At 33.1% G+C, this 72,089-nt stretch overlaps 1 protein-coding gene across 1 annotated transcript; it reads right to left on the bottom strand.

The window, feature by feature from the left end:
* Positions 1-17,764: 17,764 nt before the first annotated feature.
* On the bottom strand, positions 17,765-51,098 carry LOC140445456 (uncharacterized). Its single transcript, XM_072537483.1, has 3 exons — positions 50,931-51,098; positions 26,469-29,897; positions 17,765-21,790 (listed from the first exon to the last, which is right to left on the bottom strand). The coding sequence occupies exons 1-3, from the start codon at positions 50,952-50,954 to the stop codon at positions 20,789-20,791; spliced, it is 4,455 nt and encodes a 1,484-aa protein (XP_072393584.1). The 5' UTR covers positions 50,955-51,098; the 3' UTR covers positions 17,765-20,788.
* Positions 51,099-72,089: the final 20,991 nt, after the last annotated feature.

Below are 72,089 nucleotides of genomic sequence, written 5' to 3'. Positions count from 1 at the left end.
AGGTCACCCATTATTATTGTGACGTCACGTGCTTTGGTAGTTCTCAATGCCTCTTGAATTTGTTTATAGAACGATTCCACCTCTTCGTGACCTTTTCGGCCGTTGGGGCATAGACTTGAATTATATTTATTTTTTTGTCTTTCGTTTTAAGTTGTAGTAGCATAACTCTTTTGGAAAAAGGTAGAAAATTCTGTAAGTGTTGTGAAATTTCATTGTTAAGTATTATTGCCATGCCATGTCAATGTTGTGTGTCATTATTACCCGAATAGTATATCGTATGGTCTCTAACTTTACATTTTCCATTTTCTATCCATCGGATTTCACCTAAAATCCTTATGTTAATTCTTTTCATTTCTTGGATTACATTGTGAGTATTTCCGGATTCGAACATGCTGGTCACATTCCACGTTCCAATTTTAAATTGACGGTCTGCTTTTTTTTCTATTAGGGATTTTGCTGGTTGACGAGTTAAAAAGCCCTGATTCCTTTCCTGCAAGATCTGGGTCTTGATACCCATGATCAGTTCACGTCTGCTTACTCTGTCTTCTCATTTTATGATGATTGGACTACGGATATTTTACGCTCTTTAATACAATGGTTTCCCGTTGCTTTTGGTATTGATAAACTGGTTTCTTGTACTCATAAAGAGTAAACCGAAATAAAAAAGAGAGTTAAGATTTGATTTCACGTATGTGTCTTTGTATATTCACTTATACATATTTCATACTACCAGGCTTTATCAGAGCGACTGGTACAGAATCTCTTAAAGTAAAATCAAATCGTTTCCATCAAAAGAAACAATAATCAAATGGCATCAATATAGATGCTATAGCGACATCTGAAAATAAAACAATAAAGTGGAAATGCGAAGATTTCTTGTTTGACGAAACCAAGATTCAGATTTTTGCTTTAATCTGTGCCTTTTATAAATTGCAAGGCAAAACAGAATGATAAAAAACATCTGTAGAGAGACATGGGGAATCTAAAAATTGCATTCTACAACATGTCTCTTCATTTAAGCAAAAATATTTGGTGAACTGGTTTCTTGTACTTATAAAGAGTAAACCGAAATAAAAGAAAAGACAATTACGATTTGATTTCACGTATAGTGCTCCTATATATTCGCCTATGCATATTTCATTCTACTTTCTTGAACCACCAACCGCTCCATTTTGTGATTACTTCGATGGATATGACCAAAGAACTTTAAAATTTTAGAGTAAACAGTGCCAGAGAGACGCTGATTTGGTTTAGTTTCATCTAGAATAGAAATATTCGTCTGGCGAAGCAGTCGTCTTCATGTCCACATTTCAAAAGCGTTTATGCGTCATATATCTGATTATCTGACCGTCCGTGTCATGCATGCATAGTAAAATATGTAAAAGGCCAGAGTTGAAACGAATTTTTTCTTGTTTGTCATAGTAATGTGACGATCACGCCAGACTCCATTTGGTTCAGCCTTTGCTGCTCTTTCTAGTTGAATGCGTTTTCGAATTATTAGATACTTCTATAGAAATAATTAAAAAATGTAAGAAAAGAAATTTGAAGATAAGAAACCTGGTGATGGTCAAGAACAATTTAAAAAAAATCTATTTATCTATTAGCCTTTATATAATGTTGACCACAGGCCTTCCCTTCGCTCCTCCATCTTTCAGGTCATACACACCCCCAGCGTGGCGTTTTAGGTCATCCACCCACATTATTCTGGGGTCTCCCTCGTTTTCGCTTATATATCCAGAATTTTCTTCTTCTTGTTCTTCTTCTTAAGGAGCCATCATAAAAAGTAGTTAGAAGAACAACTAAAGAACTCTCTGAGATTGCGCAGCTAGGATATTCGCCGCTTTTCAACGCTACGCTGCGCTGTTCTAAATTCTTTCTCTGCATGATATTTTGCAGAAGCTGGTGTTTTGTTTCTCTCATCACGTGGCGTATTTTAGTTTTTGTATCTTTATTTCGTTATTCGGTTCTGTTTCTTTTAAAAGTCTTCGCAAAACTTCTTTATTCCTGACTCTGTCTACTTAAGATATTCTCCGGACTCTTTTGTAAAGCCATAATATCTCAAAAAGGATCTACAATTTGTAACAATTTTAGCCCATTTTCCATCTTTTTATCCAATTGTAGGACCGGCAAAGTTTTACTTTTTGGCTGGTAGCTTCTTTAAATTTTGTGAAATTTCTTCCTGGTATTTCTCCTTCTATCTAACAGTCATATGCTGATCACTTGACTTTCCATTGTTCGTTATACCTTTACTATTTTATTCATATTAGTTCTTGTGAATGTCCAAGTTTCAAATCCGTATGTAGGAATGCACTGGAGGAATAGTTACGTTTATAGATATTGAGAATAGGTACTTTTTATTTTTAAATTTGTAGCTAAGTCTAATAAAATAACCATTTTATATTAAGTTCTAATTTTTTAATTAACGAAATTTAGCCGAAGTTGTTTTTTGTGTGTATATAACCTTCTAACCTGCAAACAGAAATTGAGGTAGTCCTATCTTGAATGACATCAGCTCGAATCCCTCTTTCTCAGACACAGGCACGTACACTCAGGGCCATATTTAGGGTAGTAAAATCCAGATTGTATCACAGAAAGTAATTTTGATTAGACGAGGAGGGTTTTTTTTATTCGTCTAATCTCCGTTTAAGGCGTAGAATGAGCTTTCATCTTCTGATTACCACCTTAATAGCTGCAAGCTAATGAGAAATTTAGGTTATACTGATTTTTAAAATAATTATAAAAATACTATTTATAATATTTAACATAGACTGGTCTAACTAAATTTTTATAGTTTAAATAGTAGAGTTGTTACCATTAATATTTGATGAAAGTCAGTACATGTATTGTGCGAATTAATGTGAACAGAGATCGAAATTCAGTTTTCATAAGTTGGCACACCTGCTGTGCCTATTCTGTCAACTATTTTGTCAAAAAAATAATATAACCTTAAAACCTTATTAGTATATTGTTCAAAACACGTGCTTTGTGTTTATATCATTATTATATTTTGTTGTATGTGCAAGTTGGTGTTATTTTCATTGATTTAACTGTGCAATCAGGTTTAACTTTTTAATATGGATATCACTCCTAGGAAAAGAGAAAGAATCATAACACTTAATGAGCATACACCAATGACTCAGAGAGACATTGCAAAGGAGTGTTGTGTAAGTTTGGGAGCAGTAAACAAAATAATTAAACAAAAAAAAAAACACAGGGTCAGTTGAAGTTGCATCGAAAAGGTAAATGTGGAAGAAAATGAAAGACCACTCCTCGAGATGAAGCCTTTCTTTTGCGCGATAGCAAACTTCATCCCAGAAAAACAAGTTATGACCTAAAGCAGGATTTAGAAGAGGCTGGAATAAATATTCACGACTCAACGGTACGCAGACGTCTCTTAGAAGGAGGGAGAAGAGCCGTGAGACCGCAGAAGAAATAACTTCTCACTGCGCCTATGATGAAAAAAATACTAAATTGGGAAAAAAATACGCTCATTGGAGTGCAGAAGATTGGAAAAAAGTGTTATTTTCTGATGAGACCCACTCCCTAGTGCAGGGCCAGCGATCAAAATTCATACGAAAGGCAGCCAATGAGTCACTTTCAGCTAGCCATATTAACAAAACAGTTAAACATCACACCAAAAAAATGTTTTGGGGCTGTTTTTCATATTCAGGAACTGGCACTCTTATTCCCATTAAAGGTATGATAAACAGTGAAAAGTACAAAGCCATGCTAGGGCAACGCTTAGCTATAGAGCTTGACAAAGTACAGGCCGAAGGGACTGTAATTTTTCAACAAGATTTAGCTCCGTGCCATGTATCGAAGGTTATGAGGAAATACTTTAAGGATAATAATATTACCCTTCTTGATTGGCCTGGGAATTCACCTGACCCTAATTCTATTAAAAATTTGTGGGCAATATGTAAGGCTAAACTGCAAAAATTTGACTGTACGACAAAAACAAAAATGGTGGAAGCAGTGATTAAGGTGTGGTTTAGAGGTGAAGAAATCACAAACGATTACAAAAAACTTGTGGATTCTATGCCTAGAAGACTCCAGGAAGTTATAAAAGTAAAAGGGGGACATATTAAATACTAATTAATAAAAAAATCTCATGTAGGTGTACTCAAATTTACCATTGGCATAAATAAATCATATTTACAAATTAATTAGGTTTGTTCACATTAATTCGCACAATACTGTAATAAAATTTTTAGATTGTGAACTAGGTGATATTTGGTTAAGCTAAAATTTAGTTTTCCTGAAATTACTTGCATAAAATAGTCACAAACACATTAAACACAGCAATAAAATTAACAACCAAAGAAATAATATATATAAACTGAGTAAAAAAATTATAATAGTAACAGAAGAACAACAATGTTTTAGGTCCGGATGATCATGCACCGACGCTATATTTATAACGAGGCAAATTCAAGAGAAATCATTTAAATAACTGGCATATCTACGTTTCGTGGATCATAATGAGGTATTTTACAAGCGTGAGGGTAAGCAATGAACGAACCTCTTAATAAAAATGCTTTTAGAAGAAAACTAGTGATATTTTTTCATACTCAAAAAGTACATGGCATCTCTTATTCAAGTAAAAAAAACTGCTTTGCATCGCCCAAAAACAATGAATCTGGACAAAGTTAAATATAGGTAAAGGCCACAAATGCGATGGTCAGATGACTTAAAGAAACACGCAGGTCCGAAGTGGATACAAACTGACTACAATAGAGAGACGTGGAAAAAGGATGAGGAGGCCTATGTCCAAAATTGGACAGGAAGGGCTGTATAGATAGAGATAGAAAGAACTTTGGTTTATTCCCCTTTATAACTGGAAAAAAATGAGTCTATTGGTCGTGGCTTTTAATTTTTTGGATGAAAGCAAACACTTTATTTTGACTAACACCAGTAAGATACAATCTACGATCAGAGGGACTGATGGGAAAGATCAGACAAACTTTCATTTTTACTGTATGAAAATTACTATTCACGAAAACGCACTTCGAAAAGTTACTTGCCGTCTCCATAACTGAACAAAAAATGTACGAATTGTTTAAAGAATCCTGTTTCGTGAACCCTTTCTTTCAAAATTTATTGACAAGAATATATAAAGCTTAACATCGGATTTAAAAAACCTAAACTTGATACTTGTTTTACATGCAAAAAATTGATCAATTAAGATAAATTTGTTACCCAATTCATTTAATTATGATTTAAATGGCTAGGGACAACCAAACTGCTGAACTGCAAAGAAGAATCACTTTAGCATGGGTCGAGCCCAATTAGACATCTTCAAGAGCAACATTGCAAATTATTTGAAAAAGAAGACGTTTGACCAATGTGTGCTTCCAGTCATGACTTACAACGCAGAAATACTTTCTTTAGCCCAGGCTGCAGTAATAAAACTCAGAACAGTCCAAAGAAGAATGTCTGCTACTTGAACTGACTCTCAGAGACAGAGTTAAAAACGAAGAAATTAGAATGAAAGGCCTCACAGATATTATAAAGCATACAGCATGGCTGAAGTGGAAATGGTTGAGTCATGTAGCCAAAATAAATGACGGGCTGTGGACCTAAAAAATCACAGCTTGGAGACTACGAGCTGACAGAAGCAGTAAAGTTAGACCACCAACATGATAAAGAGACGACGTAGAGAGTGGTATTTTACATAAAAAGCTAGCCAAAATGAAAATTTTCATAACATTTCAAACCAATTTTTGTCCCCACAGTAGGTAGTTATATGTGACGTCATCTGGCAATATTTCTTCCCCAAATAACCCAATCAAACAAATTTAACAGCTGTCACTTCCTAACACGTTTTTGCTGCTTTTATTTGTGAGATTTTACTACACTTTTTTGTATGACTTGCGATTTCTTTATTTTTATAATTCAAGTGATTTTTGTAAAGGGGCAGTTATGAATATAGAACTATTGTTTAGATTTAGAACATGGCTCTTCTAGAACTGCAATCGAAATTAATCAATTTTTTTGTATAATTCTCAATATAAACGAATGTTTTTAGTTACTCTCTACTCATCTATACTGCATACGAGTTATTTCATATTAAAGACTAGACTATGTTGTTTCTTAAACAGTACCAAAGTTTTTACAGGCTTTTACAAAATTAAATAAAAACGAAAGTACTGTGAGCAATACAAGCTGATTTACAAATTTGTTATTAAACACCATGCATCCAAATGTACAAAAATATTCGAAAAAAATAGCACCTATATTTTTTTACCTGTATTTTGAATATGAAATACCTTGAACCTTTTAGCACTTCCGTTTATACCGAAATCTGTTTTAGTTTCTTCTTCATTGAAATTATATTAAATCGTAAATTAACGGGTAACGGGTAGGAACCCCTTTGGACAGTCCTACCAGGGAAAATGAATCAATCCCTGCCCTCCGCAGATTCCAGGAGTTTCCTGACCCGGGAAACTAGTACCTGATTAGGGTCCCTTATCCAGGGTCACGGATGAAGACCACAACGGTATCCACGGCGGAGAAGAACATCTTCAGTACGGTGTGTATGGCGGAAGTGGCGACCCCCGATTTTAGGGTTCGTATAAAATTAAAAAGGGTGGACGAAACCCGTTAGCGGTAGATCCCGCAATTCGTCTAGAAGAGGGAGACTCTGAACCCAAACCCCTGGTCCTCCAGGTTGGGGGTTAAGGCATTGGGCTAACTCCCCAGTACTTGTAAAAAACATAAAAATGTTAAAAAACCCAATCACACGCCTCGGAATAGGACGGCACAACAAAGACGACATAAGCTTCGAAAAAGGACACGATTTTTTGGTACATGGAACGTTCAAGGTATATCAAAAAAACTCAATGAAGTTTTACATGAATTAACAGAACTAAAAATAGACATAGCAGTCATTACTGAAACAAAAAAGAAGGGAACCGGCTCTGAAAATCTAGGAAAATATGACCATTTCTATAGTGGAGTACCAAAAGAATGTAGAGCTCAACAGGGAATTTCTTTAATGATTCACAGAAGACTAAGAAAGTTCATAACAACCTGGGAAGCCATAAGTGAAAGATTGATTAAAGTAAATATGTGTCTTCACGGATATAAACTAACAATTATGGGCGTATACGCAATAAATAACGACGCACTAGCCAACGTAAAAGACGCATTTTTTGAACAGCTTCACGAAGAAATATCGAAAATAAGTCAATCGCGGGAAATAATATTAATGGGGGATATTAACAGTAGAGTAGGAAGAAAAGATGCGGATGAAATAGTAGGAAAATACGGAGAAGACACCATGAACAACAATGGTGAAAGATTCATAGATTTATGCAACCAGAATCAACTCAGAATATTAAATGGTTACTTTCCACATAAACTGATACACAGCTATACATGGACTCAGGAAACACGAAACATAAAATCAATAATCGATTATATTGTAACAAAACAAAAAACCCGACTAAGAGTACAAGATGTAAGAGTTCAGAGAAGCTCAACATGCGGTAGCGATCACTATTTATTACGTTCAAAAATACACTTCCCAATCCGAAGACCACAGAGAGAAACACGCATAGACATAAACACAACAGAAAAGATACAGGAACGAAGATACAACATCAGAAGCCTAGATGAAGAAAGTACCCAAGACTTATTTAAAAAAAGATTGGATAAGAAGCTACAAATTCCCGCCCCCAAGAATATCGACCAGCTATATAAACATATAAAAAACTGTTTACACGAAGCAGCATTTGAAGCAATGGGATACTACATAAAACCCAAGGTAAACAAACCATACTGGTGGGATAACGAAATAGAGGAAGAAATAAAATGTAAAAGACAACTATACCAACAATATTTAAGTTCTAAATCATTACAAGACAAAATAAAATATAAGGAAAAACAAACAGAGGTACGAAGGAAAATCTCTAAGAAGAAGAACGAGTCTTGGGAAAGAAACTGCCAACGAATAAATACTTATCTAGGAGGAACCAGAAGCACAGAAAGCTGGAAACTGATAAAAAAATTGAGAAAAGAAAAGAATAAAGAAGTAATACAGAGCATAAAACCTGAAGACTGGGAAGAGTATTTCAAAGGACTTTTGGTAGAGAATAGAGTCGAATTTCAGGACCGTAGAAATCAAAACCAAGATAGAATTTCAATAGTTGGCTCGCCAATAAGATTAACAACAGAGGAAATTAAAAATGTATGTAAACAGCTGAAGAGGAACAAAGCACCCGGACCAGGAGATATACCCGGAGAATTGTTTAAGTACGGAACGAACAAATTGTACGAATGTCTTCGACAACTTTTTCAAGAATGCATAAACACAAGCGAAATCCCTACGGAATGGAAGATATCACACCTCAGCACTATACATAAAAAGGGTGATAAAAATAATTGTGAAAATTACCGAGGAATAGCTGTAACTGGATCTATGAGTCGAATATATGGAAAGGTGTTAAAGAACCGAATCGAGAGAGAATACTTGTATTATGAAGCAGAAGAACAAGCAGGATTTCGTACGGCTCGATCCACTATTGACCACATTTTCTCCTTAACCCAGATAATAGAAAAAAAGATGGCAAGGAATCAAGAGATTCATATGTTGTTCGTCGACCTACGGAAAGCCTACGACAGCGTTCCACTGAAGAAGCTGTGGCAATCAATGGAAAGCACGAATATTAATATAGAATTAATAAAAGCCGTCAAAGTGCTATACAACCAACCAATAATAAAGATAAAAGCGGGGACACAAATAACAACAGGATTTATAACATCAAAAGAATTAAAGCAAGGATGTTGCTTGTCTCCCACTTTATTTAAAATATACCTCGAAAGTGCTTTAAAAAGATGGAAACAAAAATGCAGGACAATGGGGATACCGCTCACCAATACTATGGTATATACGCTTAACTTTGCAGACGATCAAGTAATAATGGCTCAAGATTATGACGATTTAAACTATATGGCACGAAAATTAATTGAAGAGTATGATATATGGGGTCTAGAAGTAAATAAAAAGAAAACCGAATACCTGTGCATTGGAGCAGAACAAAAAGATCTCATATTAGACGATAACACTACGATAAAGCACTGCTGTGACTACAAATACCTAGGTATCACTATTTCACAAGATGGAACATTAGACAAAGCCATAAGAGAGAGAAATACGTCAGGGAGAAAAGCCATCACAATGTTAAACACCATTTTATGGGACCAATCCATCAGCAAAGAAAATAAAAAGAGGATATATGAGACTATAGTAAAAAGTATCACTTTATACAGCTGTGAGGTATGGCCACTGAAAGAAAGAACACTGTCAACGCTGAAAGCGACGGAAATGGATTTTTGGAGAAGAGCCGCAGGAAGATCTAGAAGAGAAAGGATTACCAACGAACGCATTAGAGAAATAATGGGAATCAAACGAACAATCACAGATGACCTAACAACAAAACAACTTATCTGGTTCGGACACTTACAAAGAATGGACGAACAACGAATGCCAAAAGAAATACTAAAGTGACAACCAGAAGGAAAGAGAAAATGAGGTAGACCGAGGAAAAGTTGGAGCGAAGGAATAAATAAAGAACTGAGAGAGAGGGCCATAGAAGAAGATCTATGGAATAACCGGTCTAAGTGGCGATTGGAAGTCGGAAAACGGCGGAGAACGTTATAAACCGACAAGTAGTAGTAGTAAATTAAATATAAAACTCTACAAACAAATAGTAACAATATTGAACACCTTTGCTTAGAATTATTCTTACGTAATAAATGTTAGACATTTTTTTGATGACTTTGAGAATATCCTATCTGATAACCTTTGGTTGAAACATTATATTGTGCTGGTGACTTTCAACAACAATCAATGTGAACATATTACAAGTATATGCACCCACACAAGACTATGAACAAAAATAAATTGAAAAATTCTATCATGCTTTAGAAAAAGTATTAGCACCTACAAAGAAACACGATCTCAATATTATCATGGGAGATTTTAATGCAAAGATTGGTGAAGGTGAACAGGAAGATATCATAGGAAAATGTAGTCTGGGAATACGAAATAAAAGAGGAGATATGCTGGCATGTTTTTGCGTAAAAAAGCAATTAGTAATAACAAACACAATTTTCAAACTTCCAAAACGTCGTCTTTACACCTGGAAATCACCAGCAGATACACCTGAACGAGTTGTTCGTAACCAAATAGACTTCATATGTATAAATAAGAGATACAGAAATTCAGTATTAGCAGTAAAAACATATCCAAGCACAGATGTACCAACAGATCACAATATTATAGTAGGAAAAATAAGACTGAGATTAAAAAGAGTTGCATGGACGAATAAGCAAGCAGTTACTACTGATAGAGAAAAGATGTTAAATGATACTGTAAAACAAGAAATAACTAGTATATTAGAACAAAAAATGAAGTTAACATCAAGCAAAGAGGAAAGTACTGAGGAAAACTGGACGAGAATTAAAGACGTCTTAAAGACTGTTCAACAAACAAAATTGAGTGAGCTAAACATAAGAAAAAAATAAGTGTGGATGACAGAAAAAATACTGAGACTTATGGATAAAAGAAGAGAAGTCAGAAATAAAGATAATAAAGAATACAAGAGGATCCACGCAATAATCAGGCAGAAGACACGCGAAAACACAATTTCATAGTAAAAAATGTAATGAAATTGAACAATATGAAAAGAAACACGATATATTTGCACAAGAAATTAAAAGAGGTCGCTGGAAACAAACGGAAACAAGTATCCCAAAGTTTAGAAGACAGAAACGGACACAGAATATTAGACATCAATGAACAGTTAAAAGAATGGGAAAACTACATTTCTGAAGTACTTGAAGATGAGAGAGTAGAACACTATACACCAATTGCCATATCAAGTCCATCTATAACAGAAAGTGAGGTTACACGTTCAATACAAACGGCAAAAAATGAAAAAGCACTTTTCCCCGACGAAGTAAGTGCTGAAATACTAAAGTTTTTGGGAGAAAATGGAATTAAAGCTCTCTGTAATCTCTTTAACAGAATTTATGACACTGGGATATTACCAACTGATTGGTTAAAGTCGACATTTGTCACAATACCCAAGAAACATCGTTCAAAGACATGCGGTGATTAACGGACAATAAATCTGATGAGTCACGTTTTGAAGATCTTCCTGAGAGTAATACACAGCAGAATTTACACGAGGACAGAATTAGCAATACTCAATTTGGGTTTAGGAGTGGCTTAGGTACAAGAGAAGCCTTGATTAGTATACAGGTGCTAGTACAGAGATGCAGAGAGATAAATCAAAATGTGTACATTTCTGCAATCGATTTTGAAAAGGTTTTTGGCAAAGTCCGACATAAAAAAATGATAAAAATATTGGAAACAGCTAGATTGGACGATAAAGATCTTCGAATAATTACAAATCTATACTGGCATCAAATGGCAAGAATAAAGGTTGAACCAGAACTGTCGAATGAAATAAATATAAAAAGAGGAGTGAGACAAGGCTGTATATTGTCGCCTTTACTTTTTAACTTATATTTGGAGGAAATATTTAAGGAAATCCTAATGGAGACAACCGAAGGTATTATTGTGAATGGAGTAATCGTCAACAATATTAGATATGCCGACGATACCTTAGTGCTTGCTAATTGCGGAGAAGACCTTCAAAATCTAATGAACAAAATAAAACAGAATTATGATCAGTATGGATTAAAACTCAACGTTAAGAAAACTAAATATATGATACTTAGCAATCAAAAATTATATAAAGGATGACGGTATAAAAGTCGGAGATGCCACACTGGACAGAGTGGAGAAACTCGTGTATCTCGGCAGTACTATCAATGAGAGCTGAGATCCAACCGCAGAAATTAAAAGCCGAATAGAACAAGCCCGAGCTACCTTTGTAAAAATGAGAAACGTACTTTGCAGTCACGATATTAGCATTGACCTTACAGTTCGAATTACATCTTGTTACATCTTTCCTGTCCTGCTGTATGGTGTGGAAGCGTGAACTCTAACTGAAGCTATCCTTAAACGCTTGACAGCCTTTGAGATGTGGGTATACAGACGAGTACTGAAAATAAGCTGGGTCGACAGAGTTAGAAATGAGAAGGTCTTTAGACGGCTGAACCAAACAACACAACTGGTCAATATAATAAAGAAACGCAAGCTGGAATTCTTCGGTCATATTATGAGACTCCCTGAAAAATATGATCTTTTACATCTGATCATTCAGGGAAAGATCCAAGGTAATCGTGGTCCTGGTAGAAGAAGAACATTATGGCTGAAAACTCTAAGGCAATGATATGGAAAATCAATTAGATCGTTATTTAGAGTTGCTGTCAATAAAGTCACGATAGCGAATATGGTAGCCTACATGATATACAACGATCGATAACGGTTATGAAACTAGAAGAAGAAGAAGGTGACTTAATGTTAATTTATTAAATACTGATTGTCCTGATACTAAGATTGTCTTTGACTTTTTTGAAACAATGGGGTTACGTTACACCAAGTCATAGATCAGTCGACTAGAATTACATCTAGTACAGCAGTTCTTATTGATTAGGTATATGTTAACCACTAAACGAAGTTTGATTAGTAATATTGCCGTGGAATATGTTGATTTCAGCGACCATGAGTTGTTGATATCCAAAATAAACATAGAAACTAAAAAGAAAGAAGTTGTTTATAAAACTGTCAGAATCTTCAAGGTAATAAACCATACCATATTTTATGAAAAATTACAGTCTCTACCTTGGCGGAATATTTTTGATATTGAGAGTATTGATGATAAGTTGAACAGCATACAGGGTACAGAATAAAGGGTACACGGTACTTTGTAATCAGCACTATTTTGCTGATGACACTCAGATCTACTTAGCTTTTAATCCTGATTAGTTTGAACAGGCAGTGGCTGCAATTAATTATGATTTTTAAACAGTTTCTCAATTTTCTTCTAGCCATTGTCTTTGTCTTAATAACAATTTATCTGTAGGTATAGCTTTTAATCCAGAGACACAAAATATTTCTGAGAGATTCTGCTCATATGATCAGCATTGATAATTCTTCGATAAAATTTAAGGCAACTGTCAAAACCTTAGGCTTACATATAGATCAAAACTTAAGATTTGGTCGTCATATAGACAAATGCTTGCAGAAAAGTTAGGTAAATTTGAAATTTATATTCCAATCTCGTCATATTCACTAAAGGCTTAAAAAAATTGCTGTGTGATACCTTGGTGTTATCACACTTTAATTATTGTGATACTATTTATAATTTATGTATTACACAACGTGATAGTTATCGTATATAAAAACTGCAAAATTCTTGCCTTCGTTTGATACATGGTATCCGTAGAAATCAACCAATAAGTTACAAACTTAAAGAAACAGGTTGGTTAAGTATGAAATTCAGGCGACATTTTCATTCAGCTTGTCAATTCCAAAAAATTATTATTTTTAAAACTCCACCATATCTCTATCATAAAATAAACTTCCGTACTGATGTACATAATAACATTAGACATAAAAATATCATTTCTATAACTTATCATCGTATACAGCACTACAAGCGATCCTTTACATATCATATAGCCCAAGTTATAAATATAGTCTTCTGCAGGTCATCATGCAGGGTAGAGTCGATGGCAAAAAGGGAATAGGTAGAAAGAGCTGCGTGAATGGCTGCGAAATATTCGAGACTAGACAAACATGACTGTAGACGAATTATTCCACGTTGCAAAAGACAGAGAAGCTTTTAAAAATGTGGTCGCCAACCTCCGTTAATGGAGATGGCATAGGAAGAAGAAGAAGAAGAAGTTATAAATAATTAAACCACTGCTCTCAATTTTGGTTTGCATCTGGACGTCACGAGAATTACAGTTTTCTGCATAGCCTTATAAAAATGTTCATCTAGACTCAGCTGTTTTATGTCCGCTAGTAGGTTTTTTTGAATATCACTAGTAGTAGATAGAATAATAGGTACTGTCTAGGTACATTCCATTCTCCATTGTCTCCTGATTTGTGAGTGGTTGTTGCCTGGTAAATTTATTAACTAGCATGAGATCCGGTCTATTATGTGCCACTGGTTGGCCTGTGAGCACAGTGCGGTCCCAGTATAGCTTGTAGTTATGTCAGGGACATATTGATAATAAGGAATATGGTCGGTTTGGAGAGGTTCCAAGTTGTCAGCTAGTTCTTGGTAGATAGTCTATCCAATTGAGTCATGGTATTCTTTATAATCAGTTCCGACAAACGACTGGCAGCCTCCGGTAAGATCATGGATGGTTTTTTGGGCTTGGCATTAATATCGACATTTGTCATTTTGGGCTTAGGATCTTTAACGATATATTTCAGGTAATTTTTAGATGAAATAACCTGATCCTGAATGGCAAGTAGAAAGCCCTCAGTCGCGGGAAACATCTTTCCTGATATCAATTAATAGTTCGACGCTGTATTGTCGACATATTCTTGGCTGATCTCATTGTGATGTCGCCAATGCAGAGGTTTACTTATCCAGGTGCGCATTTTTTCTTGCTTATTCAGATGGTTTATGCGAATTTCTTGTTCCCTCAGTTTTAGCGGCGTTGTATCATCTACTGCGCAAATTGCTCGTTGTAAAGTAGATGTCTCAGCCTGCACCTAAAAATAAGTTCTTAAATTAGCAACATGTTTATCCAATTGCTCACCTATGTCCATAAGTCCTCTTCCTCTTGATATCGCGGTAATGTTGTTCTCTCTACTGCACTGCGTGGATAGTGTTTTTGGGCCTTTGTGAAAAGTCTTCTTACTTTCCGCTGAAGACTTTCTATATCCGTTTTTTACCACCTTATAATACCAAATGAGTAGCTCAGCGCGGAACAGGCGTATGTATTTAATGCCTTAAACAAATTTTTACTACTAAGATATGACTAAGATATGACTGAAATAGAAAAAGTAGAGACATATAAATATCTGGGAACCTGGGTTGATGACAAAAATGACCAAAGCAGAGAAATCAAAGTCCGAATTGAAACTGCAAGGCAAGCATTTGTGAAAATGAAGACAATGCTTACCAACAGAGACCTTCAGTTGCATCTCAGATTGAGGGCTTTAAGATGTTACATATTTTCTATCTTACTATACGGAATGGAATCTTGGACATTGAAGAAACAACACATAAGGAAAATAGAAGCGTTCGAAATGTGGTGTTACAGAAGAATATTAAAAATTCAGTGGGTTCAAAGGATTACCAATGCTGAGGTACTACGACGTCTAAATAAGGAGTTAGAAATTATGAACAGCATAAAAAGAAGAAAACTAGAATATTTGCGTCACATAACCAGAGGAGAAAAATATGAGCTGCTGAGAATTATTATGCAAGGAAGGATCCAAGGAAGAAGAAGCATAGGAAGAAGACGCATCTCCTGGCTGAAAAACCTTAGAGAATGGTTTAACTGTAGTTCACTACAACTTTTTAGAGCAGCAGCTAACAAAGTGACCATAGCCGTTATGATATCCAACCTCCGATAGGAGATGGAACTTTAAGAAGAAGAAGATATGACCGATTTAGTTGTCATACTCTTCGTACGAACTTGGAAGTTAGTTCGATTTTCATTAGTTTACGGTAAATTTTTTGCGCTTGCTGTACTTTGAGATATTTGTATATACTATATTATATCATTTTCAGCCATTGCCTTGACGTTTTGGCCATCTTGCATATCGAAACCTTCGGGCTGAACTTTTTCTTTGACTATAGTTAGTATACTGCACTTTTCTGGTCCAAAATGCATACTGATATCATTTGAGAAAGTTTCTACAGTTTTTAGCATCTGATCTAGGTGATTTAGAGTAGAAGACATTAATTTTAAATCTTCCATATACAACATAATGATTAACCTTCGCCACAACAGTGTTGTTATTTTTGATGCTATTTTTGATGCTAAATCCTGAGTCAGTGGTATAATAATGTTGGATAATCATATATTATTTATTAGATTGGATTGCTTCCATCAAGAATTCGATATAATGGAACTCTAGGGGTAGTTTACCCCCTGCATGAGATTGATTAACTTGAACTCACTTTATACTCATAATTACTTTATAGGTTCTCTAAGTACAATAAGAGAGAACGTACCCAGTTGACAAATGACAACACTAGCTTCGACTGTTAACTCTTAATTCTTAATTCTTAATGATCTACTCCCGTTATTTTCCGGGTATTTAACTCACGTGCGAGTATTTAAAGGTAAATTTTAGTCTTCCACTCTGACATTATATGCTTCAAAAACGTCACGAGATTATTATCTTTAAATAACTTTAAATATTTTCAATATATTCATAAGCCATTCATGCGGCACTAAATCAAAAGCCTTTTCGTAGTCAATGAAGGCAGTAAAAAGGTTCCAAAAGAATTGGGCGGTACGTGGCTGAATCTTGGATGTTATTTTGATCCTTTGGTATTAGATAAGTGGTTCCCTAAGTAAGAAATGATGGTATTTCCTGTGAATAAGAAATAATATTATTAATAAATACTGTTAAAAGCTCATGAACAAACACTCCAAAACTTCTTAAGCCAGAAGTTTTGAACTGCGTCTGGTCCAGGAGATTTCCAGTTATGAAGCTCTTTGATAATGTTCGAGACTTCTTCGGTGGTAAAAGGTTCATAGGGAATATTACTGTAGTGTTGACAGTTTTTCGTCGTTTCTTTAATCCATCCAGCATTCTTGTTATGAGTAGCTAGCGTCGAAAGTTGGTTTTCCCAAAACTCATGAATTTCTTCTTGGCTTGGGTAGGATTTATTTGCATTTTCTACAGTGGAATTAAATTTCCTATAGAAAGCCTTCTCTGCTTGCTCAAAAAGTATATTGTCACATTTCCAATTATTACTAACTTTGTATCTCCTTAGGCGATCTAAATAAATGGAAAGTTTTTGTTTTAACGTGTCCAGGCAGTGCTGAGCTGTGTTATTTTCTGGATCATGTTATGAGTGTTTTGAAGTGTTCAGAAATATTTCTTCAGTTCTTTTAACTATTTTTCGAGTTCTTACTCCTCAAATGTATTCCGTAATTTGTCCAATATCACTACGTAATATTTCAATTTTCCTCAGCAGTCGTTTTTCCCAGGGTGCAATTCTGTTTTCGGTCCTTCCGATATTAGTACCCCGTCGTGTTCTGATCTTAATGCCCATAACATTAGCAACTGCTGTTGCTGCACAGTAAATCAGCATATGCAAATATTCTAATGTATGGGCTTATACGATCTAATTGGGTAGGACTTTGGTGTTCACAATTTGTAACAGCGCACCTAGTTTCTTACAAGAGTTTATTTTTGGTAGCGGTGGTCTGCTAAGTGGGTTTGTATTATTAAACTCTTTTACGGCACGTGCCATTTCACTTACCAGGCTATGTATCTACTTATTATTAGTATTATCCCAGATTTAGCCATACGGCTCACACCCCCTTTAAGGGGAAAATTCACTCGTCCCAGATACCTACGGTATCAAAAGGGTTGACCTCTGGTGGGACTCTTTCCGTGTTATCGAGCCCTAGGTGACTTGGTACGCTAAAAAAAAATTTTTCGTACTCATCTGGACGTTGAGAGAAGTACAGCTTTCTGTACACAACTAACCTAATCACAAACATTTTACGGGGAGAGTCACAACACGAACTATTTTATCTTTCAGATTTTTAACGACGGCGTCTATTGGTTTGATTTTCGCAATCAAAAACATAATTTGAGAAGTTTTCAATGAGAATTACAAAGAAAAGTAAAATACACTTTTTAAAATAAATGAAATTTATTTTTTTCTATCTTTATATACAAATACAAAAATACATCTTTATTGTTGTTAGACTAGAATAAAACAGAAATATGATAAAAATCAGTACTATATAATTTTTACTACTAAATCCATCTTACGTAATTAATTTCTTCTTTAAGTTTATGTACTTTCTTATTAAATTATTAAAAAGACATAAAATAGACTTAGTAAAAAAAGATCATTTACAGATAAATATATTTTTTAAGCCCATCAGCAAAGATAAACCGATGATAAATTTTAAGAAATAAAATAAATTCCTTTATTGACCTTCCTTTTTTTATAGATCAAGAGAGCTGTATATTTTTCTACTGCTTTAATTTATTAAGTATTAACAGGTTAAGTGCCACCTTACTGAAAATTTTAATGTCTCATTGGCCGATGACTTGTTTTTTAAAGTATTTTTATTACTTTATTTTTATTTATTTTTTTAACATTGAGGCCAAAGAAACAAATCGTTATGCCCTGCTGGGTCAGAAGAGAAATATTAAAAACCTAAATGAAGGAAGTATTCAAAAAATATTCAAAAATATATTGGATAAGATACTGCAAATTTCCTTCACTAAACATATTAATCAATTATACAAACAAACAAAAATACAAACATTGTGGGAAACACAGTCACCAATGTGAAGCAAACTTTTAATAAATTGGAGGTAGAGGCAAAGAAAACTGGTTTCAGAGTAAACGAAAAGAAAACCAAATACATGTGCATCAACAGACAAAAGGGACGAGATAGAATAGGGCAAAATTTTACAATAGACCCATATAACTTTGAAAGAGTGGAGAATTTTAAATATCTCGGAGCAACAATCACTGCAGATAACGATATCGCCGAAGAGATTAAAGGAAGAATTTACGCAGCAAACAGATATATGTATAGCCTCCACAATACTATTAAATCTAAAAGCCTAACACGAACATCAAAGATTAGAGTATATAAAACGGTGACTAGACCGATGCTCATGTATGGATGTGAGACGTGGACCCTGACCAAAGAAAATGAAAGAAAACTTTCATTTTTCATTTTCACATGAAATGTTTTGAGACGAAAATCCTCAGAAGAACCTTTGGACCTTATCACGATATTAATAGAAACCAATACCGAACGAGAACAAATGCTGAGGTCAAGCAGATGTATAGAGCAAACGATATAGTCCAAGAGATTAAATACCAACGTCTAAGATTGGCTGGACGGACATATCCATAGACTTTCTAATAACCGCCTTGCCAAGTTAATATGGGAGGAAGCCCCCACAGGAAGAAGGCCCTTAGGACGTCCACGAATGCGATGAAGAGACAATATATGGTCAGATCTAAGAATAATGGAGCTACCCACTGACCCGACTATTATGGACGACCGTTCAAGATGGAAGCAAGTTGTGCAGTCAACCAAAGCCCATCCCGGGTTGTAGTGCCACGAGAAGAAGAAGAAGAAATATACAAACATCCACAAACATTTTTTTACGAAGCAGCATTTGTAGTGGTATAGTAAATAAAATCCAACATAAACAAATCATACTGGTGAAATAACGAAATAGAGGAAGAAATCAATTACAGAAAGAGGTAAAATAAAATATAAGAAAAAACAAGCAATTGTGTGAAAAAACATTTCAAAGAAGGACAGGTCTTGGAAAAGGAACTGCTAACAAAGAAATATTCATCCAGGAGGACCCAGAAGCAGAGAAACTTGAAACTTGATAAACATTTGGAAAAAAAAAGAATGAAAACATAATTAAGAGCTGAAGAATAAAAAAAGAATTTTTGGTGGAATATAGAGTAGAATTTGAAGAAAGTGGTAACCAAAACCAAGGTAGAATTAAAATAATGGGTTTGTCAATAATATTAACAACTGAAGAAATTAAAAATGTATGTAACCATCTGAAAAAGTACAAAGCACCTGGACCAGCTAATTTCTTCTTCTTGTAGTTCCTATCCATTTCGAATGTTGGCGCTCAGCATGGCAATCTGTATTTTGCAAATTGCTGCTCTGATAAGATTTGTGGTTGTTGTGTTAAACCACGTACGTAAATTTTTCAGCCAGGAAATCCTTTTACTTTTCCTTGTAGAATTAATTGCAGTAAACCATATTTTTCGCTGTTCCTTATATCGTGACCGAGGTATTTGATTTTGGCTGATTTTATTGTGGTTAACAACTCTTTTCCTTTTCCAGAGTCATCATGTAAAAATCTACAAAAAAGTTAAAAAAAAATACCACGGCAGCATGCTGCAGTAGAGCCATCTCTACGATCAGAAACAAATTAATATAGGGGCAGATCAACCATAAAGTAAGCATTTTATGACAAAATCACAAAATGGCTTTCCTCTTTAAATAACCCATATAATGGAGTTTTATAAATAATTATTTCTCACTGCATAACTGCGTAACCGAGTTTTAAGAATGGTCATTTTCGCGCTGCTTCAGACCTTAAATTGTTTATAACTCGAAAACCATGCATTTTAGAGAAAAGTTATTATGAATCTTTTTTGTTCAAATAACGATTTATCAATGATGCATCAATTAACCTAAATCAACTTGATCTGGACAAAAAAGTTAAATTTTAAAATTTATCTAAAAAAATTGTTTAACAATTTTTCCACCATCATGTTTTTTTTTGCAATATGCCCTTTTGTTATTATGGGGACTATTTTAAGTAAGATTGTGCAAAAATATGCTGTGAGAATATGTTTCCTAGCCAGTGCGCCAATACTACCCTGACTTAATGATAAAGTTCGTTATAAGACCAAAGAGAGTATAAAAAACATCGTATTCTTTGCTGTTGTACGTAAATGTTTTAAGATAATCATAGTTTAGTTGCTTTTGTTACATTTTTACGTTGTTCCCTAAACAATAACTCACTTGTTTTAATTTTACCAATTTCATTTCTTTTAACTAGTTCCTCATTGAGGATTTCGTAACATTCATCATAATTCTTTTTCTTACATATACTTAAAGCACTACATTTCCACGCTTTTGAAAAGTATTAAATATTTGCATTATTTTTTACTAATAACCTAACAATATCGATAAAGTTATTATTATAAGCTAACATTAGAGCTGTACGATCGTTTGCATCTTTTGCATTAACATCTACTTTTTTCTCAAGTAAATATGCTACTATTTCAATACTGTTACCTTTTACCGCATGATGTAGAACACTCATTTTCTTTTTATTTATTTTGTGAATATCAGCTTTATTTGTCACCAGGTGCTCAAACATACTAGTAAGATTGCTTCTGCATGCTATCATCAGAGGTGTATCGCCTTCGTTGTTAGTAGTATCAATTTCAACTTTATTTTTTAGTAGAAATGTTACTATTGGTTTGTTATTAAATTTGACTGCATGGTGTAAAACGGTCCAACCATTTTGATCGACATGTTGAATATTAGCGTCATTTTTGATCAAAATTTTTACCAATGCTAATTGTCTTTTGGCAGCATCCATTAAAGGCGATATATTATATTCTCTGGTTGTATTTACCTCTGCATTCCAGTTAATCAATAAGTTAACAAATCGTTGATTCTTCTCTCTTACAGCTAGATGTAAGGGTGTGATTCCTTTTTTATTAGTATGATTTATGTTAGCACCATGTTGATAAAGAATTGTCATAACTTTCTCACACCTATTTAAAACACTTATACTGAATGGAGAATTTCCATTTTCGTTATCAGCACAATCTATTTCGATATTTTCTAGTTTTGTAAGTATCTCTACAGCTGCTATATTCTGTGCTTGCACGGCACAATATAAAGCGGTTTGACCGTTTTTATTTTTATTGTTTATAATATGAGGTGAGCTTTCTAAAACCTGTTGTAAGATGGTGGTATCTGCCTGTTCACCTGCCAAATGTAGTGTAGTATTGTTGTCCTTATCTTCTCCAAACATGTGCGCGGGATGAACACTTATCAACTCTCTAACACATTCTGTTTGTCCATATTTGATTGCTAAGTGTAGTAAACTCATCTCTGTATAAAAATCTTTTATCTAAAAAAAAAAGAAATAGTTAGCAGATAATAAACCAAAGATAATTTTGAAATAAAAACCGTGAAATTGGAATTAAAATTGAAATTAAAATGGTCAATATAATTTGAAGTCCGTTAAAACTAATTTATGTTTTGTATTGCAATAAACGATTCTTCTCTCCTAATTTTGTTAACTCACTCATTTTGTTAGTTGTACACTTACAGCTGGCCATGCTATATTGTGACCAAATTGATAAAGTAGCGAATGCGCATATTCGCTACTTTTCAGAAGAGCTACACTTTGGGCTTCGACTAACAATCTATTTGTAATGTTATTTGTCTTTACACACCTGATCTGGAAACCTTAAAAATGCCTAAAAAGGTTAATAATGAAAATAAACTAAGTAACGACAGGTACTGAAAAGTCACATTCATTAGTTTACCTAAACGACTATTGTTAGAACGGTAGGCTGTAAAAAATATCGAATCTCCATTTGTGTTAAAGGATCTCCATTTGTATTACCTATTGATTAGTTTTCTCATGAGGTGGGTGAACAGAATACAGAACTTTAAAATTTAACAAAATTTAATTTTTGGTTTAGTTGTTATGATTCACTCTCAGATTCTTCAGAGGCATCTGACTCTGAAAGGACATGTTATACTGTCCTCAGAGAGAAGATTTGTATAGAAATCATAGTAAACACGTGGTATTTGAAGCTTCTTACAAAACTTTTAAAGGTCTTATAGTTTTTTGGTAGCAATTCGGAACCTTGATTTGTAAGGTTTTATTAGAGAATTATAAGAAGGTCTTCCTTATTTGTTTTTTATCCCTTTTGCAATGTACTTCACAAAAGGTGCGTCACCTGAGTAATTCGTCCTCATGAATACAGCATCTAGATGAGTTGACAGGTACTTAAGCCAAATGGCTTTTTTAAAGGGTAAGTGGTTATATTTTTTATTGATACCGTCAGGGCTCTCAAAAGCAATCTTATCTGTACAGAAATCAATGAAGTCATCATGGTAAAAAGGCATTACGTGAAATGGTGTTGGCTTACTTCTAGCAGTGCGAATTATTTGCCAGCACCCCCCCGGAGTAAAAATTGGGACATTTGTACCTTGCTGCTCTATTTTGGCATGAATTGAGTCACACACTGCCCTGGTTTTCTTCTGTTTCATCCCAGACACAAAAGGTAACACTTTCATCTTTAAGCTTGTAAATGGTAAGGTTGTATACAGCCAACTTTCTGACGTAGAAGAATGGTCCACTAGCTCCTTTTGGTGTGTTCAGAATGGCTTGGAGATCTGATTGTATTGCCAAAACACTTCCTTGGTTCGTTATATCGTCTTTGTCATGATCTCTCATTCTTCGTGCTGCTTCATTGCGTTTAATATGCTCAGTATAGAGAGTATCATCATAGTTTTTATCTCCTCTTTGATCTTCATGAGAAATAAATTTCTTATAACGATCTTTAGCAGGTTGGTGAAGTTTTAGTTTGTACTCACGAAAAATTTCGTCTGTACTTTTCTAAAGAATCTAAATTTTTGTTTTCTTCAATGCACTTTTCTTTATACAAGTTGTACATAATTGTTACATTTAAATTATTAGCTAATATTTGTATTCTGATTTCTCACTTCCATAGTGTGATTCCATTCTTGGCAACGATAAAATGTGATCTGAATTTTTCATTTATAGGGTTTACTTTATTTGGTGGATCTTTTTTTCTCCGTAGGTCAGATAGGAAAATTCCAGTAGAGTTAACCCTTTTAAGAGCCTCTCTTATAAGTAACTCTGAAATATTTAAAGTATCGAGAAAAAATTTTCTACACACATCAACTCTGCCATTTTTAGTAGAAAAAGTGTATTTTTTTAAAATCCACAAGGAAACTAAGTTCCTGTAGTTGGCTGTATACCATATATTTAAAAAAAATTTTAATAAAATTCTTTATAAAAAAAGGTATATAAAAAACCCAGTTGGGCTATGTTAAATTGACAAAACGTTTTCGGAATAAGTATTCCATCATCGGTGTCAGGTTAATACATGTATGTAGCCACTAAATATGGGGGTAAAAACCCTTTAAAAATTACTAAATGAAATTTAGTTTACATTATGTCTAATTTAAAATTAAGATGGTAAAGTTACCGTTGGATTGGTAACATGGCGACATATGACTCTCCATTAAGTTGCAAGTCCTGAGACGGTATGTCTACCCTTACTTTTATTTCTGTGACTATAGTGTTAAAACTATTGGGATACTACAATATTTCACTGTCTTTTCCCGAAATGAAAAACATGCTTTCAGTTTCGAGCAGACCTTATGGTGGTTTGTGGATTATAATCCTCGGATTCGAGTTCAAGATGTTATTAATACGTTAATGATTAATAACTTGCTAATAAAATGTCAATAGTTTGTATATTTTAGCAAAATCGCATAATCTGCTCAAAGAAAAGTGGTTCTTAGAAGTGAATGGGTGTAAGTGAACTAAGTTTAGTGCTAGATCTGATGTTTCTTTCAAAAAGTAAACGGCCAGGTCATATAATAAAAAACCAATTGACAACATCTTAATAAATAAAAAAATTCAAAACTATATAAAAAGAGTGGCTATTCTTCCGAAGAGTATTCTTTTGATCACAACCCCCTAATCCTGAATGTAAGTTTTCGATTAGCAAATATTAAAAAACCAGCTAACAATAAATGCATTAAAACGAGAGAATGACAGATAAACAGTTTGGAGGCCGTTGTCGGGTTCTATGGAGAAAATAATTTTAATGGCAATAGAGATAGGCTCATAGGTATGTGTCAGCAATATTTACTAAGAATGCAGAATAAATTATTAAAAAATATAAACATTCACACGTATACATGGACTTATCCTAAACTCCAGCAAAAATCAATAATTGACTGTATTATATCCAGATAGACCTCCTGCCTAAGTATTCACGATATCGAAGTTTAGAGAGGGGCAACATGTAAAATGGACCATTATCTTATGAAGACACTAACCTTTTTTCCGTTAGCCACACATTGTGACAATGTAGTAGATTTGTGAGAAAAGGTTCAATATAAATACAGATACAGATTAAGATTAAATGTAACGCTAACGCGCTAAATACGTATCGAAATATAATAGAATGTATAAATGAAGCGGCTGTAGAAGCGTTGGGAAAACAAATACTAGCTCGAAGGAATACAATAGAATGGTAGAAAATTAACTATTGTCGGTACATAAAATATACAAGGGCTAAAGACAATCACACATAAACTGTTAATTATTGAAAGGGAGCTGGCAGGTATAACATTGAAATCTCTGGACTAGTTAAAACGCGTTGGTTAGGAGGGGGTATTTTAGAATACAATGGAAATTAAGTTTACTTCTCTGGCAGTAAAACCCAGAACTATACAGGTTTTGCCACTGGATTATAAAAGTCTGTTGTCAAAATTATATCTGTGATCGATAGGATAGTTCTCCTTAAAGTGGAAGGCAAACTAAATATTATACAAGTTTGTGCGCCAACCAGTACAGCAGATGACATAAAAATCGAGGAATTCTACGAAAAATTGGACATAACAAATACCAATATTCCGAATAAAGGGCTGATCTTAATATGTGGTGACTTTAACGCAAAAGTCAGCAACACTACACGGAATGACGACCTAAAGGATATACTGGAAAAGTTTGGCAGACGTCAAAGAAATAAAAGAGAAAACCGCTTAATCTAGTTTGCTATCACATATAACTACTCTATTATGAATCTCGATTTTAAACACCATGTACGCCGACTTTATATTTAAAAAAGTCCTGGATATAGGTCTAGAAATCAAATTGACTACATCCTCACAAATATTCGTTGGAGATCATTAATTCAAACAGTCAGATCATACTCAGGGGCGATATGTGGATCTGACAATGGATCAAAGAAAGACAATGAGGATAGAACTAAAAAAGAAATTTTTGTCTCCCTGTGCGTCTAGCTTAATTTTATAAACGTCTGAAAGAAAACCTTCAGAAAGCGAAATACCCGGTCGTCCATTTCGAAATATCTATTTGTTATATCCAATTATTTAAACGTAATGGTTACAAAGAATGTTGACATGTATAAAATTCTTTGTAACCATTACGTTTAAATAATCGGATATAACAAATAGATATTTCGAAATGGACGACCGGGTATTTCGCTTTCTGAAGGTGGGAGTTGGGAGCCTGCGTTGTATTAATTGTAGCAGGAATTAAATGCATCAGACGTTTATAAGATTAAGCTAGACACGCAGGGAAACAAAAATGAACTAAGAAAGAAGGAATATCTTCTCCAAGAAGTGCAAAATAGTATGCCCTCCAGAGTAAAATAAACCTTTACAATGGAAATCTTAACTGCAGGCTTTATGATAAGAAACTAGAAACTGTAAAATATGTATTATGTGATTGTGAGGCGTTGAATTGTAAAAAAAAACAAAAACTGTATAAAAACTGTATGGGCAACCAAAAAGAGACTCTGGTATATTTAAAATAAACCAAGAAAAGACCTGTACAAAGTTCTACAGGGTACAAAATTCTAGACTGGGTGTAGGAATCAACAGTGAGCGGCAATCACAATAAGCTTTAATTTCAGTGATAACGAAGTTCTTGTTGATCTAACGGGCTTATGGAGAAAAAAACAATAGGTGCAGGCACTATAGACTATAAGAAGAAGACATCTACTTACCCTTATTACATCATTCTTAACATTATCTATGGTTAGCAGCTTTTTGATTATCCTACTGAATCCATTTATTGCAGAATAATATAATATAAAATACTTTTCGTTGCCTAAATTGGAAAAATCTAGTGTGGTATATATGATATTATAACTTAGCACCTTTTCGATATTTATTAAAGTTCCTGCCAAAATTGCATATTCCACTGCCGATTTGCCAAGAAGATCATCACGTTCATTGAACAACAATTTGTGAATAGTAGATATATTCGAAGAAGTATCGTTGTCGTTGTTAAAATACAGGACAAATTTTACAGGCTGTTCATCATTGCAGTATGTTGTATTATGAAACTGTTGAAGACCAACATATAGGTTAATATCATAGCTATTGTTAGGAATTCCCAGTAGATTATTAGCAGAAAATATTGTATCTGGCTCATCTTGATTAAGTTTAGTTGGTTCTATTTGGGATACCTTTAAAAGTAGTTCATTATTTCTTTGAATAATAGTAGTTTGTTCTGGATTTTCAATTTGAGTATGAATATCAAACGTCTTTCCGTAGCTCATAGTATAATGTAAGTGATTTCTTCCAATATTATCGGAAAAATACGTGCAATAACCAATATTAGGTAACTGAATATTTTTAGTAACTTTTAAATTTTTTATTACCATCGTATCAAGAAACCATCTTGCCGTTACCAATTGCTCTGTGTACAATTTTTTATAAATGATTTTAACGTCAAATCGCGTATTCCGATTAAAATGCTCGCTTAGCCACTTTGCAGCTAGAAATTCAGCGTAAGTTTTGTGGCTGAATACTGGAAGAGACGCTTCGTGGGACTCTGTAAGTAAATTTCTCGTGTTTTCCTTTTCTAACATATTTATATGCACTTCAAATTCGCTCCATTCAATTGCTTCTTTCACTATGTTTTCTGTAAAAATATTCGCTAATGCTAATTTGCAAACCGTATCATAAACGAATTGACGCTCTTTATAATTAACTTTATTTAAAATCGTACTGATATATTGTTCATACAAATCAATTGTAGATTTTACTTGAGCTTCTTTATTATCTTCAAAGATTCTGGCAAGCATCATCGTTTGTTGGCATAATCCAATATTCGACGTTTGAAATTGGCTGACATTGCTTTTAAAGTCATTTATTCTTTTGGAGGCATTTTTAATTCTATGCTTTTTAAAAAACTTTAAAAAAAAATTGTCTTGATCTTTAACTGTGAACTCAGTTAATTCAAATGAAAGCACTCCAAAAATATTTTCATACCTTTTTTTATGATACGATCTAGCAACAATCGATAATCGTAATCCCCGGTTTATCGCTGCTTTAAAAATATCTAAAACAGATGTTTCTTGTATTTCCTCCAAATCGTCAATAAGTATAACTAACTGATTATTCTTTATGTACCAATCCAAAAAATATTCAGACATTTTGTGAATACCTATGGGTTCATTTTCTACAAAATTTGTCTTCAAAAATCTAACGAAATCGGCAAAGGTTTTCAACAGTTTTATTTGTTTTGCCCATTTACTAAGTTCAATGTAAATAACATATTCTTCTGGTGGAAAGTTTTGTATAAGATATTTAAGAAGCATGGATTTACCCATACCAGCATTATTACAAATAATATTGACTTGAGTCTGTCGGCAAAACTCCATAAAACTGTTGTCAGTAATTTGTTCAGTCTCTACATATTTTTCAAGGTTTTCTATATTAATTGTTGAATTTAATAGGGTAAAGTAATTTACTGTTTCTTTAGTGAACTCGTATTGTAAAATACAAAACTTCGCTTTCATTAACCGTTTAATTTTCATAAATATGTTAAAACTATAAGGCGCTGTATGCGTTATCCAAAATGTTTCAGGATGTTGAATACTTGTAACATATACTTTGAAGTTCTCCGTTTGAAGAATAAACACGAAACGATTGTTTATTTTATCTAGTCCTAAATTTTCAGGATAATTGAAAATAGTACAGCATGAAATACTTGAATCGAGTAATATGTTTTCATTTATTATACATCTTGTTAAGGTTCTGTTAATATATATTTCTTTTTTGCTAAAGTTTTGGTTGTTCATGTATAAGGTTTTGTTGTAAAACTGTACAAACTGATCTGTAGAAATACATTCTCCAATTCCGTAATTTGCTATTAAACTACTTATGGGCAACCTAAGTTTTTTTCTTAACGATATAAAAATTTTGTTAATGTTTTGGTCAAACAAATCTTCAGGCATATCCATCATAGATTTAAAAACCGTGCAGTTTTTTGGAAAATTTATTTCTGTATATTTGTCTATATTATAAATTATAGTGTATATATTCAGTTGTGTTAGTAACTGAAGCATGTGGGACTTAAGTTGAAAACTTTCAGTTTTTGTATAAAGAGGTGCCAGTCTAGTTGCCACCATAAAGAGATACAATGTTTTTACATTTAAATTTTTATAATTTTGCAGCATTTCTACTTGTTCTCTAATACATTCTTGTACTTCATCTGGTAACGGTTGTTCCCAATAGTCAAATAGTTTGTTATTATTAATATTTAAATTGAAGCACTTTTTAAGTTTATGCATAATTTGTGCCCAAATGATACGTTCAGACTCTAAGTCAAATATAATAGAGAAAGAGAAGTTGCTAAAAGTTTCCAAAATTATTGGTTTTTCAAATACTATATCTGAAGGTGGAGTAAACGCTCCAAATACATCCAATAATTTTAATAATAGTAATTTTATATCCAGCATAGCAATTTTTCGTATATTACCAGAAGAAAAATATTCATAAAAGTACTGAATATAAGCATTTCCAATCGTAGACTCCTTACTTCCACTCAACATTTCTTGAATTTTTTCTTTTATAAAATCTAATTGTACTTGATATGGATAAAAGTAAAATCTGCTTAAAAAGTTTTTATCAAATCCCCCAGTTTTATCAACAATTTTAAAGCCAGAAGATGATTCAAAATTTACACTTGTTATGAAATCTCTAAAATCTTCAATACTCAACTTCTCAAACTCCAGCTCTTCTGTTTTTTTATTTAATTCGACTTTAAAATTATTCAGGTGAATAAAAAATAATCTACTGTTTTCGTTATAGTCGATAAGAGATTTAATTTTTTCATCTGTCGTAATGTCTAAATAACCACCTTGATATTTTTCCAGTGAACATTCTTTTTTTTTTGAAAGAAAACTCTGGGCAACTATAGGACATTCGGATTTTCTTGTTTTTACTTGTATTAGAAATAGCTCCTTGTTACCATTTTGGTACGTTATGTTTATTACAATATCATCGTATACGTCCAAATCCGCTAAATTTGAAGCAATCCAGAAGTTCTTGATATCAGGATGCAACAGACATTTCAATGTAATTAGGGCAAACATATGTCGTTCGTACTGCTTCCCAAAGTCTGCTTCACTTCTCTTCTCTAGCTGTAAACAAAAATTTTAATTAAATTTAAATATAACTAAACATTTTTAATGATTAATTTTAATGATTTTAATGATCGAGATCTTTCCACAGATTTCTCGAGCGCATGGAAGAATCGACCGTCAAACAATGAATTAGAGGTGGGACTACTCAAGATGATTCTAGAATAATACTTTTGGTATATATATGGAACGATATTATGAGTTAGTTTAGTTGATAAGAGAGTACCGAACTGTAAACTTATAAATAAATATATTTATATAAATTCGAACCACTCGTTTTATTAAATCTCGCTACAATATTTAAAAATATTTTCAAGGTGTGATAAATTTTCCTTTGCATCAAGGTACCTCACGGTGTCTGTCCTGTTCAATATGGATCTATGTAGAAAAGATGTATTTGCATGATTCGTTGACTTCGAAAAGTCATCCGTTAAAGTACAGCATGTAAGGTTAATTCAGATGCTAAGATATGTAGGAATAGATGACAGAGATGTTCGTGTCAATAAAATTCTGTACTGGAATCAAACTGCTACTGTAAAAATTGGGGACAAATACACCGACGAAATCCTCATACAACGAGGAGTCAGACAAGGTTGCATATTGTCCCTAACATTGTTCAATGGGTGATAGTGTTAACACCGTTGTCTTCTTCTTTCTATGCCGTCCCCATTAACGGAGGTTGACGACCACATTTTTAAAAGCTTCTCTGTCTTTTGCAACGTGGAATAATTCGTCTACAGTCATGTTTGTCCAGTCTCGAATATTTCGCAGCCATGACTTCCTCTTCCTACCTATTCCCTTTTTGCCATCGACTCTACCCTGCATGATGACCTGCAGAATACTATATTTATTATTTCTCAGTATGTGTCCAAGGTATACAGTCTTGCGTACTTTTATCGTTCTCGCACATATTTAATCGCACATTTACAACATCGTTGTAAATGTGCGATTTTATTAAAACTTTGTTTTGAATCTGTGCTTGGATAAAATATAACGAAAGAAATAAAGCTTCAAATAATGAACTTTGTTACTTGCAGAATATGACGAGATAGATGACGCAATTTATATAGCGCCACTGGATCCGGCTACTCTGACGGATGAGGATTCCCGAAATGAGGACGAAGGAGGAGATTTCGACAATTTGAGCAAACGTCAGCTACTTGCCGATGTAGAAGTTAGAACTGCTGATAGAATTATACTAGGAAAACAATCAGAATCGTCAGAAGGTAACATTTCTTTGGCAAATGATATCGATATTACACCTGCTCATATATTATATCCAAAAGTTTCTGAATCCCGGGATTAAGTTTCGGGAGATTTCACATATAACGGGAAACAATTTCCTGAGTCAGATTATTCACTGTTTAAAACAAATCAGCTGTTAATATATTCGAAACATTTATAGATCAATAAATCATTTTATTCCTGGTACAGAAAACAAACCAATATACTACTTTCAAGAACCTACCCGACCCAGCAGTCTCACCAGAGGAAATGAAATGTTTCATTGCTATATTGATTCTTAGTGGTTATAATAATCTTCCCTGCAAGCGTGTGTATTGAAAGCAAAGTCTTGACACTATAAACGAACTTGTATATACTCAAACAGATTTAAGCAAATTTTGAGTTTTGAGCTTATTCAATTGAATTCTAATGTAAATATTGATAAGGGTGATAAGCTAGCTCTGATTTATAAATAAAGTGAAAGACAGATTCAAAAAGTATTGTATTCCTGAACAAGATCTGGCTTTTGACGAAAGTATGGTCAAATACTACGGTAAACATAGCTGCAAGCAATTTTTAAGAGCCAAACACATACGATTTGGTTATAAAGTCTGGTGCCTAAATACAGTGGTGTGCTATTTGATTGATTTCGAGATATATCAAGGAAAATCTGTAACTGCTGATATTGACATAAAAAGAAACTATGGAAAGGCGACAGCACCACTTGTGAAAATGATAGAAAAACTACCTGATAATCTGAAATCTGTTCCATTCTAATTTTACCTTGACAATTTATTTACTACCTTCAGTTTATTGTCTTATTCACGTTTAAAAGAAAACGGAGGGACTATAAGGAAAAACCGTTTACATGGGAGCTGTCCTTCATTACCTAAAAAAGATATTCAGAAAAAGTAAAGGGTACTATGAAAGTACTATTTGAAAGACGGATGCTGTACTAATAGCTAAGCAAGTCGATAATTCCCTATTTGGGCATTGCTTCAAATAGATATTGCATCAATCCAATATCAAATGTTAGAAGTTATTCGCAAAAGGAAAAAATACATAAAAGTTAGCATACCAGCAGTACTGACAAAGTATAACCAAAAAATGGGTGGTACTGATCAAATGGATAAGAATGTTGGACAGTACAGCATTCAAATTAGAAATAAAAAATGGTACTAGGCATTGTTTACATGGCTTCTTGATGTTTCAGTCAATAACGTGTGGTGTTTGTAATGAAAATAAAAAAACTCTCAGATGTCCCAAATAGACTTTCGAAGGGCTATCGTGCAAGTTTATTTGAAGAAATATTCGTCATCTCCCAAAGACACTGACAGGACTCCATCTCCATCTTCTTATGCGCAAAGAGTAGCCGATGAAATTAGATATAATAGAATAGAACACCTAGTGTATAAAATTCCAAACAACAAAATAAGGCGTTGTGCTGGAAGATTTTGCAAAAGTTCAATATGCACGATGTGTAAAAAATGGAACTTAGGTTTCTGTATTATTCATTTCGTTACCTTAGTACAGTGAATGAAGGCAAAACTCAACTAATACCTCCGATTTCGGTGAACTTCCATCGATTTGCATGAAAATTTGGGATTGAGGATATTTTACCCTTAACTTCAAAAGTGACATATGCTCAACTTGCGCTTTTTGAATTTTAGGGGTGAAATCCAGCCCCTTTGTTAAAAATGGTAAAAAATGCAGATTTAAGCATTCTGGCATAATTAATCTCGATTAGCTAAATAAAATAAATATTTTGCAACATTTATAAGCAAGATTTATGATTTTAATTAATTTTTCAACCCTTTTAGCAACAATCCCTTAAATCGAAAATCAAGAAAAAATCATTTTTTATATTTCTGAAATATCAAATCGCAGATTAATATTACCCAAATAGTTTCTTTAATGTTCATAATATAATTTTTGATTGACTGTGAAATTTCAACCATTAAAAACCACCCCCTTAAAGCAGAATCATTGAAAAAATTAATTTCAAGAAACTTTAATTATTTGAATAATACATTACTGAATTGAAATCTCATTTACTGAGTATTAAAGTAGGTATTTATTTATTTATTGCGTGATTTTGCATCCTTAAAAACTACCCCTTCTGATAAAAATAATGACAAATGTTTTTTTATTAGATTTAATAGCTATAATCATTTATAAAATTTTTAATTGGTTATGATAAACTTTATTAATATATTCCAAACTTTATTAATATTATTCTTTCCACATTTCCTGAACAATTTTTTCAGTGCTTATGTGACTTATAAAAATTAAAGTTATTAGTTAAGAGGAAAACGTACTAAAATAAATATTAAAATATATGAAAAGTTCATTTATTTTTTATTTAAGTAATGTTTCATAAATTAATGAAATATTAATAGTACTTTAACTGTTAATTTTTTACTCTTCATCAGATCTCTCTTCACCAATTTCTCCTTTTTCATTAATTAGAAGGCTATTTTGGCAATTGTCCCCACTGCATGATCCGCAGAGTGCATTGCAAAATAACCCTACTCTTCGACACCCGCAAGAAGCGCCGCACCCTTTTTTGCAGTTGCAAAAAATCATTTTTAACAATTCTTCTGGAGCAGGTGGATTGGAATTTTTAGTTGGAAACAAAGACTCTTCAATTTTGCACCATCCCCAGTCAACTGGACGAATGTCTTTGTTTCCAAGCCATATTTGGGTTTGAATTTATGTTGAATGCTAAATATATGGATGTTTACGCTTCGGTCGCTTGCATATAACTGAGTTTTGGCTCCTTCCTTTATCAATGAAGTGACCTCGAACGTTGCAGCTATATCTGTTGAGTAATACTGAAATATTCACTAGACACACAGCATACTAGAAAGTCCCACTATGTTTTTTAGCAGATATACCGAATTTCATTCACTAGCTTCTTCTATCTTTAAAATGTACATACACACATCCGCACATGTATATTTCGTGAGCATATACCTATCGACACGTCTACTTCTTATTACCTATCTTTTTTTTTCTATATATACATACAAAATCTCTACTCCAAAAATTTTTCTAAAAAAATGTTATTGATTTTTTTACAATACCTCCGTAATATTTTATGATATCAGGTTCATTCACAAACCATTTAAAAGGTTATTTCAAAGCTATAAAGTAGTATTAAAGTTAATCTTTTAAATTTCTTATTTTTTAAAAGATAAAAGGTTAAAGGGCCCCGGTTACATGGTTCTCGCAGTAAAATTTAATTTTTAAACGTTTTTATCTCAGTTATTTTTTATCCTACACAAATATAAGAAAAAGAAAAATCTTTGTTAAAAAAAAAACTTAAATTTTGTTCCCCACCATTTTTTAAGTATATTGAGTATATATGGAGTTATTCTCAAAAGAAAATGAAATTTATGAAAATTTGAAAAATTCTGATTTTTTTAAATCAAATTTTTTTTCAAAAATGTGCATTCTAAACCGGTCAAAATTTTTAAGGTCATTACTTATACTAGAATAAAGAAAATCTTATAGGGATTACTATAAATTTTAATTTTTGTGGAAATAGCGTATGTTTTATTTTTCACTTTTTCCAAAAAAATTCGAAAGGGTCCTCTTATTTTCATCATAACTTGCTTAATTTTGACTTTATCAACTTCTTCTAGAGTTTATTTTATAGGTATTTTTGAATAGTTTGAAAATTGTTTAATAAGTATATTTTATAAAATGCATTTTTTTCCCGTTATTTAAGCTTGAATATTCAGATTTGAGTACTCACCAAAAAAAAAATACATTTAATTACCTATAACTCACTTTGAATTAATAATAAAAGGTTTTTCATACAAGAAATTTATTAAATTTTTTATTAGCTTTAATTTTGGTAATGGCATCTTTTTTATAAAACTTATAGTTTTTGAGTTATTTATAAAAAACCGCTTTAAAACATGCATTTTTTTCACGAAAAATCAAAATCTTTGATCTTCAATACCTCAAAAAGTATTTATTTATTTTAATAACTTTATGGGATAAATTTTATTTAAATTTAGCCCCTCTATCGACTTCTGGAGTTAATTTTAATAAAATAATTTCCACCCCCAAGAAGGGGTGGCATCCACCCCCAGGGTAAAAGCGCAAGTTGGCACCATGTCACTTTTGTTTCTTAAGGTATCCTCTAACTACTCACCAATTTTCATGAAAATCGATGAAGGTTCAACGAAATCGGAGTGAAAACCTTCAATGACTGTACTACCTATCACACAAACTAAAATGTTTAAATTCTTTTTTCATTAATTTCAGTATTTAAATAAATAGAATTGTTTACAGATATATTTTGTATTTTTTGCACCCAATATCTCTTATTGTTTCGTATATGTTAAATCATGTACTAAGTGATTTCTAAATCCGAATGCGTAAATTCATTTATTTTTATGTCTTTAGTTGTACCCTATATCTAGATGCAAAAGTTTAATTAAATGGATAAGTTAAATAAGCTCACAAAATTACACATTTGGGAACTGTCATAACGCACCAACTAGTTTCAGACATAGAAATAAAACGAAGAATAGCAATTACTAAAACTACTTTTATGTAAATAAAGACATTTCTTTGCAATAATCAACTTAGTTTAGAACTAAGACAAAGAATGACTAAATGCTATATTTGGTCTATACTTTTGTATGGAGCAGAAGTGTGGACACTAAAAGTGTCAAGTATAAACAGAATTGAAGCATTCGAAATGTGGACTCATATACAGATGCTTAAAATACCTTGGACAGCAAGAAAAACTAATGAGAAAGTACTAAGGAGGGTCAACAATGATAGAGAATTGCAAAAGACTGTTAAACATCGGAAAATGTCTTATTTGGGACATATATTAACGGAAATCGATAAAGGATATTACCACTGATTCCTAAAGGCAAAATAAAAGACCACATAGGTTTTCCTTAATATTTTCTTCCTACACCAAAGGTGTAGAAAGAAAATAGGTTTCTTGAATAAAAAACCTCGTGAATGAACTAAGATATCAAATGCAGGACAATTATTTCATGTGGCAGAACTCAGAGAAGCCTTTGTAATGGTAATCACCAACGTCAGATAACTCTGATATGGCACGTGAAGAAGAAGACAGGTCTATTGAGAGAGAAGATAAGAGAGGAGGCTTCTTGATTCTTAGAGGAGGTTGAAGAGGACTTAAAGTTTAAGAACGGGGTATATAGGGTCTGATAAATTTTTCTTTGCATTAAGTTTATTCACAGCATCCCTGCTTATTTAATCTTCTTACGGATATACTTACAGAGAATATAAGAAAGGGGGCTGCTTGGTTAATGCTGTTTTCAGGCGATATGAGGATATCGTGTTAATAGAAAGAAGTAAAGAAATGTTTGAAGATAAGTTGGAGAGTTGAAAAAGGGCAATTGAAGAGGTAGGACTTTAAAAGTCGAAATCGGAGTATATGTGGTTGGAAGAAACAGGACTGATTTGGATATGAAATTACTTGGGGAAGAAACTAGGACGAGTAGGAGAATTTAAATACCTGACTCCTAGATAACGGAAAATCGGACATTAGATTGATAAATTGCCCACTGAATACAGGCCAGTTGGTTTAACTGGAGCTAATGAGCGAGGGATTCTGGGATCAAAAAATAGATGAAGGGCTGAAAGAAATGATACGCAGGAGTGTGGTGAGGCCTGCGTTAGTGTACGGTAATGACGTGTGACCTGCAAAGAAGGATTAGGAAAAGGAAGTGGAGGTTATTAAAAATTAAGTCTTATGGTGGATATTGGGTAGACTAAAAGGGACTAGATCAGGAACGACGTGATTAGGAAAAGAACCGGGATGACTAGAGTCTTAAAAAAAGTTTCAAGAACAAAGACTGCAATGATTTGATGACGTCAGAGGTAGAAATGAGAACTATGTGTGACGAAAGATCAAACTGTTAACAGTTGAGAGACAAAAAGTAAATGAAAACGAAGGATAAGATACAGTTACTTGTATATATATATTATATAAGTCTTATGATGGATATTGGGTAGACTGAAAGGGACTAGATCAGGAACGACGTGATTAGAAAAAGAACCGTGATGACTAGAGTCTCAAAAAAAGTTTCAGAACAAAGACTGCAATGATTTGATCACGTCAGAGGTAGAAATGAGAACTATGTGAGACGAAAGATCAAACTCTTAACAGTTGAGAGACAAAAAGTAAATGAAAACGGAGTAGAAGATGGAAGGACTGTGTGGCAAAAAACTTAAGAGAGAATCATTTAAGTGAAGAAAAATACGATGAACAGAAATAGATGGCAAATAAGAGTAAGGATAAGCGACTTCTGAAAAGGGAAAAGCTGAGAAAGAAGAACAAGGAGCGAGAAGTTTGAATCCTAATCTAGATTTTGAAGATATTAACTAATAATAGATGTTACTTTTATATATTGGGCTTACAATCAAAATGCACAAAACGAGTTAAAAATCGAAGAAAATGGATTTACACAATTATGTAAGTCATACAATTTTTCATACTATTTTATACAATAAAATTCACTAAGTCTGTTTATTTTTATTGGCAAATTTTTGTTGATAAATAGCATTAAGTCAGTTTTGGTACTATTTGTTTAACCAAATAGCATTAAGAGGATCTAATTATTTTTCACATTTCATTGTCACATATTTTGTAAAACTAAAATGCACCAAGTAGACTTAATGCGTTTTTTTAGACGGCTAGATAAAGAATATACACCAACTAAAACTTAGTGACTTTTTCGTGGCAACCTAACCTAAAAAACTGTTGTTTAGTTAAATGCGTTCTTACAGCTTTAATAGTTTAGTCTAAACATTTTTGGTAAGTAATTAAAGAATGGCAAAAAGAAAAGTAATAAAAAGTAGAATTGAAACAATATTGGAAATAATTGGTTTACAGCAACCTGGGTCAAGTAAGCATTTGCATTTTTGACTAAACTAGACGTAAAATAAAATATATGCGGATATTTGTACTTAAGTCTATTAATAATTTTTTAGCTTATTTTATTTTAGTTTTTAAAGATTATTAAGTAACATTTTTGTATTATTGTTTCAAATTTTCTGGATGAGTTAGCAGGTAATAAAAATGGTGTAGATTTCCAATAATTGCAATTTATTGAATATTATGTATTCTAGAAAACAATGACACAAGATAAACAAATCGTGAATAGTGCAGTTATATTATCGATTAAAGATGGACTTTTAAGCCACTATGATAGTATTATTAATATTTTACAAAATGAACCGACTGTGTATGCTGTTAACGGTATAGATCAGTCTATAAATAAAGAAAATAAATCAACAAATATGAATCAAAACAACAATGAAAATGCCAACTGTTTGGAATTATCGTTGCACTGATCACTCTGATAATGATATTGTTTTTGTACCAGGTTCATCATCTTCATCTAATTGTGATAGCAGTTTACAACAAAAAAGAAAGTGTCTAAAATTCCTTAGAAGTTGCCACTCTACTAAAAGTGAGTGTTCACCCACTTATTATTGAGATTTATTGTGATCTTACTGTTTGTCCTATTCTAAATAACTTTGTTCACCCTAATAACAATGAAACTTCACTTCCTTTAGGAGATGAAGGAAAAGTTGTCCACAGAATTGGAAGAAATCCGAAATAAAATAAGATAGAAATAATTGCCTTTCATATAAGAATTACAGGGGCATTACGAAGAAAGCAAAATGACCACTACCAGTTAACTGCACCAATTGTTTATGTGAATTCATTAAGTTTACAAAAGATGACAGAAAAAATATTTGTAAAAAGTACTGGGCATTGTTAACATTTCAAAGAAAGAAAGATTTCGTTATTATAAATGTAGACTGTAACGAACCTGTATCTCTAAGACCACGTAAAAATAGTGTTTTGTGGAGAAAAAATGCAAAGCTATATTGTTTTGTAGAAAATAATGAAGGGTTGCGTGTGTGCATAAATTCCTTTATAAAAACGCCGTCAATTTCTAATAGAGTTATTTTTCTTGCTATTTCTATAAGGGAATAAATTAAGTAATTTCTCTGGACAGTACAACGAAGGTAGAAAAGCCCCTCCTAACAAAACAGATGATAAAGTTCAGATGGTTCTTTCATTTCTTTCATCCAAAGAAATACCAATGTCTAACATGTACTACTTTTAATCGCAGCACGACAGATGTAAGGCAGTCGTTGAACGAAAATTATAATGCAAGCGACATAAAGAACCACAGAAAGAAAAAGCTGCTGGTAACTAACGGACTAATAGTAAGAACACGTACATGTCAGTTTCTTTCGATCTTCAAAAGGTTCTGCAGATTCCATGGTCGTAAGTGTCTTTAACATACTGTATGCGAATACTGAATGTGCAAAATGAATCACCTAATCGTGGATTGTGTTGTGTATAGAGTATAGTCAACGGTAATCGTGGGAGTTGTGAAATTGGAACATGTTTATTGAAGTGCGTTCCCTTGTATAGTGATAGTTGTGGAAATCAAAACTGTAATATTCATATTGTAGTTTTGTTTTAAAATTTAGTACAAGTTACAAATTTGGAAACAGATTTGGAAACAGATTATCGAAGCAGATTCCATGCGGAGTGGTATTAAAATACAGAAAAAATGTATGCCTGTTTAACCGTTATGTCAATACCCAAGTACCTGATACGGGAGTCTATACCCGTGCTACCCAGGTACCCGGCATTGTTTCGGTAAACTTCGCTTGTACATTCCGAAAGTAACAGACAATTGGGATTTTTCTTTGTTTGCTATCAGTGTTTATTTAACTGTGCTTACAAGTTGTTAATATTTTTGTGACTGTATGCCTGTTTTATGTTGTAATTACTTGTAATAATGGCAAGAAGAGAAGTGAGGGCTAGCGAATTTAGAAGGTAAGTTATTACTGTTTATTTTTACAATGTTTTATACATAGATCATTCAATTTTAGAATAACGTATGAAAAGCAACAGAAGTACTTGCAACAATTTATAGACGATATAGATGAGGAAGTAGACAAAAATATCGAAAACCAGGAATCAGATCAGTGGCCCAAAAATAAACCTGAAATAATTTAGTTCTATAATACAACTAAAGGAGGCGTAGACAACATGGACAAAATGGTTTCTCATTATTCCACTAAACGCAGAACTTTGCGTTGGCCAGTAGCCTTCTTTTACAATATCCTAGACGTAGCTTGCCTAGCAACCTATATAATTTATACAGAGAATAATCCACAGAGTTCTACTGAAACCAGTAAGCGTAGAATTTTTCTACAAGACTTAGGGAAACAACTAGTGATACCTGCAATTTCTGCTAGATCTAAAGTACCAAATGTATACCGAAATTTTTCATCAAGGTCAGGAATTGAGTGTATGTTAGGAAAACCTCTACCTACAGATTCAAGTAATACTGCAGAGTCATTACCACTTCGAAATTCCACTGGACGCCTCAAAATTGTTGGAAACTGCTACATTTGTATGTCTTTAGCGAAAAAGCGGCTAAGAAAGACACAAAAATCATGTAATGTTTGTAATCGTCCACTATGTAACGAACACTTAGTAAATATAAGTAAGTGTGGACAATGTGTTTAAAATGTAACTTTTATTTACGTTTCCATATCACTTTTATTATAAAAAAAGCTAGACAGAGCTTCATAATTTACTAAACATTAGTGTTACCCGGGTGCCACTGGTGTGGACGTAATGGTGTAAAAACTTTTACAGGTAATTTTAATATATTATATGCATTTTTTTCTTTGGTTTTTATTATAAATCTCTTCGTTCTAAATAATTTTAGGCATAACTAGAAGCTCGAATAAAAATATTTATACTATCGTCAATGATTCAGATAAAACAATTACTAAGGATACCCATGTACCTGGGTATAGACACAAAGGTTAAATTGGCCTGCTCACACCAAGTAAGAAATAAATCAAAACCTACATATGACACAACTGAACTTAATTATTATCAACCTTAAAAAAGTTCTCTACTGAAATCATACAATCAATGAGGATGGGGCCAAAGTTTATTAGATGAAAATAAAATGTTTAAAGTATGAGGTCATTTCCAAACAAAATTAAATATAAAATCCACAAGGAAAATAGTTCCTGCAGCTGGCTGTATACCACGTATCACAAAAAGAGGTTAATCTTTGTATGTGGGTATATTTTATAAAAACCCTTAAAAGGGCAACATTAAAAACACAAACGTTTTCGGAACAACTGTTCCATCATCAGGTTAAAATACAGGTTACCATGCCTGAGCCACCAAAATATTTGGGTAAAAACCCTTTAAAATGTATTGTGTTACCAAAGATTGTACATGATGTTGATAATATTATATGATGTTTAATATTTTAATTAAAAGTAAAATAAAATTTAATTAAAATATTAAATATCATATAATATTATCAACATCATGTACAATCTTTGGTAACACAATACATTTTAAAGGGTTTTTACCCAAATATTTTGGTGGCTCAGGCATGGTAACCTGTATTTTAACCTGATGATGGAACAGTTGTTCCGAAAACGTTCGTGTTTTTAATGTTGCCCTTTTAAGGGTTTTTATAAAATATACCCACATACAAAGATTAACCTCTTTTTTTTTAAATTAAATATAGATAAGATTATTCGAGCAATTACTTTTGACTCAATGTAAGTGCAAGACGAGTAAGGCGACGTGTGAAATCACAGTTTTATAAACCAAAAGATCTCCCAAAGCTATACACTGACCCACTGCGGATAAGTTCAAAGAAAAAAGCTGATCTGCTAGCAATGTCTAAGAAGAAAGTGAACCCAAACATTTTCCATCAGTGGTATGAATCTCCCCCAGCAATGGATAAGAATGATATCCATTTGCTTCTCGAATCAGATGTACTTGATGATTGAGAATAGGAATATTTAGTTTTAAAAAAATTTTGTAATTCAAATTATTATTATTGTAAATAAAAAAAATTATGTGTAACTGTTATTTATATTTTCCATTGTGAATTACTTTTCTATCTGTATAACCAGAATAGGTATTTTTTAAATAAAATTATTAGACAGATCCTGGAGAAGTTAATGCTCTAATTCTAATACCAGTAGTTTTAGAACAAGAAAAAAAATTAAAAACATTTTCATCCAAAACAGTATTGGGAAAGGTCAAACTATTGAAAGAAGAGTATATATTATAGTGAACAAGAAACATTCATGAAAATAGCATTAAGTCAGATATGTATTATTTAATTCTAAATTTACAGTAATGTTTAAGAGCTTTATAAATTATCATCAGTGTTTAAACTGTTAAATCCGTTTATCTCAATGCTTAAAATATTGACTTTCTGCCTTTTGGTTGTAAAATATATATTATATATAAAATATATAATTATTTACTGAATAGATGTTGAAAAATGCTTGAAACTATTTCTAGGATAGTAAGAAGGAACTAAAATGACATGGAAGGAAACTCACCCCCATAAAAAAGACTATAAAAAATGCTATCTAATGGTATAAATAATAATTATACAGGATGAAGCAAGAATTGTGAAGCTTTGGCTTTAATGAAAAATTTAATGAGGTTTTTGTTAAAGTACAAGTTTGTTAAAAATATCAATTAACCCATTAGGTACTAGTGTGCCATATATGATACACTAAAGAACGATCTTTTCATCGTGACTTACAGCGCTTAACGAGTGACCTTCAAAACCCTAGTAGATGTTTTTAGGTCTGTTAGTATGTAGTTTAGTTGCAGGCGAAAGCAAAATACATTTGACAATTATTTGTTGTTGTGATTATAAGCTGAGAGTTCGTCTTTGTTTTGACTACGTACGAAATGTGTTCTAATAAAAGGTAAGTTATTTTTTTTACCAGTACGTATTAAAAATTTTATATCTGTGTACAAATTTAGTTCATGTGATAAGTTGATAACATTTATGTATGTAAAAAAGGAGCATTAGATATACCCAGTGTTCATAAATTATGTGTTTTTGTCCATGTAACTTATATGGCACGCTAGTCTTTTACGGTACGCAATTGTTAAATCTACAAAAATGTTTTTATTTTTTGTTACAGATTGACAGTCCAAGAGATTGCAGATCTCTTTGACTTAGAACAATTTTGGGAGGATTTTGACAATGAAACAGTTGATCGGGTTTATATAGAACCCCCGGAAAACCGAGAAGAATCAGACGAAGATTCCGGAGATGAATCTGGTGGTGGACTAGACAATTTATCAGGCAAACAACTTCAAGCGTCTGCAGAAATAGTATTCAATAGTGGAGAACGAATTGGTACTGACGATTATGGAAATACTGAAGATATTGGACATAAAGACTCTAATGAAGGTAATACCATACTCCATACTAAATCTGGTAAAAATAAAAAAAATAAAAAAATAGTAAACTGGTTGAAAAATCGTGACTTACCCGAGATTACAAACCAAAAGATATTTCCAATTTCAAATTTCTCGAAGTATGAAAATATGTCACCAGTAGACCTGTCGAGCTTTTCATTACTGATGATATCATACAGTTACTTTGTGTTGAGGCTACTCGATACGCTCAATTTAAAAATTGTTCAGACCCAAAAATTACAACAGGAGAAATGAAATGCTTTTTAGCAATTCTTATAGTTTCTGGTTATGATAAAAAGCCATCAAAAAAAAGTTACTGGGATTCTGGAGATGATATGCGAAACACAGCCGTTTATAATTCCATGCGCCGTGACAGATTTATTCAGATCATGAGATTCGTGCATTGTGCCGATAACACTCTTCTTGAACCCAACGACAAACTGACTAAACTCAGACCTCTTATAAATAAGATAAAAACTAACTTTCTGAGACATTATATTCCGGATCAAGAAATCGCCTATGATGAAAGCATGATCGAATACTTTGGAAAACACGGATGTAAGCAGTATATTCGAGGGAAACCCATCCGGTTTGGATATAAAGTCTGGTGTCTCAATTCCAAAAGCGGTTACCTTATCAATTTTGAAGTTTATCAGGGAAATATGCCAAATTCTAATCGAGAGCATCAAGGAAAATTTGGTAAAGCAACAGCTCCGTTATTGCAGCTTATTGAAGAGATGCCCGAGGAAACTAGATCATTGCTATACCATTTTTATTTTGATAACTTATTCACATCCATCGATATTCTTTATTATTTAAAAGAGAATGGTTATAAAGCAACAGGGACAGTTAGAGAAAATAGACTAACAAAGAATTGTCCACTCCGTACAGTAAAAGAGTTAAAAAAGACACCTAGAGGTACTTATGACTATGCTGTAACCACAGATCAACAAGTAATGGTGACACGCTGGATGGATAATTCTGTAGTTACTGTAGCATCAACTGTTCATGGAGTTTCTCCAGTATCGAATGCAAGCCGATACTCATCGACTGAAAAAAAGAAAATAGGGATTCCTAGACCTAATTGTATTGGAAAATACAATGCGTTTATGGGAAGTACCGATCAAATGGATGCGAATACAAATGTTTATAGAGTTGGAATTAGAGGCAAGAAATGGTGGTGGCCCATCTTTACTTGGCTACTAGACACATCTATCCAAAATTCGTGGATAATATATAGAAAACATCACCCAGGTGCACCCCAACTGAATTTTCGAAGAGAAATAGCACAAGTGTATTTAAAAAGGTTTCAAAATCTACTTAAAGCTGCTGGACGACCAGCTACATATTCACCTGAAAGCAGGATTGCTGTCGATATTAGGTACGATCACAGTGATCACTATGTTGAATATGTTCCGAATGATAAAAGAAGACGTTGTGCTGGCAATCACGCACAATCGAGCGCTGTGAGACCACAATGCGGCAAATGCAATGTAGGGCTGTGTATTCAGTGCTTTAGTGACTTTCACAAACAAAATTGAAGCTTTGTAAGCGATTTTCATATTTTCATAATTTTTGTAAACTTAACAATAAAAATACATCTTTCCAAATATTTGTTTACTTTAGTAGTATAGGGGACTACTGTGTCATATATGGCACATGCTGTAATATTGTTATTACCAGACGGGTATTTAAAATATTAGTTATATACAATATTTGGACACCCCTATTATAGAAAATATGAAAAATTACAGCAAATTCCAAAATTATAAAATTCAGTACTTAATGGGTTAAGTGAATGTTCAAAGCGGTATTTTTAAATTCTGTACGAACTTAGGCAAATTTTGTTCTAGTAATAGCATAACATCCTTAGGTAATTCTTTCTGGCAATTCCCCAAGTGACGCAGATTGAGTTTTATAAACAACTGACTTGAAGTAACCCCATAGAAAAAAGTCAGGTGACGGTAACTCTGGTGACCTCGGTGGCCACTCAATAGGACCTCTCTTTTCAATCCATTTGTTCAGATAATTTATCCAACCAGTGCCTAACTGGAGCTGCATAGTGAGGAGGTGCTCCATCTTGTTGGAAGTGCAGCAAATCCTCCTCTAGAGCTAGATGCCTTAATCGTCCCTTTGGTTCTTTAATTCATGCACAATTAAAGGTTTAATAATGTTTTCCACGAATTGTTTCGAATTGTAACGAATTGTTTCGGTCAGCAGTTTCGAAAATACGTATAGCCCTGATGATCGCCAACCTTCGGAACGAAGATGGCACTTGAAGAAGAAGAAGAATGTTTTCCAGCATATCGAGATAAATTTAGCCACTTAAATTGCCTGGTATGAACAAGGGGCCAATTATAGCATCGTATATTATGTTTAATAATTAGATTTTTTTGTATGAAGATACTTGAAATCTAAAGTTTACGCTACAGCACTCGAAAATATTGACATTTTGAAACCACGAAATGTTGAAGAATGTAGGGCAATTTTCCCCGACATATTTAAAAGAGTGCGGCAAGAGTTAAGAAATAGGATGAATTACTGTCAGGAAGAAGATGGAGCACATTTTGAACACTTACTATAAGAACTAGTTGTTAAATATTTATTAATTAAATGAAAAGCCACAATTTTAGTATTTATTTAATTTATTTATCGAAATGAGCTTAAACTCAAACAAAATTGTTACTAAATAGGTATTGTTAATACCTTTCAAACGAGGTATCACTTGCCATAAGGTCCCATTTAAAATTATCTATGACAGTGGCGCTGTAACGTCATCTGTAACTATTACGTCACTTTTTATGACTAGTTGAGAAGTCTACGTCTGTTTATTACCTCCCTACAAATTTCATTGTTATAGCAATAACCGTTCAAAAGATACGAGGGGAAAACGGACTTGTGACTAGCACTGTATAAGTAAATAAATGAAACACCAAAACAATATTGCTAGTAAAAAAAATTAAAATTAATTCTGAGAACCTGCCTATCAAATAACAAAACAATTTATCATTATCTGCATATGTCGATAACAGATAAGACAACAATATAATATCTATTGCAACCATTTGGTACTATGCAATAACCAAAGTAATCTTAACAGGTAATAAACAAAAGTTTATTTAGTACAAAAATATTCTAAAAATATTATTAAAAAATCTAAATACACAACTAAAAAATAAAATGGCAATACTAAATAGAAAATAATTACTAGTCGAAATTTACCAAATATAAAAACTATATCACAAAAAATTTTAAAGGTAGATAACATTCTAGATCGTACAAACTTATTACAGTAATATAATACTGGTACAAAATACAAGCAAACAACAAAAAAAACCTATTAAAGGTCGCGGCATATAGTTATATATAGTTATGTATAGTTTCCGTCACGTAGCGTTTCCACTCCAGCAATTGGGCTGCGCGTTCACATTTTCATACATAGAACGTTTCAGTTTGGTTCGGTGAAGATAATGATCTCGCCTTTCTCGACAAAAATTATGTGCAATTGCTCTTCTACTTAACGATGAAGAATGAAAAACTGTGTTAAAAAGAAGGTTTGAAGTACATCCAATGCTAAGAGAAAGGAAGAAGGAATGTGAATACTGGACTTTATACAGAGAATTAATTGATGACGATAAAAAATATGGATATTTTAGAATGAATAGGATTCAGTTTAAATATGTTTTAAATTTAATTTCACTTTCAGTTAAAAACAAAATACTACATTTAACGAAGCCATACATATCAAACTAAAAAGTATTTTTAAAAAGAAGAGGTTTCACTTCCGTACAAAAGTCCTAATTGTTTATCACTTCCGTGATTAATTGTCACAAAGCAATAAAAACACATGCATAAATGACAAAAAAGCCTCGAAAATTATTTTTTTAAATACTCTGTATCAAAATCAAACAAATACCTAAATAAACAAGGGGAAAACGACGGACATCTAATTCACATTATCCTTACCAACCGGTTACAGCTCGTTACGTAGCCGTCGGCATCAGTAAAATATTGTTTTCAAATATACTGAACGGAAACGTTAAGTGTCTGAAACGGTATGTTCCGGACAGTGTGCGTTGTTCATATTTAAAACCATTTAAATTATATTTTTCAACTAAACGCTATATGCTGGAAACGCAAAGTGCACAATAATATGCCACGAGCTTAACATGTTCAACCAAATCAGCAAGCGTATATTTCGGGAAGATCTACCGTTTCTACACCGCGGTGTACTGTGAGAAGAGGGAAGAATTGAAATATCGCTGGTTGATAATGAATCCACCCTAGGTATATTCATAGACATTAAGGCAGCGTTTGATAAAACCACATCCCCAACCATCACCCAACAGCTCAATGTCAGGAATGTTCCCCTAACCCTAAGTGAATGAATATTTAGTATGCTCTCTAATAAATCAATAAGCATAAATGTAGAAGACGTTTCTGTGAGAGGCATTCTTACGAGGGGTGTTCACAGGGAGGAATGCTATCACCACTCTGGAACATAGTTCTAGACACCCTGGTTGACCAACTTAGCAGCAACGTGTTCTACACAATAGCCTATGCAGACGATATTGGTGTCCTGCAAAGCGGTAAGTTTTAGAAGATACCATTTAAGAGATTCCAAGTTGCTCTTTGAGTAATAGAAACATGGTGCAACGAACAGTCACTATCTATAAAGCCTAACAAGACAGAGATAATCCTCTTCACTAGAAAAAGAATAATCACGGACTTAGTACCCCCAAGGATTCTAAACTACACTTTAAACTTTTTGACGAGGTAAAACACCTTGGTATTACCCTTGACAGGAAGTTAACATGAAACTCACACTTATATAGTAGAACTAAAAGAGCATATTATATAGCCTATCAGCAATGTCGATGAACGGTCAAACGCACCTGAGACCTTTTACTCAGGGTGATCGCCTGGGTAAAACAACACCAACTGCTGCAAGCTGCAATGAAGTTGCATCATTGGCATCACCCGTCTAGACATGTATGTCAAAGAGGTGGCGCTGGTGACAATGATGCAACTGCTTAGCTAAGGTAAACCTTGATGCAGGAATAAGACAATTAAGAACTCGTTTTTGTCTTTGTTTGTCTTTGACAAACCCTACAAAATCGAAACAAGATAGTATAGGGAGACAAATCTAGAAAATGCGTATTGCAGATACACCGATGGCTCCAAAATAAAAAAGGCTCAGGAAGCAAGATATACTCCAGATCACTGAACCTAAGAATAAAGTGGGGTATGGGCAAAAATGCCATCTTAGTTCAGACAGAACTAGCTGGTATCTCCATAGCCACAAAAGAGATAACCCAAAAAGATATAACCGGGAAAACTATCATATTATAGGTAGCGGAAAAGTACTACTAAACTTGAATAGACCACGTTTCACATCAGGGTTGGTAATAGAGTGTCACGAGTCACTAACTTAAGTTTCGGATGGTAGTACTATCATCCTGAGGTGGATTAAAGTACAAAATAGGAGTAAAAGCAACCGCATTGCTGACCAATTGGCTAGGAAGGCGGCAAGTCTAATACTCTTAGGATCTGGGGATCTTTTGCGTTGGTCTATCACAACAATCGCAGAAATTGTCAAATATCACTTCCATATTTAAACCGTGAAAAGATGAAAGGAAGGGCAAGGATATAGACTTGCCAGGGTAACATTAAGTAACCTTAAAAATTCAGCATCAAAGAAGTACTTGGGAATGAACAGAAAAAACCTACGCTTGGCAGTTGGATTTTAACTGGTCATTGTCAACTAAGCTAACACCTCCACACACTGGGGCTAGTAGACCTCTATATGCACTACAATTAGATTTAAGAAGACAAAAATTAATACTCTCATATACAACAAAGCGTTACTCTTTACAGTGTTACCAGATTATTCGCTGCTCGAGTATTTAGCACTCAAAAACCCACATTTCCTTTTATGAAAGATGCAGGCGAATCATAAATGAATTAAACCTTGATGTCCCCGAAATATATCTTAGCAAGGTGCCCAGTTTTAAGCAAGATGCTATCTTCTCCTCATACTTTCTTCTTTTGAAAAACGTACTAGTGTAATTAAAAAAAGTTTTAAATGTTTTAGATCGTTTGTTGTGTGAAAGTTTAAATCCAGCGTTTTTTAAGCATATTTCAAATACCTCACATTTGTTGCCAATACTCAAAACTTAAATTTCATGCTATAGTTTATAGACACGTTTATTTATTTAACACCTGTATACATTCTGAGTTTATTTACGGCATAATACAAAAACTGCATACAAAAGCAGAACTCTTTACCTTTAAAACGCATGTTGATTTTTGTTGATTGAATTAACAGATATCGAATTTTTACCGTCGAGCTGATACAAATTTTATTGAACATTGATTTCGCGCGCGTAACTGAGATGCAAAATCGACGGGCGCTTCAAGCGCTATTTCTAAGGGAACAGTTCATTCTACATAAAAAATGCTTATAAACATTTTTGTTTAAAATTATCTCAGCTACATTTCTAATTTGAAACATTTTTTCTACGGTGTACAAATTCTTGTTAAATCGATTTTTTTGCGTTTTCACCCTCCTGTGGGGGTAAGCTCGGGGAAAGCTCGGGGGTTAAAATGGTAAACTTTTTTGTTTCCTTTTTTGGGGTCCCAAAATTAATATGCTTGGCAAAATTCAGCTTGTTTATATAATTTTTATAGGTTCAGCGGCATTTTTGTCAGAGAGGTCAGAGGTCAGTTTTAACATCTAGAAATCTTTGTGTTTTCCTCACACAGTTTTTTTTTTGTTTTCCGAACGTTTAATATTATGCCTTATGAGGTTTCTTAAATAGGTGATTCAATTGCACAATTCAAACCATAGAAAATTTTCTTTCCCATAAATGCTATCTCATATTGGAATCACGGGAAACGATCTGGAAGATAGATATTCACGAGAAGCTTTAGAAAACGCAACTATTGAGACAAATATCCAAAAACTAAAGCGACAGATCTCAAATCATATTTTCACAGCAAAATAGTTGACATATAGAATTGGCACAAAAGCAGGAGAAATTACTAAAAATAAAACCAACATTTTAACCGTGGTCTCATAGTTCCACCTATAGACTGAGGCTTGGTTAAAGTTGCCTTACGCATGAACATCTGATGACACAAGATCCTTAACTGGAGTGTTATACTTTCGAGACCATACTAACAATAAAACACCTTCTAGTGGAGTGCTTGTTACTCAGTGTGAAAGGAGGTGAATTCGGAATCCCGGAAAACTTGAAAGAACTATTCTTGTACGGTGAAAAACTAATTTTTCAAGAATTAAAAGCAATAAAATATTTATATAAAATGTGATTGTTATACTATTCTATGGATGTTAATAATTTTTTATTTGCTAATAGCTATATAGGCTGATGCGAGTTTGTAAATTTTAAAGTAGTTTTTTATTACTTATCTGGCCAATAAAAATAAATAAATACAGGAAAAAAATCTAGGAGCAGGAAAAAATATGTTATACATACCTTGGATTTATCCTTGCTTTCCATATTGTATATTTATTTTAAAAAGAAAATGAAAACAATTGAAAAGAAAACATTTTCACACTAAATATAAATTGAAACATTTCGTTCATTATATATGCACTTTTGCTACAACCCATTGCAAATAACACTAAAAATTAAACACAAACATAATACATATATAGCTATGACGCTGAGCGCTGGTCGAGAAAAACTGATAATTCTTATCATGTTCGATAAGAGTTGAGGGATATACCGAACATATTCATAGTAAACACTTGAGATTTAAAAAAAAAAATATTGAAAACAATTAATACATTTTTTCTACTGTTTAGCTCGTCAACTCTTTTATCATCTTCGGTGATGAATTGAAAAGCAGGCCGGAACAACCGCCCTCTATCCAGCTAAATATTCCGAAGGTGCGAAAAACTTACTATTGCTCATAATATTATCAAAGGGTTCTCTAATTGGCGCTAATCTATCAGTTGCAAGACGGTTTTGACGAAATCGGATGTCATTCAATCTAATGCAGCGAAGAATAAATAAAAAATTTTGGTAACTCATTACAGTATCTAAGACGCCAGCTACATATGTCATTTTCTGAAAATAAATTTTTTAAATGAGAAGAACGCATTACTGCAGCTACAACAAGAAGTCAAATAAAAATTTTCATGTATGTTGTTATTTTCAACTAAAAGTGTGATTATAAAATAATAAAAACAAGAAAACATACTTTAGCGGCATTCTTTACATTTTTTTGCAGGTTCTTTACATCCAGTTTGACGAATCAATATATTATGACTTAAAGAAACTTACAATTAAATGAAAACTTTTTTTTTTTATAAAATAGTATAAAATTTCTATAAAATTTTTAAAAATTATCCAAAATGAATTTATAGATTTTCAGAACGTTTTAGATCGTATCAGATTATCATCAGTGAAAAACGTCTATAAAGTAATTGGAACTAGCCACATGGGGTAGGAATTTAAACAATACTTTAGAAAAGATAATATTATGTAGGTACTATCTTTTTTTTTCATTTTTAATACATTCTAACCATTTTAAACCCAATGATAAAATAAACAACATCTTTAAAAACATGCAAAAAAAGTTAATAAAAATGTACTTCTGTTACATTAAATAAACAAAATTCTAATCCTAATTACAATTTTCACCACAGTCTTTGCAAATTGGTTTCACATGCCCTAAGCATAGCCATTTTTTGGCATTTGACACAAAAATATCGTGTTTTACGATTTGGACAATAGGCGCAACTATCTTGTGTATTTGGACACGGAGGCGCTGAATCTGCATGTACTCCGCTTAATTTTTGGGCGATGTTTCTGATATCCTTTTGTAAATGAGGGTCTCTTGCTCTGGTTAGCATGTTTTTTCTTGTCAAGGCTACGCCAATTAATTTCAGAAACAATCTTCGTTCCGAAATTAGGTCGCTTTTATTTGCATTACATTTATGTATGACGTGAGAGTTTATACCTGCAATGTTAAGTAAATTATAAAAAATGACCACTGACTATTTTCGGATGTTTCTACCTACGTTATAAGCCGCACATTTCTGATTTTGTAATGTTATAAAGCCCGATTCTGTAATGTTATAAAAAGTAATATTATTGGGCTTACAGGCATCTCCAGAATCTTCATTAATCGAGTCATTATAGTGAAAAGATGATAACAGCGTCACGACTTTTTTTTCCTAATAACATCGTCCACGACACCAAACTAATGGATTTCGAAAATGCAAACATAGACGAGTACTGTGGTCTGCGGGACCAAAAATTTCCTTTGGAATCTTCCTCTTCTTTTTTTTAATTGTTAAAACGATTGTAATTTTGTGCTGCTCCAGCATGCGTTTTACAATTTCGTAACTTGTAAACAACCAATTATCTATGGTTATATATCAAGACGATCCAACCACAGGCTCACACATTCTTTTTACTAAATCGGTGGTTTTAGTATTAACGCGATATGGCCCTGGAAGCTGAGCTCCAACGTATACTTTCATAAGTACCGTGTAAAAACATTTGGCATCCACTAAGCAAAATATTTGACTGGTTTATTCGGGATGTACACGCAAAATCCGCAATGTCCACGGAATGCAAAAGGCATCTCGTCTAATGTTAAGTAAGATCTAGGAACATATTTAAGTTTGCATTTCTGATTAAATTGGTCAAAAACGTTTCTTATTGGTGCAAGTTTGTCTATGGTTCTTCTATCTTATGACGTTTTCATCGTTGCACGTTTGCATCAAGCAACGTAGCAAGAATACAAATCGCCTATGAGCTATAGTAGCTCGAAACAACTCTTTTTCTGTTTCATCAGTAGCCCAAAATTCTTTGCAATTGTGAAAACCCCAGCCAGGTATAATAGACCAATTAACGCCTTTATTTCCACAGTATCTGTGTTCTGTAAAATGTTTTCGAGAATATTATCATCAATAAAACATTTCCAACACTCTAAAGGATCAACTGCTTGACGAGCATTTCCTTTTGAACCTAGTAAGTATAAAATTAGAACTTCCTGTCCGAACATTTTTTGGATGCGCATGTTTTCCCCAGTATTTGTTTCAAAATATTTTGAAGTTGCCGGTGCCTCCCCCAATCCTTCCTCCAATTCTGTTTCCAATTCTTCCTCTCATTCTTCTTCTGTGTCTGTGTTGTAGTCACTTTCATCACACCTCTCTGATTCTGGCTCGCTTTCCAAATCAAAATTTTCTTCTTCTACTTCATCATAGATCTGTTGTAATCTTTGAATTTCTTTCAGATCAGTATCCATCTCTGAAATCTGAAATACAAGAGAAAAAAATTAAAGGCTGAAACATTACTATATTTATATAATAACCATAGCAATTAAAATACTTACTTATGTAGGTTATACTTCACAAAAAATAGTAACATAAATTTACTTGTCGAACTCACTTGTCTTGTCTAACAAACGTTACTCGAATAGTCGGGTAGAGTCTGACAGACCAAAAGTGCAGATAACTAGCGAACTATTAAGATTGATTCATTATTATCATCACTTTCACCCCCTTCGATTAAAGGATTGCTATCATGGCTGTCTAAACTTTCATGATCTGATTCTAAATTACTTATATAATCGATTTCGATATAACTAAATTTTTCGACGTCATCATATAATAGTTTTTCTAACTCTGTATGAGTTCTTCCTCTTCTAGTTCACTCCATAAGGGAAATTTGCGATCACTACATGAAAATTATCTACAGATAACGACATTGTTTTGTTGACCATAGGAATTAAGATTTATTGCAATCCCATTTCTAGAGTATATTTATTGTAATGCTCTAAAACTAATTTTTTGGTCATTTTTTAGCCTTAATAGCAATACAAATAAATAAGTAAGTAAATAAGTAATATGCTGTATTGTCACTCAAAATTGTACAACTTTTATGGACAAAGCTTATAACAATAAGACAAGAAAGAAGAAAAAAATCTGAATAAGATGGATTGTGTTTTTTATGTAATAAAAATGAGGATTTGTCACAAAATAAAATATTTTTTAAAAAGTGTACATTTTCATTCTGTTTATCTAACATAAATTCACAAAACTCCAACCGCCTAAAGTTATTTTCCAGAAACAGTTCTTGTGTTGGTTATGTCTTAAAACAGTGATACCCATTCCTTTTAAGAACTCGCTGGACAGTTCCAGCATTCACGTTAACTTCCCTAGCAATTTGTACACTATTGCAGGGTTCACTAGCTTCCACAAAAGCACAAATATCAATATCCCTGTTTTGACGCTTCTCATCGACAGGTCTAACACGTGGTTCATTACCTTCATGACACTTGTTACAACTGTTTACACATCCCAAAGTTTGAAAATGTTTTAACTGTTGTAACACTTGGTGAGGGTCTATTTTCGAAGGCAACAGTAAATAAATCAATTCGCCTACCGAATGACCCTGAAAGTACCATGTTACAAGTTGCACTTTTTCTTGGACGGTATACAACGTAATAGGCATTTTATTAATTATTTGTTTATTCTTTCAGAACTTCGTTTGAAATTTTTAATGTTAATGTGACAATTACGACAATTCGTACCTACTGTGAAATGAATTAAGAGGTCGAAACGTGTAACGTGTCACAGCGATTGCCATTGTATTGTATGGTCAATAAAACAATGTCGTGATCTGTATATTGTGTGCCACTCTTAGTAATTGTTGAACTTTAATGTCCGTCCATGTTCTGATATTGCGAAACCATGACTCGGCATTTCTGTCTACTCCTCTTCGGTTCTCTAGTTTCCCTTTAATTATTATTCGTAGCAGGTTATATTGCCATTTCTCATTATGTAGCCTAGGTAGGAGGTCTTCTTTTACTTAATAGTTGTTATAAGTTCTAACTACCTTTTTATGGTGTATATTACTGTTCTTAATGTGTTATGTCCATGATATTTTCAGCATTTTACGATAAAGCCACATTTTAAAGGCTTCTCTAGCCGTCTTATGATATTTAATTTTATTGTCCAGGCTTTAACTCTATACTGAAAGACTGACAAAATGTAACATTTAATAACTCTAATTCGAATTTCTAAGCTTAGTTTTCAGTTATAGATAATTTGCTTCCATATTATCACAAATTAATAATACAGAATAAATGAAATTGTTTATTGAACATATTAAAAATTATCAATCAATTATCAAGTTGACAATTAATTAACGTCAAGATAGGAATTAAAATGTATTACAGTGTATAAGTAAACCTATGTGTTTTCCCTAATGTAATCTTCCCTTCTTTCCGTGATCGAGTATGTGTTTTGTGTAAAATCGCCTAGAAATATCGTTAGGCGTAAATATATACCCCAGTGATCAATCCTCAAAAAAATAATAATAATATAAATCAATAAATTTTAAAAAAGTAAAAAAAAATAATAATAATAAATAACAAAAGGTAGGATAGGTGGGATAAGAAATATTAGGTATAGGAAATTATGATTGTAAAATAAATGAATAAAATCGGTGTATCGGCGAATTAGCCTTAAAGGGTCCGTAGCCATATAATCCTAAGGAAAAAAGATTTGCTTCCATTTATTGTACATGTTCTTAGCCTGTTCTATTCTTTTTTTAATTCTATATCTGGATCCCACTTATAATTTAGTACTACTCCTAAGTATCTAAATTTGTGAACTTCTAAATTTGTGAATTTCTTAGTCTGCCTACCTGATATTGTTAGTATATTTACCGTTTATTTTTATACCAATTTCAGGCGCCGTCTGAGCGGATGGACACATGACAGCCTTGTTGGCTACTTCTTTGTATAAGTACGCTTTTTTATAGTGTGGTTGGAATATTTTAAGGTTGCTCTTGGTTGCAATAAACGTTTTCTAAACTTCTGTATTAGTTACGGAATGCTAATTTGATTTTTAGATTTTATTGTGACTCAACTTTAGTGGCACGTATTTCTTCGTTTGTGAGTTGGTCTCTGAATGACTGAATTGATCCATTGAGAAGAGGTTTTTCCTTAGTAGATGCATTGGACAAATCTTGGATTATTTTTTTCCACCAAGCTTAGTCGCCAGGGTACCTATATTTTATTTTTTATTTCTAAAAGTGCCGTTTTGACTTCGTATGGTGTTTTTTCTGGCATTAATTCTGATCCCTAGTTTGTGATTTTGGGCAGAGGCTGATCTTGCCTTTCGTGGGTGCTCCCATACATTTTGCGATAATAGGATTTGACAAGCTTAGGAATTTGGGTGTTATGCGTAAAACTTATATTCACATAGGTTACATAGGTACATCGTAATGTTCTATCGTCGTCACTAAAATCATTTAAATTAATCCTTAATTCTTTAGTAATTACATCTATGCGACGTTTACTTTCCAAATACTTATCTTCAACCTTGACAACATGTTCACACACTTTCTTTCAGTTATCTACAGTTACTTTAGCAAATTCCTATTCGACCAACACTTTTATGTGTTCTAACTTAAAATAAACTTAAATGGTTGCTGTCTGTCTTATAATTGATAGATTCAGGTCGATTTTTATAATTATCAACTTGTTCCAACATTTGTACATTATTAAAGTTAAAGTTATGTCCTGTCTGCAAGTGGTGGTCCACTAAGGCACAAGAGTTTTTTCGTATGTTACAGTCACTTTTGTGTTGAGTGACACGTTGTTTAAGCCACTGTTGACTTTGACCAATATTAAAAGTGGGACAATTTGGTCTGTTAAATTTTTTATGTAAGGTATTTTTTTGTATGAAACTGGTTGTGGGTTATTTTTTAAAACTCTATTGTAAAAGTGAGTGTTATAAATAATTTTTTTAATATATGTTTCGGGTAGCCATTGTTTAAAAACATTTCAAAAAGTTTCTTTAAATTGACATCTAGGAAACTCCGATCGCAGATTGTTGTTACACGATTTGTCATAATGACTTTGGTATCTAAAAAAGGTATACTATTTTCATTTCATAATCGACAGTGAATATTATATATATATATATATATATATATATATATATATATATATATATATATATATATATAATATATATATATATGTATATATATATATATATATATATATATATATATATATATATAAGAAATACTGGATATTATTGACTGTCGATATAAACAAAAAACGCAGTTTATTAGGGCTGCAGTCAGTAGGTTTGGCCGGGATGTTATAGAAACACTCTTTTGACTTTTGGTCGAGCTTTCGGAATTTCTTTATTCCTTCTTCAAGACACTGTAATTAGAAAGAAAGTGTAATTACAACATATCTCAAATTGTGTCATTACAACTTACTAGTCGTTGAGATTATTTGTGTAAAGCTACGACACTCAACATTAAAAACACACATATAAAATATAACATTTAAAATAATGGACAAAATACATTTTAAAATTTAGTTGAAAAGTTAAAATTTTGTTCGTGACATCTTTAATGGTGTGTTTTGACTGATCCATAGAGAACAGAAAAAAAAACAAAACAAAAATAGTGTGGTTTAAAAGGTAATTAGGAGTTCTTGCTATTATATTAATGGAAATAATATTAAACCTGTCTTGATAGTATGCAACATGTTTTGTATACAGGTGTATTATGGTGTGTATATGTAAAAGTAAATCTTTATTTTGTTTTTGATGTTTTGTCAGTAAGTAACAATAAATGTTGCTCAATTTATCTATGTCTGACTTTTTATTTGTACAAGACGTATTAGATTTTATGAAACACATTCAAAAGAAAACACGTTTTGTATGGTTTTTTTGCTTTGCCAAAATACAGGAATCATCGAAATTAAATTCATGTTTTCGAGTTAATGCATGTTCTGTGAGCGCGCATGCGTTTATCTTTTTGGTTTTTATGTCGCTGCGATGTGATATTACTCTATTGTGAACATTATGAGATGATTCTCTGATATACACGTTTTCACAATTGGCACACGGTATAGAATAAACAACATTCGACGACTCCTGTATTGCGAAAGGATCCTTTGGCTTTGTGTACAACTTCGATACCGTTTTCACATTCTTGGTTGCAATTTTTAAGCCACTAACATTTTTGAAAATGTTCAATAGCTTAGGTGTGAGAACTGGAATATAGGGTAGGCAACCATACGTTATTTTAGATTGTGGTAGCTCTGATGTGTTCTGTGTCAATGTCTGTGTCAGTTGTCGGACCTGATTCATCTTATTATTATGAAAATTTTGGTTATCAGAAAATTGCACAGGAAAAGGAGAACCAAAAATGAGTTTATTCAATAGCTCTGTAGCATAGGAGTTCTCTTGTAGTATAGATCTCAACTTTTTTAGTCCCTTGTCCCTGAACTCGATGTGTGATAAGTTGATAACCCTAGTTTTGAGGGCCAAAACCAAATTTGTTTTCATCTTAGATGGATGTTGAGAATAAAAGTTTATGAAACGGCTACTAAAACAAGGTTTACGATACCACTCCGTCCTTAGCATGCCATCATATGCCATATCAAAATTTTGATAACATTAAAATTTTATGTAGTGAAAGTAATAAATTTAAAAGGACTTTTTTGGAAATGGTTTGTATTAGCAAAAGTGATAATAATTTAAACAAAAGATCAGAAATTCAAAATTTAAGCAAAATTTATAATTATATTCTTTCTTTATGATTTATATATAAAACTTGTAAAATGTTATATTTAATTCTCCATATATCTGTTACATTCTTTCAGACATCTGTCAACGGTGAATAAATCTTCTTCTTTTTGTTACTAAACAAAAAAGAATGTTTAAACGAAATTTTACTTTTGGCAATATAATTGTCAAAAATAAAAATTTGATGTTGGCATTTATGACATTGAGGCTATTTGTAATTGGTTGCTATTTGAACTTATTTATAAATTCAATTATTTTTGTATTAAAAAAATGTTTTCAAAATTATAAAAAGTTTCGGAGAAACATTTATTGTATTAAAACATTTTTATATTAAATATTTTGAAGATGTATTAGCAGTAATTTTTACTTGCTAAACTAATTTTTATTTGGTAGGTTAACAAAAATTGTTTTTTCTTTTTAGTTCAACCTTGTAAGTATTTTGTCTTTTTTAGCTCTTGATAATAATTGTAAATACAATTGAAAGCTCGAGAATAAAAAAATAGTTAACCAATAGCCCTTTTATTGACTCCAACCCATCCACAACAGTTACATATATGTTCCAAACGAGTCACAAGTACTTCTTTTTTCTTATTCTTATATATATATATATATATATATATATATATATATATATATATATATATATATATGTAACTTAGAAATCTTTAGCTGGGAATCCCATATAAATACAACATACACTACGAAAATTACTGATCATTCATGCCCCAATGATCATGATTGCCCGCATGGAGTCTCTGTAAAGTTAACTTATGCGTCTTTTAATTTATTTGTTTATAATTTTAAAAGGAAATAAATTATGTGATTACCAGTGACTATTTATGTTGTCAAATATATGTTTGAAAAATACAGAGACAACAGGTCCGCACGAAAATAAATAAAAAAAAAATGCAAATTAAAAACCGCTTGACGCTTCTCAGGCACAATGCAAGCACTTAAGCTTTAAATAAACAACAAACTAAAATAAAATATTGTTATTTTATTTTAAAAATACACTAACAATAATGATACTTTCGACGTTATAAGAACCATCTAATAAGTACTAGATTGTTTATCTAGTTTTTGATGGAATTATTATTAATTTTTTTTTAATTGCTTACTTACCGATATACAAAAAGTGATATCATATCTATATTTATCAGATAGCATTGCTATTATTCCAAATTCTGGGAATCGTAGAATTATTAGTGTCTATCAATTGTTATGGCAAATATTATATATAAACCAGTAACTTCAATATGGTTGCTAATTGTATTTAACCCGGGATCCGTCAGGTGATATTTTGTAACGCTCTTCGACAACTGTTGTGTGACATGACAAATGCTTTTGTTCGCTGTGTGACACACCCCGAGTTGACAAAATATACTCATTCCTATGTCTCGTAGAATTTCATAATAATATGTAATACTACAGCTTCAGGATACATTACGGGAATAAATTCCATATATCCTATTGAACATATAGCCAATTATATAAAATAACAATTTTTTTAGATGGGCTGGCCATGTCCATAGACTCCCTAATAACCGACTTGCCAAATTAATATGGCAGGAAGCCCCCACAGGAAGAAGACCCTTAGGACGTCCACGAATATGATGGAGGGACAATATATGGTCAGATCTAAAAACAATGGGTCTGCCCACTGACACAACTATTATGGACGACCGTCCAAGAAGGAAGCAAGTTGTGCAGTCAGCAAAAACCCACCCCGGGTTGTAGTGCTACGAGAAGAAGAAGAAGAACAATTTTTTTTCGAGAAAAAAAAATGTGTATTATGACTGGATAATCGATACATTTTTATCGAAATTATTAGTATGAAAACAAGAAACTACAATAAAAGGAGTATTTATATTAATAAAGAAAAAAAACAGAATCAAATTCTACAGATTAATTATTGAGTTATCAATTCTTAAAGTTTTCGCAGTATGTCACACAATGTTTTAAACACAAAAAAAATTCACATGCCTTACACACGTATCTAGTTTTTCTGTCTTTATTTATGTGACCTTCTGAATATCGTTTAGGTGAATTTTCACCTAAAATCTTTCGGATACTGCTTCTCAACTCTCAAGATATTCTAGAGTTAGTCATTATTTATCTTTGATGTTCCTCGATCAATTGAAAACCCATTTTCTTCAGAAAGAGCCTTCCAGCAATGTTAGGACTAGCGTTGTTTTGTCTGTGAATAACCTGGCTATTGATTCCTGCAGAAAAAATTGTCAAATTCCAGCGACGACTATGGTGGGCTACATTATACGTTGCAGATAGCTCGTCTACTACGCCAACTCCGCCTTTGGTCGAATTATAAAAAAAATAATTTCAGGCAGCCTAATATGAGTATCTGTTACTGTTGAATCATGGTGGAGACAAAATGTAAATAAAACAACTCTTCTTTGGTACATATCATACGAAACAATAGTGTATCCGTTCTGAAATAAAAATATACTGGAAAAAACCTATCTTACTTTCCCTTACGGAATTTTATGTGCAAATCAGGCTTATTTTTCCCGATAGTACCTACTGCAGTTAAATTATGAGTCCCACGTAACTTCATCAAGAGATCACGGTTAGTGTACCCGTTATCAAAAGTTTAATTTTTGCTTTAGGTCTTAGACACGGGAGCAACCAATCTTTCTACAATGCCTTTCGGGGAATTGCTAACTCGGAATGGACCTTTCGGCTATTGTCCCACATACACCTCCATATTGAGTAGGTAGTTCGTACGTGCGTCAACTAATGCATGTACCTTGATTCCATATTTCTATGGCTTTTTTGGCATTAATTGCATGAAAGCACATATTCTGAACGATTTAAGCTTTTCGTCAATTGTCAAAAATTCAAAGGGAGAATATGAAGATTTACAATTTGCCACAAACCTATCGAAGAAAGCTCTGATATGAGCTAGTTTATCTAACTTGACTAATTCTTTACGGTTTTGTTTGTTATCGAATCTTAGACAAGAAATTAAAAAGTCTTATCGACGTTGGCTCATTTGCAACGGAAAAGGTCCATTCGTGTTCCGTCAGTATTCCACAATCTATATAAATGACGAGGGTTATTTCTGAATGCACCAGACAGGTAAAGTAGGCCCAACACAGCCTTGATTTCTATCAGAGATGTATTCCCATAATGTGGAGAGTTCTTCCAACTTTCTGCAATTCGTTGGTTAATATGCTTAACCTTTTTATTGTCTCTGGGTACGCCTGGATCCAGTAGTAAAATTCAAATGTTTATATCTTTATTATATCGTAAATTTGAGACGTGATGTTTCATGGTATCCTTAAGATACGGTTTTTAAGTATATACAATTTAACGTATTTGCGTTTTGAAATATCAGTTTGGTTTTCTTTGAAATGAAAGAAACACATCTGCTATTTATGGGTCCACCTGTACTCACAAGTGTTTCCAAATGTACGTGATGTTTATTTTGTTTATTTTTCTGAGAAGGGTGATTAGATTTTATGGGTTCTATCTTCGGAAGCGTTTGTCGAGTATCTTCTAGTGTTGTGCCAGACTTGATCGCTTGAAGTTTAGAGTTGAGAGTGTGGTGTATAATCATTTGTGAAAAACAGAATAATTACCGCTTGCTGAAAAATGAGCTCCAGGAGAGGACTCAAGGAAGAGGAATTACGAAAAATTCTTGAAGAAGACTCAGAAAATGAAGATGAATCTACCAATTTAGAAACCGTCACTAGTGATGAAGAGTCAGTGGATGAAGAATTTTCTGAAGAAGATCCTGTATCTACGGTTGATGGTGACAAAGATGAAAGCAAAAATTCGGAAAATGAAATAGAAGTTCCTGAACAAGAAGATTTACAATATACTGCTCGCGATGGGACAGTTTGGAACAAATATCCACCACCTTAGTCAAGTGTAAGGTAAGTGGTGGCTCAAGTGCTACACATAATTTATCTTACTAAATTTGTGGGTTTCACTAATTGCGTTGTATATTGTTTAGATCCATCAATATACTAAATCCTGTGCCAGATATGCCACTCAACGAATTACCGATGAACCTATATCTTCAATGAGATTGTTTTTCACTGATGAAATGCTCAATTTACTCTTAGTAGAAACTAACAGAGAACGTGGTCGCATATGTAATGAAAAAATGTTAACTGTAAAAGAAATATCACTGGAAGAGCTAGAAGCTTTTATAGGTAAATACGTTCATTACAGTTATAAAATAAATTAACTTGAAATTTTGCATTTTTGTTCAAGGTTTATAGACCTATTCGACAGAGGCGCGACAAGTTAGCTCCAATTAGAAGTTTTTTTTATTTATTTGTAGCACAACTTCCCAAAATGTTTGTTCCATATGAAAGCCTCAATGTTGACGAACAACTTGTACCATTTAGAGGTAAGTGTCCCTTCAGACAGTATATTCCAACAAAACCACGTGGGAAATATGAAATTTAATTATGGCTTTTATCAGATAACAAAACTGCGTATGTGTATTGTGCAGAAGTGTATACAGGAAAAGCAGAAAATCAGCCCCGTGACGTACATCAGGGCAGAAATGTGGTTTTACGACTTATAAAAGATGTTCAGAATTCTGGGCGAAACAAAACCACGGATAATTTTTTTACTGACTACCATTTAGCGACTGAATTATTAAAACGTAAACTAACACTAATTGGAAGATTACGAAAAAACAAAACTTTAATTTCAGTTGAATTTCTACCAAATAAAAGTAAAAAAGCCCTATCATCAATTTTTGGGTTTCAGAAGAATGTGACTTTAGTTTCATATAGTCCTAAAAAGGGTAAATTTATTATTCTTTTGTCCTCGATGCATTTAGATGACCAGGTGTCATTGCAAGAACATAAGAAACAAAATATTATTTTAGAATACAATAGAACCACAGGAGGTGTAGATACAACAGAAAAATTAGCGTCAGCTTATACCTGCAAAAGAGGAACTAGAAGGTGGCCACTGCCTTTTTTATAATATTTTAGATTTGACGGTAATTAACGCATATGTGTTATAAATGCATGTAAATCCTCAATATAATAGGAACAAACTACATAAAAGAAGGTTTTTTATAAAAGAACTGGCATATAATTTAACAGAAAAATGCCGAACTACCCAAATGACAACAAACGTTCCAGAAAAAATCCAAATAAATTTACATGCAGTAGCTGGAACAAGTGGAAATGCAAATGAAAGTCCAAAACGTGGAAGATGTAAAGACTGGGGATGGGAAAAAGACAGAAAATCTCGTACAAGATATCAAGCATGTAAGAGGTTTATTTGTCCTGATCATTCAAATATCTTTTGTAAAAGTTGGGGAAACATAAAAAGAACATAAAATTATTGTTGGAAAAAATTTCTCATCACATTATCTAAAATATGTAAAGAGCTTCTAGTATTGAATCGTCCTTCAATTGTTCAATATATTCCTAAACCTCCTCTATACATCCAAGTCCAAATATTTAAAGAGAACCGTCCGGACTTATCACTTAACGAAATATAGTTTTCGTTAAACCTATTTCGAGCGGTCTATAAACCCTGATACGGCCATCATAATGAGACTGGATTACTGTTTCATCGAAAAAAATGACACGTTCTCAAAAATTAACTGGATCGTTTATAACGTAATTTAAAACAAATAGGAGTCTATTTTGTATATGTTCCTCGCTAAATTTGTATTTTCAGGTGGCTGCACAATTTTTTAAATCTGTTCTTCTAATTCTCCTTAATGCTGTAGTTTTGGAAGCATTAAAGTTCGTATAACTTTTGCTTGCCTTGCTGTATGAAAGGGATATGCCCTTAAATAATTAGTTAATGTTTCATCTTGTTGGGCTGTAGTAATAATTGGTCTCCCACTCGCTCTCCTTCTATCCAAAGTCTGCTCGTTTTCCCATCTTTTTTTAATGTTGTCGATTGTGGTTTTGCTCCTATTTAACTCTTGAGCCACTTTCGGACAGACCAACCATCTTCTATTTTAGAAATTATTCCCGTTTTGTCAAACTTACCTAACTGACGTGGCGTCGTTAAAAATTCACTTTGACCAACTGATGGCAAGTAGTTAAATAAGTCGTCGAGGACTGGGCCTAGTCCTTTTTTAAAAGTTGATGATATAAGGTTGAATGCTAGAACACGGACAAACAGTTTAAAATTATTTAAAAAGATTCTACGCTACATTCTTGTCGGCAACAGGACCGAGAATGATTCATTCTCTCTCTCTCTCTCTCTCTCTCTCTCTCTCTCTCTCTCTCTCTCTCTCTCTCTCTCTCTCTCTCTCTCCTGTTGCCGACAAGAATGTAGCGTAGAATTTTTTTAAATAATTTTAAACTGTTTGCCCTTGTTCTAGTGTAGTGTTATGTACAATTATTTATATTTCAATTTCATGTTTATTACATTCTGCACTTGCTGGATAGCCCAAATTTGACGAAATGCCCCTGATGATGCTGTAGAAAGCGAAAGTACTTGGGCAATATTTGATTATTACAATTGTGCTCGATATTTGCCTTTAATTTTGCAAACTTTTTTAAAAGTGTTTTATGTTTAATTTTTTGGATACGTTCGGAAAGTTTCCACGCACCGATAACATCTGTAGATACTAAACGAACATTTTTCAGTTGTAAGTGGATTTTTTAAGATAGATGATGGTATCTTACTCCGCTTAATTTTATTCTCATTATCATATATACACCGTAAATCATTTAATTTTGAAAAAAATATGCATCTGAACGGGTAGGTAAAGGTTTTTTGTTTGCATTTTATACATATTGAGAGCTATGATGTATCATTTATGTGAAATAATTACATGGTGTAAACTCCGATTTTAACACATTTATGTAAAAATTTCCAAATCGGTATGATATAAGAACTACGTATAACGGGTTGCCTATCTTGATATGTAATTTATCTATATGTAAATGTAATTTTTAAGCTGCCTAAAATTACGTCCGTTTTCGCTCTTAGTTAGGTTATGTTATTGTATGTAATTTGTGGAAACAATTTACTATTTTTTTATAATTATAATAAAATGAACTAATGGCTTCAATTAAAAAGAAGACAACCAGGAAATAATTGGAAGTGATGTTAGACTTCATAAAAATAAATAGTGCTTACTGGCAAAATAGTCAAGGAAGGCTAAGAAAGTAGCCCAATTGTGAGAGGAATTTGCTATCATGGTAAATACAGTAGATGGTGGGGCCCTAAAAAAACAGCAGAACGATGAAGACATGTAAGAAAATTAATTTCTGTTACTATCAAATTTAATAAATGCTAAATTTTTAGGTGTTCAATGAGTGGAAGATTTTGCAACTCATTTCAAAGATTCATCTTGGGGAGCCCAAGATTATAAATACATTTAATTTTAAAGGTAAAGATTAATGATTGATGTATTATGTTTATTATGGTGTATAATATTTTTCAGAAGGAAAAGGAAATCAACCTGTGAAAATGAAAAAGGCAATAGTTTTATTTAATATTCTATAAACATATTATTTATAAAATTATATCTCAATTATGGAATAAACTGAACATAAACATTTTTATTTAACAATTTTATAACTTAAAATTTTTTAGCCGCTTTGTAATATGTTTCAGATTTTTTGTTTTGTCTTGATCTTTGTGTTATTCTTTTTGATTTTGTAACTAATTGTAACATAAATACCTACATATCATTATGAAATATACTAATTATAAACACTTTTATTTAACAATTTGTTTTTATTTTACAACACGATGTTTGCAGCAATAATACTTCTTCATATTCTCTAACGGTTATGAGCACATTTGGACCATTTTGTAATATATTTTAGTTTGTTTTACCATTATCATTAGTCAACATCAATGCATCACAAGAATATATGTTTCCAGCTTTAACAGGGCTGTAATGTAAAACCCTGTGCTTGTGCAAATAATTCTTTGGGACAATCCTCCATTCACCCCTGTGTCTACCAACTCTTCTCTAGATTCTAACTCCAATAGATTTTAAATCATCCTCTAAATTGTCTTGATACCTAAGTCTTGGGTCTTCTTCTGGTTTATTGTCCCATCAGCCCTCTTCTGTTAAAAACCTTTCCGACTGTTGCACCTACCTCTTGCCTGATGAAATGCTCTATCCATGTAAGGTATGCTTCCTTAATTAATTTTATGTCAGGTTCCACAAAGGTTCTATACAACCCAAAGTTGTAATGCCTGTGCCACAAACCTTGTTCTTTGTAGTAGTATATTTTAGGTGTATTTGTAGGTTTACTTTGTGGTATATTTTAGGTTTGTTTTAGTTTTTGAAATTGTATTCTTTACTTGTATGTTTTAATTTTCCAAGGGTTTTAACAAATTTTGGACTAATTTGTAATATATTTTAAATTTGTTTGTTTTTAACTTTTTGCAATTAATCGTAACATACAGGTTTTATGTTTTTAAACAATTTTATAACACAAAGTTATATATATATATATATATATATATATATATATATATATATATATATATATATATATATATTGATTATATCTCATATAATCATATAATTATAAAATAAACTGAGGATAAACATTTTTATTTAAATATTTTATAACATAACATTTGCAGCGATAACACTTCTTTATATTCTCTAAGGGTTTTCAAAACATTTGAGCCAGGTTGTAATATATTTTTTATTTTGTTAGTGTTGTGTCATTTTTGTAATTAATTGTAACATACATGATTTATGTTTTTGTTTTTAACAATATATAAACATTTTTAATTTAATATGTTATAATACAGTTTGCAGCAATATAATATCTTCGTATTATCTAAACATTTTAGAACATTTTGAGCCACTTAGTAATATGTTTTAGATTGTTTGTTTTGAGCTTTTTGTAATTAATTGAAATATTAATAATTTATATCACTAAACTATACTAGATTATAAAACTCTTATCATATATATTATAGAATGATGAAATATCACTAAATTGTAAAATTATATTACTATATTTGATTATAAAAGTATATCACTATTTATCATTGTGAAATAAATAAATTATGAAAATATTAATAAGTTTTTGTTTCACTACACAAAGTTTGCAGCAATAACACTTCTTATTCTCTGTGCTTCCATTCCAACACCCAACCATTTGTTTTGATTTACCTCCTTTTCCTTTGGAATCATTTCTATGAGAACTACAGCCTGTACTTCATCTTTTTCGCCATTTTGGCACCAAGTGTTCCACTATCCCTGCAGTTATTTCTGTTAATACTTTACTAAATGTACTTTGTTTCATTGAAAATAACAGGTTGTTACCAGAACATTTTTGATAACTTCCATTTCCTACAAAATTAAGTAGGAAGAGAACCTTTAATTCTATTGCAATTTAGTTAAAGCAGAGCTGGTAATCTATTTCAAATGGGTTTCTGGTGTCCCGTAACTGACGTTGCTCTACATTTACATAATTTCTTTCTACCACATCATTCAATTATTCATTCAGTAATAACAAATTTACAAAATCCATTTTTTCAAAAACAAACAAGAAGCCAAAAGTTAGGTTAATTTGAATTATCTGACAAATCTTCAGGATATGACAGATCCGAAAATAACGTTTTATGTAATTTTCTGCTGTGGCTTGGCCATTTTACGCATAGCAACGCAGGGCATGATACATCATACCGTTTTTACACATTATGTTTTGAGAACTGTAATCTAATGTACGTTGTCTGAATTTTACACTAGTATGTAATTATTTACGTAAATGATACATCATAGCCCCCAATATTGTAAAAAAGTAATAGTTTATTTATAGATAAAATCAGATTACAATTTATTGTGGTGTAGATTCAATCTGCATAAGGAACATTGCAGTGAGATATTGGATTATAATGTAATACTGTCACGTTTTGAAAAGCGTTTTTTCGCCCCGTATATTTTATAGTTTATAATCTACGTAGGATAAAGTATAATGTTAGTTTTTTACATTAATCGTTTATGTAATAAATAATAAATTAATTTGGATAGTTTGCCGTTACAAAAACTTATTGACATAAAATACAGCTAACAGTTCGTGTTCGGTAGGTAATTGAAGTATAAAATTACAGTAGATACATTCCAATATTTCCTATGCCAATACCCTACGTTTAAAGATCCCTCAAACATTTTGGACATTAACTCAACCCTCTCTCTGGTTATTAAATTTATTAGATACGGATTTTTGTTGTTAATGATAAAAATCATACCTATCTAAAAACTTTATATATTGTTGTGAATTTATTAAAAGGTTCAATATTTATAACACTTACGGATTTAATTTATTATTTATTTATATTAACTTATCTGACAATAATTTATATATATCCGTACGTAACAATTAAATTCGCGAGCGCGTCTTCAGAATTAACTGTCCCTTCTAAATAAAATGTCCTGTTAATATATGCCATTGCCGTTACGCTAGAACCATCGACAGCCTTCTCGACTAGCGGCGCAATTATAACGGCAAAGGCAAACGGGTATTCTCGCATCAGTTCGACCTTTTTCTGGAAGGTCGTTCAGGTAAATAGAAGCCTCTCGTAAAATCTAAAACATAAGCATGTGAATAAAAACATGTTTACAGGTTAAAACTATGACTCATATTTTTACGTAACATTGCCCCCCTCTCAAAAGATGGTTCCTCCTGGAACCTTGTCGAAACTAGAACTGGAACGGTATGCTGGTATCGGCAACTGGACCCTCTTATACAACTTCCAGTTGTATAAAAATGACAAGGGACGGTTTTCTCTCCGCACCAGTAACTATGCGGATTGCAACAGACTAACACCTGGACTTCGGTGTCCTTAAAGATCTCCTCCACCATATTTCGGATAACCCTCCAATCTAATTGGCGGCACTCCAACTTTGGCATGGCTAACTTTTGCACGTCGGACTCTAGTACGTGCTCTCTCAATTGAAGTAAGGCTTCCCATACATCTCGGTAGGTAGGTTGGTCACGGGCAGTGTCTTTTGTTACCAGGTAGAAAAGGTAACGTGATGCATCTTGGAGTTTCAAGGTTTTACCGGGAGCTGGCACCTGGCATTGAAGTTCTGCAACTTGACCAAACTTCCTTCGAAAGACGGATGCCAACCCTGGTGCGTCTTTGATACTGGCCGGGATGGTAAGGGCCAGCGAGTAGTCATCGGGGAGCGCGAGTAGATCTTGCTTTTCTTCAGTGGTAACACCATGTCTCGCTTTACCGGTACCTCCATAGGCACCCATGAATTCCTCAAACGTGAGGTCAGACACATCGTGGACTTGGTTTACTTCCACTTCTTCATCTACGTCGTGGTCACCTTCGAAAGACGCCAACCGGTTATGGTGTACTATCATCGGCTTTCCCCTCGGAATCTTGCTTATTCGGTAGATGACATCGTTGATCTTCTCCATAATTAGGTATGGGCCTTCCCAAAACTGCTGCAATTTGGGAGAACAACCTTTTCGTTTCTTGGGATTATACAGCCATACTTTGTCGTTCTTCTTAAAGCAACCCTTTTCGGCTTGTGTATCGTACCGTTTCTTCATTCTGTCGCTAGCGATCTGAAGGTGGGAACGGACCAACTCATGTACATCGTCCATTCTTCTTCGTAATTCGATCACATAATCTTCACCTGCTACATCTTCTCCAGGTCGACACCCAAACTCTAGATCACAAGGTAGTCGCATTTCGCGTCCGAATAGGACTTTGGCTGGTGTCTGGTCTGTTGATTCGTTAACAGCAGATCTGTAGGCCATTGTGAAGAACGGAAGATATTGGTCCCAGTCTCGCTGATGATCGGACACTATCTTTGTCAAATATTTGCCAACTGTCCTATTCATCCGTTCTACCATACCATCAGATTGCGGATGATATGCTGTAGTTCTTGTTTTCTTCATGCCTAGTCTATCACATATTCCTTGGAATAGATCGCTTTCGAAGTTCCTGCCTTGGTCACTATGTATCTCCAAAGGCACTCCAAATCGGCTGATATATTCTTGTATCAACTTATCTGCAACGGTGGCGGCCTTCTGGTCTGGAAGTGCGTAAATCTCGACCCACTTAGTAAAGTAATCCATTACTACCAACATGTACTTGCCTCCATTTTCACTTTCTGGAAATGGCCCAGCGATATCCAAAGCTATTCTTCTTCTCTGAACCGTCACCATTTTCCAGGACTCGTTTAAGCAAGCCATCTTCCATGATAAATGAGTCCCACTGGGCCCAATACGTCTTAACTACTGAGCATATGTTTGATATTTCTTGCCAAGGTGGTCGACGGTTTTCCTCTTTCCATTTTCGAATTTTCTGTATAACTGGATCTCTTTCTTGTTCTTCTCTGATCTTAGTAGGCGTCCAGTCGTCGTTGACCATCGTTGTTCTTAGCACTGCTGCTTCCTTGGATTCCGTTTTGTTGCAGTGGGAACACTCTGCTGGGCATGGCCTTCTGGAAAAAGAATCAGCGTTTCTGTGGCTAACTCCGGCCCGGTGCTCAATCTTAAAATCGTATTCTTGGAGTCGTTCGATCCACCTGGCTATCTGACCCTCTGGATTCTTAAACTGCATCAACCATTTAAGGGCGGCATGGTCGGTTCGGATTAGAAACTTCCTACCATAAAGGTATTGATAGAAGTGCTCTACTGATTTTACTACTGCTAGAAGTTCTCTTCTCGTGACACAATAATTCCGCTCAGGTTTTGAAAAAACTTTACAAAAATATCCGAGGACTCGTTCCTGTCCTCCTTGAATCTGAGACAGCACTCCTCCAATTCCCACATTACTTGCATCCGTATCTAAGATGAACTCTCCTTCTGGCAGTGGATACCCTAAAATTGGTGCTGTTATTAAATGCTTTTTCAACGTCTCAAAGGCATTTTGGCAGTCCGTATACCAGCGGAAATCTCTTGCTTCCTCCGTAAGTCGCGTTAATGGCTTAGCGATATCTGCAAACTTCTTAATAAACCTTCGGTAGTAAGTACATAGTCCAAGAAAACTTCTCACTTGGTGTTTGTCAGTTGGTTTTGGCCATTCCTTAATGGAATCGATTTTTCCCTTATCCACGGCCACTCCTTTACTGACTATATGACCCAGATAATTG

Source organism: Diabrotica undecimpunctata, chromosome 7 (assembly GCF_040954645.1).
Source record: "Diabrotica undecimpunctata isolate CICGRU chromosome 7, icDiaUnde3, whole genome shotgun sequence".
Classification (NCBI taxonomy): Eukaryota; Metazoa; Arthropoda; class Insecta; order Coleoptera; family Chrysomelidae; genus Diabrotica; species Diabrotica undecimpunctata.
This window is presented reverse-complemented; position numbering and strand designations above follow the sequence as displayed.

What these genes read in the sequence shown, in the direction of transcription:
- LOC140445456 (XM_072537483.1), bottom strand. Translation starts at nt 50,954, where the DNA reads ATGGAAAGCAAGGATAAATCCAAG. An exon ending in AAAGCAAGGATAAATCCAAG is followed by an intron (nt 29,898 to 50,930) that starts GTATGTATAACA and finishes TTTTGTTTACAG; the next exon opens with CTAGAGAAGAGAAGTGAAGC. An exon ending in TTAAGAATGATGTAATAAGG is followed by an intron (nt 21,791 to 26,468) that starts GTAAGTAGATGT and finishes TTTTTTTTTTAG; the next exon opens with ATAAAAGATTTTTATACAGA.